At 41.9% G+C, this 72089-nt stretch overlaps 4 protein-coding genes across 5 annotated transcripts; 3 read left to right on the plus strand and 1 right to left on the minus strand.

Annotated features, from left to right (window-relative positions):
- Window positions 1-1050: 1050 nt before the first annotated feature.
- Window positions 1051-5348, minus strand: LOC120047585 (tetraspanin-13-like). Its single transcript, XM_038993121.1, has 6 exons — window positions 5146-5348; window positions 4301-4468; window positions 3799-3879; window positions 3424-3537; window positions 3198-3311; window positions 1051-2411 (listed from the first exon to the last, which is right to left on the minus strand). The coding sequence occupies exons 1-6, from the start codon at window positions 5206-5208 to the stop codon at window positions 2337-2339; spliced, it is 615 nt and encodes a 204-aa protein (XP_038849049.1). The 5' UTR covers window positions 5209-5348; the 3' UTR covers window positions 1051-2336.
- Window positions 5349-6496: 1148 nt separating this feature from the next.
- Window positions 6497-13386, plus strand: LOC120048365 (ankyrin repeat and MYND domain-containing protein 2-like). The gene is made up of 10 exons (XM_038994282.1): window positions 6497-6701; window positions 7179-7243; window positions 7616-7754; window positions 7882-7980; window positions 10242-10402; window positions 10751-10965; window positions 11280-11415; window positions 11837-11965; window positions 12116-12245; window positions 12493-13386. The coding sequence occupies exons 1-10, from the start codon at window positions 6635-6637 to the stop codon at window positions 12645-12647; spliced, it is 1296 nt and encodes a 431-aa protein (XP_038850210.1). The 5' UTR covers window positions 6497-6634; the 3' UTR covers window positions 12648-13386.
- A 4760-nt stretch (window positions 13387-18146) lies between these two features.
- Window positions 18147-20555, plus strand: LOC120047586 (sclerostin domain-containing protein 1-like). Of its 2 annotated transcripts, XM_038993123.1 has the most exons (3): window positions 18216-18392; window positions 18765-18790; window positions 19534-20443. In XM_038993123.1, the coding sequence occupies exons 1-3, from the start codon at window positions 18216-18218 to the stop codon at window positions 19976-19978; spliced, it is 648 nt and encodes a 215-aa protein (XP_038849051.1). In that variant the 3' UTR covers window positions 19979-20443. The 2 variants fall into 2 exon arrangements, with proteins under 2 accessions (XP_038849050.1, XP_038849051.1); XM_038993122.1 differs by lacking the exon at window positions 18765-18790 and having other exon boundaries at window positions 18147-18423; window positions 19524-20555.
- An 830-nt stretch (window positions 20556-21385) lies between these two features.
- Window positions 21386-57083, plus strand: LOC120047145 (D-ribitol-5-phosphate cytidylyltransferase-like). Its single transcript, XM_038992680.1, has 10 exons — window positions 21386-21710; window positions 22190-22466; window positions 23218-23367; window positions 32524-32628; window positions 32956-33001; window positions 33700-33797; window positions 36853-36930; window positions 37139-37231; window positions 39693-39830; window positions 56249-57083. The coding sequence occupies exons 1-10, from the start codon at window positions 21502-21504 to the stop codon at window positions 56351-56353; spliced, it is 1299 nt and encodes a 432-aa protein (XP_038848608.1). The 5' UTR covers window positions 21386-21501; the 3' UTR covers window positions 56354-57083.
- The last annotated feature ends 15006 nt before the right edge of the window (window positions 57084-72089 follow it).

The raw sequence follows: 72089 nt of genomic DNA on the forward strand, positions 1-72089 counted from the left end.
CCAGATGACCCTCCCCTATATGCCTGCCTTGACAATATTGTTCTTAGAACATATATTTAATTTGAGCTTTGAATACAAAATAGATCACCAATAGATTGGTGTAGCATTTGGAAGGCACAGCTGAGCATAAATTGAAATCATTTGCAAGTCATTTTATTTTACTGGACTGATGGTACCTGCGTCTGATGGTCATGATGCTTTCAAGACACCTGGGAACTTGGGAAAAAACTAGGTCAAATCATGACGCCAGTGATCTTCAGGTCGGAGGTCTAGAAAGATGTCAGTTTCTGAATTGGGATTCAGAGTTGGATGGCCGTTCAAAACGATCTTTCCCAGTCGGATCTATTTTTTCCCCCGAGTTCCCAATGGTCTTGGACGCAGTGAAGTCGGAGGTTTACGAGTTGTTCTGAACACGGCATTCGTCTCAGCTGAGGGAGAGCGAAGCAGACGGTGCTCCTCTCACTGTCCTTGCTCTCTCCTTTTCTTCCGGTGAGACTGACCCGAGGGGACACGGTCTTCCACCTGATGGCGAAACTCGTTCACAAATTCGTGTTGTTCCTATGACAGGAGAAAGTTAAATATTCAAAAATATAAAAAATAGACGACCTGCTAATAATAAAAACGCAGGGCTGCCGAACCACTTGGCTACTCATTCATTACAGCGGACGTGGAAGCATGAAGAAGCGCGTTTTGTTTTGCAAGTGTTGAATAAAGATTGTTGACCTTGCCGAATCAAAAATGTCACATTAATTCAGTCATAAAACAGATCTTTGCTGTATTCTTTGACAGTCTCTGTAGTAATGGTTTTAAACGTTATTAAATCTTACATCGGTTAGTATTAAACTGTCGTGGAAGCGCTATAAACGCCGTGATTTGAGCTATCCGATTGGCCAGCCCAATCGGAGAGCTGGCCCCAGATCTCCCGGTCAGGTGGAGTTTCTCTTTTCAGACAAATGAAATGGGAACACTTTGCCTCCCGGTGCGCAGGGCTTCTGAAAAAGTGCACATACCGCCAACAGCGCAACACAAAAAAAACAAAAGGAACACAAGCCTTTATCACAGCTTTTATAGTTGGCTTTTCTACAGAAATGTTTGATGATCGACTATGAATGCCTTGAAGATCGACAGGTTGGTGACCAACGGTCATTTGCATGGTGAAACATGTTACCACTGACAGCTAGTGGCACTATACACTAGCAACACATTACCATCACAGAACAGCTCACATTAGTTCCACATGTGCTAAGTTAATCATACAAATATAAAGAGCCAGTTTAAGCTTTAACATTGTGTTTAGATTGATTTAGGTATAGCGATGCCTTCATGAACAGGTTGGGCAGCCTAAAGAAGAATGAAAGGGAATACACAGTTGGGTCCTGGTTCCCATCCTGTTTGGAAGGCAGGGATGTAGCCTTAGGCGTGACTAACACAGCACTGAGCTACATATTTTTACTTTGTCATAAAACTGCATTGCAACTCACTGTGCTCTGTATCTAAGGTAGATCTCAGGGGGGGGGGGGGGGGGTTAAGAGAACAGTTAAAGAACAGTTAAACTAGTGTGATTTGGAGGAAGAATTGAAGTCACACTACACCAGTTCCAGTGAAGAAATCACAGCAGTAAACTTTCTTCCTGAATCTCATTTTGAGAATTGTATTTTTGGTTGTGACATTAAGATAATAGCCTACACCAGATGTTTAGAAATGGGTTGTAATATGAACTGATACCAAATCAGTTTGTGTAATGCTTGACGCTTTCAGATGAATAGGACAATATAGCCTAACGGTTTAGAAATGAAGACAAAAAAAGCTTAATGTCTGGATTGGTACATGTTCTGTGAAGTGATCGACTATTTAAACTTTAGTAGGGCTGAATCTGAAAAAAAGGCTGAATCTGTTGGCATCCGTGTGACATCTAATACCCCCCCATACACTGCAACAAAGACAGCACTGTGTAGGTACCCAAAGAAAGCCGGGTTTGAAACTGGGAATCCACAGACAGCTTACCAGGAAACATTGCTCGCTGCCTTTACCCTATGTCTGTGCTCTGTTTGCATAAGGTGCATGACATTTGCTCACGACTCCAATCAGTGACCTCAGTCAGATTAAACCTTAAAGTAACTGCTCTCGATTTCAGTGTCCATCACTCAAGATTTAAATTGATTGGAATTGTTCTTCACAAACTTTGTCGGAAAACAGCCAATAGTATTAGATACGCATAGTTATATTATCACAGCAATGAAAATATCCTAATAGGAAACATAATCGTAAGATAAAAGTCACACAGGATCTAAATACAAATGCATGACAGTGCAAAGTTGAGTTTATGAACAGGCTAGTTACAGAAATGCACCAGAGTTCGGACGGGAATCCTTCTGATTTCTGTATCTGTGTGTTAGCCACACTCCCAGGATCTGAAATTAGATGGAGAAAAAAAATGGGTGAATATGTGAGTCAATTAATACTAAAGCACAATATACACTGCATGTACAAAACATCAGAACACCTTCCTAATATCTGAGTTGCATTTCCTTATGCCCTTAAAAGCCACAATTCGTTGGGGAATGGACTTTACAAGGTGTGACGTGTTCCACAGGGATGCTGGCCAATGTTGACACCAATGTGTCCCAACATTGTGTCAATTTGACTGGATGTCCTGGTGGACCATTCTTGATACCCATGGGAAAGTGTTGAGCATGAAAACACCAGCAGCGTTGCAGTTCTTGACACACTCAAACTGGTGAGCCTGGCACCCATTACCATACCCAGTTGAAATCTTGTCTTGCCCATTCTCCCTCTGAATGACGCAGACACAATTCATATATCAAGACTTGAATCTCCTTCTTTAACCTGGCTCCTCCCTGTCATCTACACTGATTGAAGTGGATGTGACATCAATAAGGCATCATAGCTTTCACCTGGTCAGTCTGTCATGGAAAGAGCAGGTGTTCCTAATGTTTTGTACACTGTGTTAATAGATTTGGAATTGTTGAATTCATTCCTGACGTCAAAATCAAAAGTCTAAAATGTAGAGTGTATTGATGACATAATATAAAAATGCAGACAGTAAAAGTCCCCACTACAAAGTGTTCTGTTTTCAGTTCCAATTTACATAGGAATCCCACAGCCTTTTACTATGTTACACAGCAAATTCCACCCATTGCCACTGCATTGCTATGAGGCTACAGCAGGTTGCTAACCTCTGTGAAGCTGAAGAAGCATCCAATCCCACCCACAAAGCGTAAAACCTCCTCAGCATGACTTTGGATGATTGGACCACAAGGGTTGCAGGATAATGGGTTGGAGAAACAGTCCTGTAGTGTGAGGAAGCAAGTAGACAGGACAGAATTTAAGTAAAGTGTCCATCACTCAAGATACTGACAAACATGTTGCTGGTTTTTACTGCTAACAAGCCAGCATCTTTACCGCGTCACAGGTGCCATTATAGTTCGGATGGAAGAAGCCACAGCAGTTTAGAGTTTTCTCCACATCCTTCTGAGTGGCCTCGGACTTGTTCCAGCCCACCTCTAGGAGTTCTTTCTACAGTGGGGGAAATGGATGAAGCGGTGCAGGGAGATGAGGCTCTGGTCACATAATTCAATCAGCATGTCATCAGAGTGCTTCTTTGAGATCAACTGGAAATCATTCACACTTTCCATTTATGTTGTGCATTAGCCATTTGTCAAATAGCTAATACAGGACATAGAAGTAAAGTATGAATGATGTCCAGTATTTATTTAAGGTGTTCTACAGATTAAGTGGTCATGAGTCACATAATACACATCATTTATTGTCACGTACCTGCTGCTCTTTATTGATAGCCAGACATGCGGCAGACACTGACAGCTGCACCATGAACACCAGGAACAGGATAATCATGTACTGAGGACAACTAAGGAAGCTCACATGTGACAACCAACTAGGCAACACTAGGCTGTGTATTTGAAAGAGAATTGTTCATAAAGTGAGAAAATAGCAGTTAAGTGTAGTCTGGATAGAGCAGTTAAAAACACATTGAGACTAGGATCCTCTAGTATACAACAGTTCTCTGTGTTTGTTTCAATATGTCTTGTGTTGTAGTAGTTTGTATTCACCTGACTATGTAATGATATGTGACATGAATAAAACACATTACAATTACACAAAACCAACCCTGTGTAATCATGTCACATGGTGATGAAAGGATCTAGGATCAGCTTCCCTTCCCCCAATCCTAAACATTAGTTGTAAAAATGCAAAAAAAAAACATGACCCAATTTCAGTGTCTAGGGGCAACTTCACCCTACTCCTGATTGAAGGATACAAAGAACAGCAGGACCTGGTGGTGCTTCAGGGCACCACAGAGGCCCACGAAGGCCACAAATAACAGGAAGATGCCCACACCAATGATTCCAGCCACCACCCGAAAACTGGAGACCAGGCCAAACCATTTCCCCCAAGCAGCTACTCCAATCAGCAGCAAGCTCACCATCTGAAGACCAAGCACAATACAAAGTGATGACAGAAATCCACTGGGAACGGAAAAGCACTGAAAAGGAAACTTCATGCTGATTTCTTTGATGTGGGCAAAGTCAACACCATCTGTATTCAGGCTACCACCTTCAGGCTGATTAAAGTCTGTTTAGATGAAATAAATACATTGAATACATAATACAAGACTTGTTAAGACATTTACAAAGTATCACATTGAGTACTTTGATTATATATTAATTGCAAGAATTGTATGACGATAATGTATCACACTTTACAGATATGGTTTAGACAAATGGTTCCCAACCTTTTTCGGTTACTGTACCAACAAAATGTTGTTCTGCCGCGTGTAACCTTGAAGTAATCCCATAAATACATTTTACTAGTAGGTTTATGGTATCATGAGGCTTCTTAAGTACCCCCAGTGGATAGGCCAAGTACCCCTGGTTGGGAACCAATACTGTAGACTGCATTAACTGAGAGACATTTGGGCAACTGTTTGGAATGTAGCCTACCATCATTTTGATAGGTGTCACAACGACTTAATTTGCACGACAGCCTTCTTGCCCTGGCTATATCATTCTTGGCTAGAATCATGTTGTCTTTTGCACTTTCATTAATAGCCTATCATCAAGAACAATACGGTCCCATATGGAAACATCTGTGCGTGGTACTTACAACATAAAGTATGTTCAGAGCGCATAGGGAATTCTTCGTGCAAACAAATCCTCCGCAAACCATTGTCGATACTCGTTTTTTATCCTCTCGAACAAAGCAATTCTCAGACTCAAACGTATCAGAGTTGAAAAGTAATTAAGTCTTATCATTGAATGTCAAACAGTGCCTGTGGCGTTTTACAGGTGGGTAGGATTGCAAGGAGGGCTCAGTCCAGGGAAATAGCTTTTCAACTTACCTGATTGGTCGTCTTGAAATTATGACTTCACATATGCAAATATCGCAAAAACATGGTGTGATGGCTGAGCCAAGTGATTACCAAGGCCAAATGATTACCAAGGTGTTATTTTAATTCCCAGATACTGTGCATGTTTATTTATTTATCATTTATTTAACTAGGCAAGTCAGCTAAGAACAAATTATTATTGACAATGACGGTCTACCCGGGTCAAACCCTAACCCGGACGACGCAGGGCCAATTGTGGGCGGCGCCCAATGATACAGCCTGGAATCGAATCAGGGTCTGTATTAACGTCTCTAGCACTGAGTGCATTAGACCGCTGCGCCACTAGGGAGGTTAACTAGGACTAGACTGCACTCTAAGACATTTCACATGAAATATTCCCGAACGAAAAATAGAGGGCAGTATGCTGCAAATTCTGCATCCAAAAAGTTTTTACTGCAATAATTTTGCAGTGTAACTGCAGTTAGAGTGCAGTATAACTGCAGTTCAACTGCATTTGCAATTACTGCTTCAAAATACCACGGTGGACTGCAGTTTCAAAACTGCACTCTTTTTTTGTAGGGGTTTAATCTACAATGGATGAGGAAAAATACTTTTGAAACAATGGGAGCATATAATGACTGGTTATGACACTAATGTATCTCGAATCTTTATTTTTTATTTGGGACATTGATACACTATTGCTTTTCAATAAAACACCTTAATATGTATTATTCAAGTTATGAAAGTGTGCTAGTGCTTATGGACAAATGTGATGAATTATACCCCACTAAAACATATTGAAGAACACCGACGGCTAGAGCAACAATGTATAAAATATGTACAGTCTAAACGCTTCAACATATCAATAATTGACTTTCTAAACTTCTGTGGAACTGCTAACAAATGTTGAAAAAGGGGGGAGAATGGGCTTTGAAAGCAGTTCATATTATGCTAAATAATTAAGGTGTTGCAATTTTGTATACTGCAATAATATCTGTGCTTATTATTTACTTTCTGTGTTAATGTCTTCAACGGAAGAGAAACATTTGAAATAGTTAATATGAATTTCAATGCCCACCCCTGTATTGTACAACGTGGTCCAGTCTGACCACCTTTTTAACCCCAACAGCCAGCTAGCAAGACTCGCAAGCTTCAGGATGAAAACCAAACATCGCGATAGTCTATAATTTAGTGTCACTCATAATTATCAATATTTGTCTTATTTCATTCACAGATTATTTTTTTTTACATACAATTGTAGCCAATATGTCAGCTCCGAAGAAGGGAGATCTATCTTCCACTGAGAGGGAATTATTCGTAGTTATTGCTGCAGGTAAAGCCTCTTTACTTTAATGCTAATGCTAGCTAGCTAGACAATACGCTTGCTACTGTAGTCTAGATAATATATCTGAGATTCATGTACCATTTTTCATTTAGCTAGTACGTTATCTAATGGGTTAAATTATGTTTCTAATGGTGGTGGCTATATGGCTAACTTGATAGCTCAATCCAGCAAGTTGCATTGGAAGGAAACTTGCTAACTACTATAGCTAGCTAGCCAAGCTAATAACGTTACTACAGATAGTTATAACTCTGCTAACGTTAGTACTGTTCTAGAAGTTATGTTAGCTAGCTAGCTAGCTAGCCAGTTCATGAAATTGCTTGAACAGTTTTCTAGACAAGACAACTGTTGGTTGTTTCAAGCCTTGGTTAGCTTGAGGCAGTGTTCATAGCTTTAAATGCAATACAATCCCTTGAACGTACAGCATGCGTGTACAAGTAATGATTGACCTTTGATGCTTTTTCTCAGGAAATGTTCAAGAAGCCTCAAGATTATTGGGCTGCAAGGATGTCAGAGTCAACTGTTTGGATGAGGTAAAGGCAGAAATGGGTTCGAATTTTTCAACGATATTCTATTATAACATTAGTTTTTAAGTTATTGATTTATGCTCTTCATAATTTGTCAGCAAACTGGACAGTAAGGAAACGACAGGCAGCATGTCTCTTTTTGTTTCATAACATTGCCTATGTCTGCTCCTCAAGAAGCAGGCAGTGCAGTACAGGCACTCCACAGTTTAGCAAAGGCTATTTTCCGTAATCTCATTGTCCTATATTGTGCATTCTACAATGTTGTGCAATGGGAAATTTCTTTGCGTAGATTTAATTCAGCATCATTTGTCTAATGGGCTACTTAAATTATGCATATCTACAACATACACTACTGACAGTTCTGTTTCTCCTCCTCAGAATGGGATGACTCCCCTCATGCACGCTGCATACAAGGGCAAGGCGGACATGTGCAAGCTGCTACTGCAACACGGGGCAGATGTGAACTGTAATGAACACGAGCATGGCTACACGGCACTGATGTTCGCTGGGCTATCAGGTAGGCACATTTTCTCACAGTTTGTATCGCTGAGAAAGGATATCCCTGTATATATCAGGTGCACCATGGGGGAATTCGTTGATTTGACTGTGTGCGGTAACTCTTTTCTCCCCGCCTTGCCATATAGGTAAGACTGATATCACCTGGATGATGTTAGATGCAGGAGCGGAGACCGATGTGGTCAACTCCGTCGGGCGAACAGCATCTCAGATGGCTGCGTTTGTCGGTATGTACAGTAAGGATTTCACACATAATAAAAAATCTAATCAAATCACATTTTATTGGTCACATACACATGGTTAGCAGATGTTAATTGCGAGTGTAGCGAAATGCTTGTGCTTCTAGTTCCGACCGTGCAGTAATATCGAGCAAGTAATCTTAACAATTTCACAACTACCTTATACATACAAGTGTAAAGGAATGAATAAGAACCCTGGTCCCGTGTGGCTCAGTTGGTAGAGCATGGCGCTTGCAACGCCAGGGTTGTGGGTTCAATTCCCACGGGGGGACCAGGGTTCAATTCCCACGGGGGGACCAGGATGAATATGTATGAACTTTCCAATTTGTAAGTCGCTCTGGATAAGAGCGTCTGCTAAATGACTTAAATGTAAAATGTAAATGTAAGAATATGTACATATAAATATATGGATGAGCGATGGCCGTGCGGCATATGCAAGATGAAGTAGATGGTACAGTATATACATATGAGATGAGTAATGTAGGGTATGTAAACATTGTTTAAAGTGACTAGTGATACATTTATTACATCCAATTTTTTATTATTAAAGTGGCTAGAGATTTCAGTCAGTATGTTGGCAGCAGCCACTCAATGTTAGTGATGGCTGTTTAACAGTTTGATGGCCTTGAGATAGAAGCTGTTTTTCAGTCTCTCGGTCCCAGCTTTGATGCACCTGTACTGACCTCGCCTTCTGGATGATAGCGGGGTGAACAGGCAGTAGCTCGGGTGGTTGTTTTCCTTGATCTTTTTGGCCTTCCTGTGAAATCGGGTGGTGTAGGTGTCCTGGAGGGCAGGTAGTTTGCCCCCGGCAATACGTTGTGCAGACCTCACTACCCTCTGGAGAGCCTTACTGTTGTGGGCGGAGCAGGTGTCGTACCAGTCGGTGATACAGCCCGACAGGATGCTCTCGATTGTGCGTTTGAGTGTTTTTGGTGACAAGTCAAATTTCCTCAGCCTCCTGAGGTTGAAGAGGCGCTGTTGCGCATTCTTCACCACGATGTCTGTGTGGATGGACCATTTCAGTTTGTCTGTGATGTGTACGCTGAGGAACTTAGAACTTTCCACCTTCTCCACTACTGTCCTGTCAATGTGGATAGGGGGGTGCTCCCTCTGCTGTTTCCTGAAGTCCACTATCATCTCCTTTTGTTTTGTTGACGTTGAGTGTGAGGTTATTTTCCTGACACCACACTGCGAGGGCTCTCACTCACCTCCTCCCTGTAGGCCGTCGTTGTTGGTAATCAAGCCTACCACTGTAGTATCATCTGCAAACTTGATGATTGAGTTGGAGGCGTGCATGGCCACGCAGTCATGGGTGAACAGGGAGTACAGGAGAGGGCTGAGAACGCACCCTTATGGGGCCCCAGTGTTGAGGATCAGCGGGGGGCGGCCCTTCAGAAAGTCCAGGACCCAGTTGCACAGGGCGGGGTCGAGACCCAGGGTACTATGGTGTTAAATGCTGAGCTGAGCTGTAATCGAGGAACAGCATTCTTACATAGGTATTCCTCTTGTCCAGATGAGATTGGGCAGTGTGCAGTGTGATTGCGTCATCTGTGGACCTATTGGAGTGGGTCTAGGGTGTCAGGTAGGGTGGAGGTGATATGATCCTTGACTAGTCTCTCAAAGCACTTCATGATGACGGAAGTGAGTGCTACGGGGCAATAGTTGTTTAGCTCAGTTACCCCATCTTTCTTGGGAACAGGATCAATGGTGGCCCTCTTGAAGCATGTGGGAACAGCAGACTTGGATAAGGATTGATTGAATATGTCCTTAAACACACCAGCCAGCTGGTCTGCACATGCTCTGAGAACACGGCTAGGGATGCCGTCTGGGCCGGCAGCCATGCAAGGGTTAACACGTTTAAATGTTTTACTCACGTTGGCTGCGGTGTAAGAGAGCCCGCAGATTTTGGTAGCGGGCCGTGTCAGTGGCACTGTATTGTCCTCAAAGCGAGCAAAGAAGTTGTTTAGTTTGTCTGGGAGCAAGACATCGGTGTCCACGACGGGGCTGGTTTTCTTTTTGTAATCCGTGATTGACTGTAGACCCTGCCACATACGGACACCGATGGAAATGTTTTTGATGTCTGTGACGTAGAATAAACTAGAATGACTTCGTATTGGCATTGCCCCCCTTTATTCTGATTGTGTTCATTAGGGCACATTCTGTTTGGAGCCTTATGAATGCAACCTCTGTCACAGTGAGACTTCGGTACTTGTTTCTCACCCAGGTGTATCTCCTCTCCCTCTCCCCAGGGCAGCACGACTGTGTGACGGTGATCAACAACTTCTTCTCGCGGGCCAAGCTGGAGTATTACACCAAACGCCAGGGGCTGGAGAAGGAGCCCAAGCTGCCCCCCAAACTGGCAGGGCCCCTCCACAAGATCATCATGAGCACCAACCTCAACCCCGTCAAGGTAAATACCACCACTGCTGTCTCTGGGCCACATTATGGAATAGTGGTTTTGGAGTGAGATATTAAGTGATGCATATTTGATCAAAGCAATGTGTACACCGGACCACTCAGACCAGCAAGGATATCAGGCAAAAAAAAGAAAGCAGACCTTTTCTGTGGGAGAACTGTAAAAGACAAAACACAAAGACCACCAATATAACCCTATCTGCTTTGTCACCTTTTATAAAGCATAGCTTTTTGGGGAATAGTGGTTTATGTGGCAGTTGGCAATGCATCCTACATAGGGAGCTGTTATGTCACCTTTTATAGTGTATGAGACACCACCCCCCCTTCTCTCTCTGTCTCCCAGATGGTGCTTCTGGTGAAGGAGAACCCGGTGCTGGCCGAGGCGGAGGCCCTGGAGAAGTGCCGGCGGGTGATGGAGCTGATCTGTGAGAAGTGTGTGAAGCAGCAGGACATGAACGAGGTGCTGGCCATGAAGATGCACTACATTAGCTGTGTGCTGCAGAAGTGTGCCTCCTTCCTCAAGGAGTGCGACGACAAGCTGGAAGGACTCATCAAGAGGTGGGCGAGGGTTTTGGACTGTATGGGCTTGTTTCCCGGACATGCATAGAGTATACACATATGAACATGTAAATACATATGGGGCCGGTTTCCCGGACACTGTTATTACTATTTATTTTTTTATTAAACTGGACGGACAGAGGATGTCAATGCAAAAAGTCGGAAAGATGAGGAAGAAATTGATGTGTAATGCATATATCTGGCTGCACTGATGATGTGTAGAAACACTCTGACGTACTACATCTTTTTGTTTGTTATATATACTGTATTGCAATGTGTATATAACCCCAGATGTCATTGCTGTCCCAATGCAGCTTGTTGAAGGGCCGGGACAGTGACGGCTTCCCGCTGTTCCAGGAGAAATTCATCAGAGAGTGCATCCGCAAGTTCCCCTACTGCGACGCCACACTGCTGCAGCAGCTGGTCCGAAGTATCGCTCCCGTGGAGATCGTGAGTCAATCAGTCATCAATCAAATTGATTTATGAAGACCTTTTCCATCAGTAGTTGTCACAAAGGGCTTTTACAGTCATGCTCTCTCTCTTTCTCTCTCTCTCTCATGTGATGTCTGTCTGTGTATTTAGTAATGACTAATTTTGCAACATCAGTTTGAGTAAAGCTCCACTCGTAATAGTTTCCTGTTGTGGGCTTAATAACCTTTTTAAGCTTTTATACTGTTCGGCCCGGTTTCCCGGACAATGATCAAGCTTAGTCATGGACTAAAAAGCATGCTCAATGAGGATTTCCCATTTTAAAATAGATTTTTTTTTAGTTCATGACTAGGCTTAATCTTTGACCCTTAGCGTCATTTTCAATTGTTTGTACTGTATATTTAGAATTTTCTCTCCCATTTCCCCTTTCTGTCCTGGTCAGGGTAACGATCCTACAGCCATCTCAGTTTTGACCCAGGCTATAACAGGACAGGTGGGCTTCATGGACGCGGAGTTTTGTACCACCTGTGGGGAGAAGGGAGCAGAGAAGAGATGCTCCATCTGTAAAATGGTAGGCACAATGCGCGTTTCTACGGTAACTTATATCCACTGTCATCATTCATAGACCTGCAATGGTCAATCTGTCATTATGTATCCTTGCATCTGATGCATGGGCCTCTATTTTTCCACCAACACGTGCAATGTTTTTGTGTTCCTATAGGTGATATACTGTGCCCCAGCCTGCCAGAAAATGCACTGGTTCACCCATAAGAAGGTCTGCAAGCAGCTTCAGGAGCAGAGAGAAAAGCACGAGGCAGAGTCAGCCAAGCTGATGGAGCGACAGAGGAAAGGTATTGGAGAAATATTCTTGGGCTGTACATTTTCATGTCACCTCTTGTTTAATTTGTATATGTCTCATTGTAATTTCCAAGTGACCATGGATTACATTAAACACCTACTGTACATTGGTTACGAAGGGATTCTTGGTTTTGAATAGGACGCCTCAGCATCAAAAGTGGTAGTTGGCTTAAATAGTCTTTCCATTGCGTTGTGTTACAAGGCATCATGCTAACAGTGGGCTCCTTCTGTGTTTCTCAGAGCAGAGCCAGGCGGTAGAGTCGGCGACAGGCTCCATGCAGGACCTCTCAGTGGGACCCAATGAAGACTCTCCGTCTTCCCCGTCTCCCTCTGACAACCAAGCAGACCCCCCTCTCCCCAGCCCTGTCTCCACCACTCCAGACACAGAGAACTGAGGGGGGGCCTGTAAGGGACGTCCAACACAGGTGCACAATGCCTATACACCCTGCTTTCTCCCCTACTCCAGGTCTACACTGTTGTCCTAGAAGGTCTAAGGGAGGCCTGCCGTGTAAGGCACAACAGTTAACCTGGGGATGAAGTAAGCAGGAGTTTCACACAAGCTTAAGGCCTAAACCCATGGGAAAGGATCCCTTATTTATTGATGATCTGACATTGTTTTCCATCAAAGCAACGCAACATTATTGCACACGATGGAAGAAGGGTTAGGGTCACGAGTGTCTATGCTTTAAAAAATATATATATAAAAATTCTTTTTTTTTTTCTTTTTTTTCATCATTCATATTCAATGTCTATGTAGACTAATATAATTATGTTGATGGTTTTTGTCCAAGAGTAATGGAAAGTGCTTCAGGGAGTGTGATGTAAAGAAGTAGTAGTAGATTTAATTGCTATTCTGTTTGTTCATGTCCTTTTAAAACTAATAATTCTGCGTCTAGTCATTTCCTTAGATAATAGAAAAAGGACATTGTTTCCAAACATACAGTACAGTGGCTTGAATTGGCCAAGAACAACATTATTTTGAAGTTACTATAACCTCCTGAAAAAGAAACTTGGCAAATACCTCTAACAATGTTGCTGTTTTGTTGAATACTGATGTTTCAAAGATGTCAAATGACTGATTGTAATACAACAGAATAAACACCACAGTACTGTTTCTATGTGCTTTTGATCGTATGACAGAGTAGACTCGCCTGGGTATCAGTCTGTTTGTATCAGTCATCATGCCACTCCTTGACATGCCAAACACTGTTTCGTATGACACTGCGTTATGATAGCACAAACATCTGGGATCAGGCTAAGACTAGACTCCCCTCACATGGGAAAGATGCTTAATGTAGACCAGTGAGGATTCAGACTCCCAGAGTTCTTCCTCAAGTTCATCCTGTACTGTGTAACAATGAACTGGGGTGTCTGTTTGTAGTGTGTTAGTAATGAGGAAACTGATTCTATTGACTGGTTTAATTCAGCTAGAGCTCCCTCTACAGGCTCATACAACATGACACCACACTGGTATGACCTTCAGGTGAGAATCTCAATTGTATTTCCTCACATCCTCCTCCTTCTCAAAGTGTAGTGGAGCAGAAGATCTGAGGTTCTTCCCCTGGGATATTCTCTCCTTGGCTTCTCAAAATGCATTGGAGGAGAGGACATGAAGAATCTGTTAAATAAAATTGAGATTCACCCCTCGTGTTGCTGGTGCAGTTAGCTGAAGATGACAGTGAGGATGTTGGCCCCTGGCCGGTTCCATTCCCCTAGCTTTCTCTGTTTGGCGGTGGAAATGGCCTTCCAGTCCACAGTGGAGAACTGCATGATGGATCTCTGCATGGCCCTGCGCACACTGGTATCTGCTGTTTCATCCAATGGGCTCCTGGGCAGAGATAAGCATCACAGGGAAGCACATATACATAGGCATTGAAAACATGCAATACTTTAGGAGTCATACATTCAATTGTAGAATTTGTATCATGAGATAGTCACCCATATCCCTTATTTGTGACTTACTTTAAATGTTGTCTTGAGCCATAGTGACCTGCAAGTCAGATGAAAATGATCAAATTGACTGCATATTATCTCAATTTTTCAAGTCAATATATTAAAAAAGCTGGTGAATTGCAATATAAGGCGAATGCTCGTCTCCTTTGGTACGGTACTATGTTTTACCTTGAGCAAAGTGTCATCCCTCCCCATAGATGCCAGTCTCTCTACTGGCAGAAGTCTCTGCGCGCCTGCCAAATGCCAGTGACTGGGGGACACAATGGCGTTCTATACTAAACGGCTGTAATGAACTGTTCCTCTCCTCCTGCTTCACCTCTGGCAACCGGGCATCACTTTAGGTTCAACAAGGATCCCAGACTTCATATCCACTCAACTTCACACAACAATGTATTGTAACAGTTTCACTAGTAAGTTGCTTATTTTCCAATTTTTGGAATATGATTTCAATATTTGTTGACATACCTCTTCTATCCAATAACTGCACTGACGGCAAGTTATGGACCACATATTGATGATATCTGGTCTGTTGTGAGTAGCGATTCAGGAAAAAAGCTGGAAAAGCAATTGTCAAACTTTCATCTACAATACTGTATCAAATCCAAAGGAGGCTGGTGGGGCGAGGTAAAGGAGGACGGGCTCATTGTAATGGCTGAAATGGAATTAATGGAATGGTATCAAACATGGAAACCACATTTGACTCCGTTCCATTTGTTCCATTCCAACCATTAAAATTAGCCCATCTTATATCTCCCCCCACCAGCCTCCACTGGTCCGATCTGTTTCTTCCTCACATAACCATGTCAAATGTGAGGGCCTTGGACTGTACAGTATCAGTGGAATCCCTATTCACTCACTGACAGTGTGGAGATGCTGCAAGTTCCTCAGCTCAGCCACGCAGTCCTCCAGCCTCTTCATCTGGTGTTTGTGCAGAAGAAGAACCCAATGGCAGGTTAGGTGTCTCAGGGCGCCAAGGAATGGGAAACATACAGTAAAGACAGTAGCCTGAGTGCCAGCCTGTTTCTGCTCTCTTAACAACTCGATGTGAAATTGTCATGCCGAACTTGGCTTGACAATGATAGCAATGGACTTCGCAAGAGCACAAACAGATCTGGGAACAGGCTATAAAGACAGGATAGGCATGTCTGCACTTGGGGATGGAAAACACAGATCCACAACAAGACAAACTCACACAGAGAACATGCAATGTTATAGCATATGCTTAGGAAAACAAAGATTGTAATATTTACCTGAAATAGATATTTTATTGTTTTGGAGCTAAAGTTCTGTTATGCAACAGTTGAGGAAATGGTAGAAGAGTTTGTTAATTTGAAACATTTAAAGAGCATTATGGAGTCGATATGGGGAAATTACATTTTTCCTTTCTTGGCTATTCTGACATGATATGCCTCGTGTTTAAGTGTCACACATTCCCACATTTAATATAACTGTATACAGTATCATTATCTGTTTGTGATGTTGGCTACAGTATCTTGTTGTTATTCAGCCAATAGTATCTCAGCATGGATAATCTTGACAAGTCTGGAATATTGACAAGTATAATATGATTTAGTTAATTTGCAAAAAAGCATTTTATGTAACATAATACTGGCATATACTGACATGATAGATATTTTCCAACAAATTATAATTTACAGGTCACATCACATCCACAGCCTTGCAATGAATAGGGCCTCATTTGACATTCTCAAGTTATAGATTCCGTAGTTAGAAGTAATGATAAGACTACTATTTGGCAAGGTAAAGTTGACAGACATCAATGTCCCTCCTGATTCCATACTCCTGGAGAGCATCATCAATGTCCTGTATCTTCAAAATATTTGATCAATCTTTTAGGTAAGATAAATGAAGTATAGTAATTCAAACACACCTCCATGTCGATCACCCTATGAAGGACAAACCAAACCTGACCAACCGCCCTACTACAGTAGGTCTACCTGTAACCAGGAAACCCCTGTTTTCATTTTGAATCATAACAATCAAAGAAAGCTGTTCTCTTGTTCATCCTCAGATTGCACAGGTTTCAGAAATGTATTTATTCCCATGCTATTTGTTTTTCTTGTGGGACAGGAAGCAATAATATATATATTTTGTTATAATGTGAGGCTAAATGATAACATTCATAATATGACCTTAACCATGCTGCAATTCAATTCCTTCAACAATGGCAACAACTGGTCAGTAGATGGCATACTATCTCTACCCAGTGTATTGACTGTAGGGTGACAAGTTTCAGAATGACATAGGTTTTCCCTATATTGCATGCATTTATTTCATTACATTATCGTGGGCCTGTTATTGAACTGTGGCCCAAATTCACAATTCTATTCTTCAGAGTAAATTGGGATATTTCACAATTTTGACATAATAATTCATATCAATAATAATACACAATTGGGAAAATGAAATCAGTACCTTGAATCTGGTGGCTAAAGGCAAACCGAGAACAGCTCTCTGTAGAATAAGACACACATCCATTGTCTGCATTTATACACTGGGCTTCCTTGGGGATTCATACTGAATTCTACGCACCCATGAACTTTTTTCTCTTGGCTTTGTTCCCATGTTATGCATTCCTTTTGTCCCTCTAGTCCCCCCGTTCCCCCTCGTATTACCACATGAGGGTCCTTCCTGCTAATACACACACTCCTGTCATGTTGCTTGTCAATATGTTAATAACTCACTGTGTGTGTGTGTGTGTGTGTCCGTGTGTGTTTGTGCATGCAGGAATGTGTGTGGGATTGTGTGCCTGTCCCTTTACTTCCCACAGGATTATGTCACCTGATCTACTCCTATATGTCACCGTCTCCATGGTCTGGACACATACAGACGGTGCTGTCTCAGCTTTCTGCTCCTTTAGATGGGAGAAACATGACAGTGGCATATCGTATGAACTTCTGCATCATTCACCCCATCACCTAAAGGACTGTAGATGGGAAAGCCATCCATGTATTACTAGTCTCCTGGGATAAAATGGTGGTATTGTCTTTATTTTGTGGTCGGAAGTGAGGTAGGTGAAATACCTATTTAGTGAAATATGCCTTGTATGTAAGTAAAAAGAGACAAGGCCATTAGTTACAAAACCAACAATAGTATAAAAATATATTATGGCTTCACCTTTACATGTATTCAGGCAGATATTATATCACAAGATACAGTACATCTGATTTGCTTTCAATGCTTTCTGGTATTCTACACAGGAGGAAGGATGCCCCTATATTTTAGGTTCATATGATAATGACACTGAACAAAAGTGTATCAGATTTCCTTCACATGAGCAACAATTAGTGTCTATGTGTGACACTTCTTTTCAAATCTGGAAGACAAGGCTGAAGTGAATGCTCCCACAGAAGTAATTATATCTCTCCTTGCCATGAGTAGCACACACACAAAGACTCCAGTTAGTCTAGGCACTCCAATCATTAGGTGTAAAAATGACAGGGGATTGAGAGGTCGAGAGGAAGAGAATGACAGAGACCGAAAGCAAATTACACTGACCATATCAGCTTTCATTTTTGAATTAAGAGAGTAGGTGAGACTGCATGTCAGAACATGGAAGATGATTAAATGAGGGAATAAAAAAAAAAACATTTAACAGAAGAAGAACACATTATTGCAGAGACCAAAAGTGGAGGCTCTTCTAATATTTTGAATAGATTAAATGTGACGAATAGATGGGGATCTGAAGAAACACAAATTACACAATAGCACCAAATCCCATCAATTGGAGAGACAGGAACAGGATCACTCCAGATGTTGTACATGCGCTGGCTCTGTAGCGCACAGACAAATGGGCGTGGTTATCCAGTTACGCCCAGCCTTCAGTCAAGAGACCCCATGATGTGCACCTGAGCGGTTGCCAAAACAAGACTCGGACAGGCCTATATAAAACAAGCTCAGAACGTAGTAACTCTGCCGCAGACATCAGAGGCACAGAATCAATTTACCTGACACGGGATATGCTTATTCCCTACATCCCCAGAAGCAATATGCACTTGAGCGCATGCAAGACGTGCCACCTGGTATTCTTGTTTTGTATTCTTGTGAGGAGTTGCCAGGCGTTCAAGAATGATGGTACGGAGATCCTATACTCGCACGTGGGTACTCCTGTGCAGGATGCCCGGAGCAATGTCTCTTTAAATCGGGCAAGAAACGGCGGGAGAGGCGCGGGAAATACTGCTGGGAACGATAGAGTTGGTGAGTATTGTTCAGTATTCTTTCTCAAATTGAGAAATTGTGCTTTAAGGTTTTTAACTATTTTCCTTGGTTTTTAACTTTTGTAAACGTTTTTTTTTTTAAATTTCAAGACAAGTGCATAGACATATTTATCCCAGCACAAGCAGGTTTATAGAGGTTTCTACAATTAGGTTGTTGAGATTGTGTTCTCTAAATTAAAATATACTACAGTCTTAATGTAAAAATGTAACTGCTAAAACTACAACCAGCTGTTATATACATAGTGGGCCTATATAGTACAATAGGCATGTGTATATATATATAGTACAATAGGCATGGATATGATCAGCTCTGGTCAGTAGCTAAGTAGTCACACTCTCCAGAGACAGTATCAGATGCCCCCACTGAGTGAGACCAGGCAAAGCTTGGCACTATGATCTTCAATACACACACACTCCTGGCAGGTGTCCAAGCAGGGCAGTAGAGATGAGTCACACAGGGCAGCCAGGCTAGTGTTTGGGGAGTGATCGTGTGTCAGCGCCACTGAATGGATGTGTGTTCCCATACACAGGAAGTCTGTGATTCTGGCACTGTTTGACTAGAGCTCTCTAAGGACCCCGAGCATGAAGTAGAGAAAGGGAGCCTCTCCTATCTTCATTCATCAAACTCTGTCATAGAGAAGGGGGCACATTGTCACAGAGGTGTATGGCAGTCTGTGAATGGTGCCCTGGCTTGGATTACAGGGTGAGTGAGGAGCTGTAGCCTGGAGCAGAACAGTGCTGATTGTCCTACCAGTTGCCTGCTGATAATCCTATAGGAAAGCCAGCTCCATTGACATAGCTCAGAACACTAAAGCCCTTCCTCTCATGCAAGAGCAATGCACCATTTCCTCTCTACAAGCCAGTAATCAGTATAGGCTTATAGTCTGTGTCAAAAACCTCCAAATTAACTAAATAGACGGCTGTGTTTGTAAGGTTTTCTGATCAAAAACCCTTTATGTTACCTGCAGTAGAATTTAAAGTGAAACCAAATAGTTTGGGGCCACAAAAGGACATTTTAATCTTCACTAGATGTTCAAAGTTGTTTGATTCTCATCGTTATTCTGTTTCTCTTTCTTACAGATCAGAGAAGTCAAGTTGGCTGTAGAGAGCTGAGGTCCACCAAGTACATCTCTGATGGCCAATGCACAAGCATCAACCCCATAAAGGAGCTGGTATGTGCTGGTGAGTGCCTCCCCGCTCAGATGCTTCCCAACTGGATCGGCGGCGGCTACGGCAGAAAGTTCTGGAGCCGGAGGAACAGTCAGGACTGGCGTTGCGTCAACGACAAGACGCGCACCCAACGCATCCAACTGCAGTGCCAGGACAGCAGTACAAGAACATACAAAATCACCGTGGTCACCTCGTGCAAGTGTAAGAGGTACTCCCGGCAACACAACGAGTCGAGCCATATGAAGTTTGAGGAGCCTGCCTTGTCTCGGCCCCAGCTTCTCCACAAACACAAAGCCAAAGCCAAAGCCAAAAGGAGGCTAGGGAAGATCAAGCTAAACGAGAATTGGCATGAAGCAGAGCCCTAAGGCAGGACTGCAGAATGCCTCAGTGAATGTGGTCTTGGATTATCTTTTATTGGGACTGGCTTGTTGTGAGGAGGACCACTGAAAGTGACTTTGTAAAAGCGAATGGCATTGGTTGCTTGCTACATCTGAGGACCAATGGGCACCATTGAATCATTAGCTAATAAGATGAAATTAACCTAAATGGGGTCATCATGACCAATAGAACTGTCTGGAACTTTAAGATAATTCGCATCATTCAAGTTCTTGTATGACAATGTAAACCTGCTCTTCACTCCATTATACAAACACAGTTTTACAACCAATATAATGTAATAAAATAAGCTCTGCATGAAAAGGGGTTTCCCATCACAAAAGCACCACAAATACACAATGTAAATATGTGTACATATATAGTATGATATCACATGTCCTCTGAAGTATGGTAACAGATGTATAAACGTTTTCTATAAGATGTATATGATGTAATATATATGTTGTATTGCTATTCATTTGATAAACCTTTTAATATGCGTCACACATATTTAGCAAAAAGCTGTCATTGATCATGTTTTCATTTGAAAAAATAATAAATGTTAACATAAATTTCACCTTATTGTATGTTGATTCTTACATTAGAGATCTAATTTGCCACTTTTAAAATAGAATATTACCCAGTATTATTTTTTTCCCCCTGCAATTATTTAATGTCCTAAGGGCCGTTTTCAAGTTCTTGTTTCATTGATGTAAATCCATGTTCTGTGGTAGGCTACTTACACATTGTAATTTAGTTTTAAACATATCTTGAGTGGCAGTGCATGTCGACCACCTACAACTATGTAGGCCTAACCCCAAAATGTTCAATGGAACATTAGATGGCATTTCAGTGTTGAAGCATGTAGATCAAGTAATCCCATATAGTATAAACCTACACATACAATTATCATATCACACTAGTTATACTTCTGCACCAGATCAAGCAAGCTTGAATAAGTAAATGAATATAGCAGGTAGCCTGGCGGTGAAATGTTGCTGGTTCGAAACCCTGAGCCGACTAGGTGAAAAATCTGTCAATGTGCCCTTGAGCAAGACACTTAACCCTAATTGCTCCCGTAAATCACTCTGGATAAGAGCATCTGGTTAAATGACTAAAATGACAATGTATGCTCAATTCCATCAAGCAGTCAAAATTAAAAAGGCATGAAAGCATGCAGGATAAGCAAAATTGTCATAAATAACCACATATACATAGTAGATATGATAGGTGATATTGAAATCTTGAGACATCAGCAAAGACCCCACAGATAACATCAGTGACGTAGAGCTGGTATGGGGCTTCCTTGACAGCGCGCAAGCGCAGCACTGTGGCTACAATGTAGCAGGATACAAATCGAATCAATCACTAGTCTACGCGACTCCGCCCATAAAGGAATGAATGAAACTGTATATGGGGATACCGATAGGACGTATTCGTGACATCAAGTGTTAGTCCGTTTTAACTTCAAATCACTCAATTGCCCTGAAGCACGTAAAAGGAAACGGGCGACATGGACAGGCCTGTTGAACCACGACATTTCTCAGCATGCGAAGCCCGGTTGGACAAGCACATTGCGGGACTTTGCAGCGTGGATTTCCCGGTAGCTGTGGTTCTTCCAGCTGGTGGCAGTGGAGAAAGAACGGGGCTACTGACACCCAAACAGTTCTGTACGTTTCTCAACAGACCTCTGATAAGCTACACAATTCAAACTTTCGAGAGGTAACACTTGAAGTGTCGAATGTTTGCATGCTAAAACATATGTCCCGTTTGGAATACTGTAGTTTTATGGCCCTGCCCCTTAATCTTGTCACTGCGCAAGACAGTAGCCACATGTAAACAAAACATTTCACTGGGGTTTTACGCTCTTTTATGTTATCGTTGAAGAAATGTAAGGTTTTGTAATGTCTCATTACCCCATTTAATAGATCTTTACTGAATCCATCAGGTCACACATTTACACTTTTGAGTCTTTCTACAACTGCCAACAACGTCCAAAATAGCCTACTTGTTCTTGATACTACTAGGTATTTTTGTTTCATACTGACCATTTCAGTGGAATTCTGTTGAAATAATGTAAAATAATTATTTAATAAGTCATGACACAAGTAATGAAACAAATATACTCGACAAGAATGATATGTTCTAACCACAGTGCGAAAGGTGTTGACTTATGACTATACACACTGTTTCTTTGACAGAGTGCCATGGATCCAAAGCATCGTTGTGGTGGTTGCCAAGGAGAGCTTAGATTTGATGATGGACATTATCCATCGCTTCCACCACAGAAATGTCCTAGTGGTACATGGCGGATCCACTCGCCACAGATCTATATTCAATGGGGTCCGCGCCCTCAGTGAGGGAGAGGACGGTACGGCCCGCGTCAAACCAAAGGTGGTCATCATCCATGATGCAGTGCGGCCCTTTGTGGAAGAGGACTTCCTCCTAAAGATAACAATGGCTGCCAAAGAACAAGGGGTTTGTACATATTCAAAGTCCTCTCTCTTCCAACGCAACACAGTCAGTGGAGCTCAGACGGAGCGATTCATTGCTCTCAACTGTAGCCATGTATACCTTCTGTAAGCCATGACGAATTAAAACCACATTGGCTGATATTAGTGGCTAAGGAAGACATTGATATGTTTAGATGGTGATTTATATTTTACTAGATGTGACATGATATTGTTGAAGGCTGGTCACAAAAGTGAGAAGTGTGAGCAGGAGCTTTTTGACATTGGGGCTGACGTGTGTGTGACTAACTCTCAAAGCCAGCAGTCTGGTCTTCATTAACTTGCCAGTATCCCCGATCATGATAAAATGTCAGTCTCCTCCAAAGAGCATGAGATTCATTTTGATTTTAATAACATGTGTAACACACATAACACATGTTTGCTTTCATTCCATTTTCTAGTCATTTTGCCCCCCCTTATCTCATTGACCGTACTTGTTCTTGGCACAATGGGGATTTTCATCCTCAATCATGTCATGGTCACAAGAAAATACGATCTCAGGAATGTTGCTTATGAAGAACTTCCAATTGTACAGGAAAAGCATTGTGTGCACAAGCTGTTGTTTAGCTGGGATTTATTGTTGTTATCCAGCCATGGTTAGAACAAGAGTGGTAAGCCTCAAGACACAATAGGATCGGAACCATTTGATACATTTTGGATTGATGTGTGTATTTCCATAAGGAAGAAGGACATATTCCGTTCCGTTTATTATTTTGCAGGCTGCTGGGGCTATCCGACCTCTGGTTTCCACAGTGATTGCTACCACATTGGAGGGCTACCTGGACCATTCTCTGGAGAGAACCATGTACAGAGCCAGTGAGATGCCCCAGGGATTCATCTATGATGTCATCTACCAGGCTTATCAAAGGGTAGGTACTTCTAGGCAGTTCTTGTACACAAAACATCACTTGTAGTCTACCCAAGGTCTAGTTAATAAAAACTGGTTGCCTGGTTTTGGGGCTATGTAAAAAAAATACATAACCCCGTGAACCCAGCCTGATCTCGCGATAACTCACATTCTGTTTCAATTAAACAGAACGTGAGTGCACGGGTCAGTCTGTTTGACCTGGCTAGAAATGACTAGGTTTACCGTGTACATTTGAATTAGGGATGTGACTCATAAAACAACAAACTATTGAATGATTTTCTTAAATACAAATATCCCAACAAGGATGCACCTTGAAACAAAGTCCAAACCTTGTACAGTAGTTAGTTCTCATGTTTACATAATGTTTTTGTGAAGTTTCTTCACCTCTGGTCAGGGAAATTGAGAACCTTGGATGTCTGCAAAACCTTTTTCCATGTTGATCACTAGTCATGTCCTGCAGGTTTTGAATGTTCCCTCTCAATGTCAAATAATTGCTTTAAAAGGTCCCTCGAATCACATAAAATGACCGTCGGAGAGATTTATGCTTGAGAAATAATTTACCCCAGCAATGCGACTAGATGACAAAAGACTTTATGATTCTCATACATCACACTCAGTCTTTACAGTTGTCCATTGTTCACCAGATGTGCTGGAACCTGCAGGGTTTCAAGCTGAAGAGTTTGTGGTGTGGGTGCCATCATTTTCACTACGGCGTGATTATGTCTGGGAAAGAAATTACACATTAATATACTCTGGCACTGTGCAGCATATCACTCGAACAAAAGAAAAATACCTCTTGGCTTTGGTAAAGGTAACGTAAAAATAACATTGAAGTAGCGTGGTTACTACAGGTCTAACAGTCTGATTTTTAAAAATATTTTTTTAATTATCATGTGAGAGGATTTGAACGTCCCAGAATACTTGCGAAATAATAAGGGAAATAATTTCATCTTTGGGTGATATCTCACGAAAACTAGAACAACATTTTTTTCACAACATTTAATCATAGAAGGGTCCTTTGGAGGAAGGTTTGTTGACATATATTTTACATTTTTATTTTCAAGCATAATTCAAAAATAATTAATTAAAGTGGGAATATTTGGAATTTTGGCCTTACCCAGGCCTCCTTTAAGATTTCATAGTGATTCACCTGTAGGTGCTACAAAACATTGGTGGTATATGAAGCTTTACAGCTTGCTCTGCACTATGAGTAGAATTTTGATTTAAATAACAATTTTCTTACAATAATTAATGAATATTTAAAAATCTAAACATGAACAGTGTTTGAATTTGTTACTTGGAAAAGCAATCTATTACTTATTACTCGTTATTTGGCTTTTTTTTTATACTGTCCATTCAGCACGAAGCTCTACTATAGGCCTATCAGATGAGCGAAGGTGTAGATTTTCCTTTGGTACTTTTTGCCGTTATTTGGTCGATTTCGTTAGACTTAAATACTGTAGTTCGTTGATGATAAGTTATCCCTTTGATTATATGCCTTTTATTTCAATGCATTATTATGTGTAGGATTGACCTGACATAGTTTGCATTTGCGCTGCGGTCAGTTAATGCGGGGTTATTTGAACTTTGACGTCGGCATTTGAAGTCGGCCTTGTTGTGACTTGATAGCCTACATATTAAAGGCATTAAATACAGGCTATGTACTGTATCTTTTCGTAAAGCTGCCAGAATGTTTATGGCCAATATTCCTTTGATATGTTAGATTTATCAAGATATTATTTTGTTGTGATAAAATACACTTTTCTGTTTTGAATTGCATTTGTCAGTTGTCGATTGTTTATATGGAAATTGTGTTAGAACATATTAAATATTTATGTTTTATCATAATGAGTATAAATGTCTCTTTCACACATTTTTGCGGAACCATTCCATATAAGGTGAGTATTGGTTAAATGGGACACAGAGAAAAGTGACTTTTAAGCTTTCTAATAGATATCTTAATCAACAATCAATACCTGTGTGTTAGTGAGGAAGTACAGTTGAAGTTGGAAGTTTACATACACCTTAGCCAAATACATTTAAACTCCAGTTTTTCACAATTCCTGACATTTAATCCTAGTAAAAATTCCCTGTCTTAGGTCAGTTAGGATCACCACTTTATTTTAAGAATGGGAAATGTCAGAATAATAGTAGAGAAAATTATTTATTTCAGCTTTTATTTCTTTCATCACATTCCCAGTGGGTCAGAAGTTTACATACACTCAATTAGTATTTGGTCGCATTGCCTTTAAATTGTTTAACTTGGGTCAAAAGTTTTGGGTAGCCTTCCACAAGTTTCCCACAATAAGTTGGGTGAATTTTGGCCCATTCCTCCTGACAAAGCTGATGTAACTGAGTCAGGTTTGTAGGCCTCCTTGCTCGCACACGCTTTTTCAGTTCTGTCCACAAATTTTCTACAGGTTTGAGGTCAGCTTTGTGATGGCCACTCCAATACATTGACTTTGTTGTCCTTAAGCCATTTTGTCACAACTTTGGAAGTATGCTTGGGGTCATGGTCCATTTGCGACCAAGCTTTAACTTCCTGACTGATGTCTTGAGATGTTGCTTCAATATATCCACATATTTGTCCTCCCTCATGATGCCATCTATTTTGATAAGTGCACCAGTCCCTCCTGCAGCAAAGCACCCCCAATACATGACGCTGCCACCCCCCATGCTTCACGATTGGGATGGTGTTCTTCGGCTTGCAAGCATCCCCCTTTTTCCTCCAAACATAACGATGGACATTATGGCCAAACAGTTCTATTTTTGTTTCATCAGACCAGAGGACATTTCTCAAAAATGTACGATCTTTGTCCCCATGTGCAGTTGCAAACCGTAGTCTGGCTTTTTTATGGTGGTTTTGGAGCAGTGGCTTCTTCCTTGCTGAGCGGGCTTTCAGGTTATGTCGATATATGGCTCGGTTTACTGTGTATATAGATACATTTGTACCTGTTTCCTCCAGCATCTTCACAAGGTCCTTTGCTGTTGTTCTGGGATTGATTTGCACTTTTTGCACCGAAGAACGTTCATCTCTAGGAGACCGACCCGCTCCTTCCTGAGCGGTATGACAACTGCGTAGTCCAATGGTGTTTATACTAGCGTACTATTGTTTGTACAGATGAACGTGGTACCTTCAGGAGTTTGGAAATTGCTCCCTAGGATGAACCAAATTTGTGGAGGTCAAATCTTTTTTTTCTGAGGTCTTTGCTGATTTCTTTAGATTTTCCCATGATGTCAAGCAAAGAGGCACTGAGTTTGAAGGGTAGGCCTTGAAATACATCCACAGGTACACCTCCAATTGACTCAAATTATGTACATTAGCCTATCAGAAGCTTCTAAAGCCATGACATAATTTTCTGGAATTTTCCAAGCTGTTTAAAGGCAAAGTCAACTTCGTGTATGTAAACTTCTGACACACTGGAATTGTGATACAGTGAAATATATCTGTCTGTAAACAATTGTTTGAAAATGACTTGTGTCATGCACAAATGAGATGTCCTAACCGACTTGCCAAAACTATAGTTTGTGAACAAGAAATGTGTGGAGTGGTTGAAAAACGAGTTTTAATGACGCCAACCTAAGTGTATGTAAACTTCCGACTTCAACTGTATATAATAATAAACAATGGGTTCAAAGGGTATGACATCATTGTGGGTGTGGCATCCTGTGTAATAACAGAGGCATAATGGTAAATAAAATGACAGTGTTATGAGGTAAATCATGTTAAGGTTATAAAAAAAGGAAGAAAGGATATTCAGTGTCTCTTTACAACATATTTTGTAATGGGATGTAATTGAGAATGAAAATGACGAAGTGGTTTTTGTACTACAGTACTCTCACCTTGTTAAAATATAAAAATGTTGATAGTGTCCCATTATTTTTTACAACACTTATTTACCAGGTAAGTTGACTGAGCACACATTCTCATTTACAGCAACAACCTGGGGAATAGTTACAGGGGATGAATGAGCCAATTGGAAGCTGAGGACGATTAGGTGGCCATGATGACGTCCAGTTTGGGAATTTAACACCCCTACTCTTACGATGAGAGCCATGGGATCTTTAGTGACCACAGATAGTCAGGACACCTGTTTAATGCCTCATCCAAAAGACGGCACCCTATACAGGGCAATGTCCCCAATCACCGCCCTGGGGCATTGGGATATTTTCTTTAGACTAGTGTAAAGAGTGCCTTATACTGGACCTCCAACACCGCTTCCAGAATAATCTGGTCTCCCATCCAGGGACCGACCCTGCTTGGATTGAGGCAAGCCAGCAGTGGTATTTCAGGGTGGTATGCTGCTGCCTACTGTCAAACTGGGAGACCATGTTACTTTTGAACTGACACTCCCCTAGGTCATTTTAATGGAAAAATACTTTTTTGGGGGATTATGAAATACATGTTTCCTTAACAGAAATCCATTTTCTAAATAGGATCAAATGTTCCATTTAACTTTCATTAAATCTGCTCTCGGCTAGCTTGCTAGAGAAAGCTAGCATAGCTTCATTTTACTTGGAAAGATATGACCTCACCACATTAAAAACCCTAGCTATCTATATTCATAACCATACAGGTACAGTGCCTTCAGACATTGTTCACACCCATAGACCTTTTTCAAATGTTGTGTTACAGCCTGAATTTAAAATGGATTACATTTAGATTGTCTGGTCACTGGCCTAGACACAATACCTCATAATGTCAAAGTGGAATTATGTTTTTTGAAATGTTTACAAATAAATAGAAAATAAAAATCTGAAATGTCTTGTCAATAAGTATTCAACCCCTTTGTTATGGCAAGACTAAGTAAAAATGTGCATAATAAATGGACTCGCAATAATAGTGTTTAACATGATTTTTGAATGACTACCTCATCTCTGTACCCCACATATACAATTTTATTTAAGGTGGCTCAGTCGAGCAGTGAATTTCAAACACAGATTCAACCACAAAGACCACCGAGGTTTTCCAATGCCTTGCAAAGAAGGGCACCTATTAAAGAAAGAAAAGCAGACATTGAATATCTCTTTGAGCATGGTGATTAATTTAGTTATTAATTACACCTTGGATGGTGTATCAATACACCCAGTCACTACACAGATACAGGCATCCTTTTTATCTCAGTTGCCGGAGAGGAAGGAAACCACTCTGGGATTTCAACATGAGGCCAATGATGACTTTAAAACAGTTACAGAGTTTAATGGCTGTGATAGGAGAACTGAGGATGGATCAACAACATTCTTCATTCAAAGACTCGATCATGGACACTTACTGAAAGTTGTGGCTGCTTTGCGTGATGTATTGTTGTCTCTACCCTCTTGCCTTTGTGCTGTTGTCTGTACTCAATAATGTTTGTACCCTGTTTTGTGCTGCTACCATGTTGTGCTTCTGCCATGTTGTGTTACTACCATGTTGTCATGTGGTGTTGCTACCATGCTGTGTTGTCATGTGTTGCTGCCATGCTATGTTGTCTTAGGTCTCTCTTTATGTAGTGTTGTGGTGTCTCTCTTGTCGTGATGTGTGTTTTGTCCTATGTATATATTTTTGTTTTATCCCAGCCACCGTCCCCACGGGAGGACTTTTGCTTTTTGGTAGGCCGTCATCGTAAATAAGAATTTGTTCTTAACTGACTTGCCTAGTTAAATAAAGGTTAAATACATTAAATATTTTTTTTATTGTAGTTTATTCACAATACTAACCTAATTGACAGAGTGAAAAGGAGGAAGCCTGTACCGAATATTTTTTTTCTCTCCAAAACATGCATCCTGTTTGCAACAAGGCACTAAAGTAATACTGCAAAAAATGTGCCAAAGCAAATCACTTTCTATCCTGAAATACAAAATGTTATGTTTGGGGCAAATCAAATACAACACATTACTGAGTACCACTTTTCCATATTTTCAAGCATAGGGGTGGCTGCATCATGTTATGGGTATGCTTGTAATCTTTAAGGACTGAGGAGTTTTTCAGGTTAAAAAAGAAACGGAATGGCGCTCAGCACAGGCAAAATCCTGGAGGAAAACCTGGTTCAGTCTGCTTTCCACCAGACACTGGGAGATAAATTCACCTTTCAGCAGGATAATAACCTAAAACACAAGGCCAAATCTACGCTGGAGTTGCTTACCAAGAAGACAGTAAATGTTCTTGAGTGGCCGAGTTACAGTTTTGATTTAAATCTGCTTGAAAATATATGGCAAGACTTAAATGGTTGTCTAGCAATGATCATCAACCAATTTGACAGAGCTTGAAGAATTTTGATAAGAATAATGGGCAAATGTTGAACAACCCAGGTGTTGAAAGCTCTTAAGAGACTTAGGCAGAACTGACAGCTGTAATCAATGCCAAAGGGGATTCTAACATGTGTTGACTCAGGGTGTTGAATACTTATCTAATCAACATATATTAGTGTTTTATTTTTCATATTTTCTTTTACAAATGGTATAATATTTCTTCCACTTTGACATTGCAGAGTATTTTGTGTAGATTATTAATGTTCCACAGAAATACCTAAAGAGTGTTTTAATACATTTAATTTGTATGAATAATTGATTTTTATCACGAATATATATTATTTATTCATGTATATATTATTTACTCTCTCAATTATCATTCTTTACAATAAATAATTAAGTGTCCCACTGCCAATCGAGGTGGCCCAATTTGCCAGTATTGGATGCGTTACTTGAAAAAGTAACTAATAGTATTACAATATTTTAACACGGTAACTTGTTATATTACTCCATTACTGATAGAAGTAATGCATTAGTGTAATGCGATACTTTTGTAACGCATTACCCCCAACACTGAAAATGTTTTGATTTGCTAAATTTTTCAATATATTTTTTAACATAATATACTGTACGGGCATTTCAAAGTTCCAGAGTGGGATCTCTTCTACTGTTCGAGTTATGATCCAATTTGTCAGCATTTGTCACGATCGTCTTCTTTAGAAAGAGTGGACCAAGGCGCAGCGTGTGCAAAATACATCTTCTCTTTATTTTGAAGAAGAACAAACAAAACAAAGAACGTGAAGCTATAAATGACTAAGTGCAAACATGCACCATAGACTAGACATAGACAATTACCCACAAACAGCTAAAGCCTATGGCTGCCTTAAATATGGCTCCCAATCAGAGACAACAATAACCAGCTGTCTCTGATTGAGAACCAATTCAGGCAACCATAGACTTTCCTAGACACCTACACTGAACACTAACCCATCTACTCTATTTAACCCCCTAAACCATACAACACCCTAGACAATACAAAAACACACAAACTTCCCCATGTCACACCCTGACCTAACTAAAATAATAATGAAAACAAAGATAACTAAGGCCAGGGTGTGACAGCATTACAAACAGTGAATGTGAATATCAATTCAAAACAGTTGCCCTCTGCTGGTGATTTGCAGGATGTGCAGTGATACAAGTAAAAGGAGGGCTGTGATTGGTTACATTGATGACAATTATGACATTATGACAATTTCTCTGTATAAAATTGTCCATAACATTAAAACTAGCAGAGATCCCACTTTGAAACTTTGATATGCCTGTAGAGTATATTATGTTCAACAATATATTGAAACATTTGTCAAATCAAAAATGATATATTCTCTATATTCATGTTTCTATTTTTAAATATTCATACATTAATGTAAGAAAATCATTATTCAAATCAAAATATTACTCATATTACAGAACCAGCAGTAAAGCTTCATATGAAACATATTTTTCTTTGTAGCACCTACAGATGAACATTATGCCTGGGTAAGGCCAAAATGTCACATGTTCCAACTTCAATTAAATATTTCTCAATTGTGCTTTAAGATACAAATCTCAACAATCCTTCCTCCAAAGGACCCTTCTATGGATTAAATGTTGTGAAAATCCTCCCAATATTTTTTTTCTTCTTCTAGATTTGTGAGGAATCAGCCTTTTGACCAAAACCATGAATGTGTGGATTCTTATCATAAAACATATTATAACTTTTACGTTGTAACATTTTCTGTCTATCACAAATCCGTCACTGCAAAAATTCACCAGATTTATTTTTCAAACAGCCCAGATACTTGAGAGCTCTGCTATTTGAACCTTGGCTCGATTTAGATGGTGATGCAGATACCAGTGTTTTGAAGGACGTAGGAAGCCTTGACTAAGACCCGAAGTATGGGTCCAATTGGAGCCCCATTTGTCTGCAGTTATTTTGGTTACTGGCACATACGAATTTTAGATTACCAGGGAGCCCTGTTGGTTTTGGCTTTGACTCTCTCTGAAAATGAGAGCACATTCACTATGCAAGAGAAGCAGAGTGTCAAGGCCAGTCAAGTAGCATTTCACCGAAAATGAAGACAAATTTGTAGTGATGTAAGTGTATTTGTGAAAACGAGAGGCTCTGGCGCGATGGGGAGTGCCCCACCCCCTCTCCACTTGTGTCCATCAAAGTTGGGAAAGTGTAAGGTGTCTCAAGTTAGCACTGTAGGACATTTTCCCCCAAAATCTGCGTGAGCCTCACATTTGTAGTTTGACATGCATTGAGCCTGGCAGAACTCTGGGCTGAAAAGACAAAGGGGAGACACTCTATCCTGTCCCCAGTGCACGCCTTTGTACCGGGAGAAAATGCTACAGGTTCAATTACCAGAGGACGCAGTCATATTTCTCCTGTAATTTCTCCTTCAGTTCCAGGGTCCTGAGGAAAAGGCCCTCTCTTTTATAATCCTGATAAAATATTGCCCCCATATTATCTCAGGTAGCATGAGTTACTTTGATTTAGCCTTTGTAGCCCACCACAGTATCTTAAAAGGCATGAGCTCATCTCTTATATCAAAATTTCAAGGCAATGCGAGCTACAGCAACGGTAATCTGATTCCAATGTGTTCTCACTGCACTGGGCCAAGCTGTTATGAACTCAACTCTCCTCTGATTTGGGGTGGCAGGTAGCCTAATGGTTAAGAGCGTTGGGCCAATAACCGAAAGGTCGCTGGTTAGAGCCAACTAGGTGAAATATTTGTTTAGATGTAACTATGGTCGATGTGAGTTTGTGACCTATCCTTTGTTTGTCCCCAGAAGACTTGCTCAACTCTGTTTATGAAATGGGAACTAACTCAGTTTTATGCATCGTCAACAATCCCACGTCTCTTGTGTCCTGTCCTCATAGTGCAGTGAGTCGGACTTTGAGTTTGGCACCGAGTGCCTTCATCTGGCTCTGCAGTACTGTGGCACCAATGCTAAACTCATCGAGGGCCCGCCAACCCTGTGGAAGGTGAGCCAGCCTGGGACACTAACTCAGTTTGGGACAATGCCTTTAAGCCTAAATTAGGCCATTGTCTTAGCTCTAATTGTATGCTTATTACTAGTTTGTTATACAGGGACAAGTACAGATTTGAATTCATACATTGTGTATTGTATTTAATACTATTTGATATGATGACTGAAAGTAAAGGGTTTTTATGGTTTTGATAGCATTGAAGTAAGCCAGTAATGGAGTAAGGCCTATGAATCTAAATATATTACACACTAAAATGAACAATGCTTTTTAGAGCAGGTGTGATGCTAACATGTTGTTAAACTACGTTTATTTGTCCTGTAGGTGACCTACAAACGAGATCTGGCTGCAGCGGAGTCCATTGTCAAAGGTATGTGACTGTGTATCTGTATATATTTTTATACACAACTTATACTGTTAAGTGCAGTATTTACATGATCGTTGTTTGCCTCCGACAGAAAAACCACTTACTTTATAGACCTAATGTACGTTAGCACTATTTTCTGTACAACAAAAGTAATGTAAAGGTGTTTTTGTCCTGTGTGAGACAATGCCAGTTTAGAATGGAATAGAGTGATGTCGACGAGAAATAAAATAGTCTTTTATTGTTCTCCCAGGAAGATATTCTATGAAGTCTTGTTTAGGTTTGTCAGAAAGTAAGGGAGGGTGTTTGCAGTCTGTGATGTGAACGCCATCCATACAAGTCAGGGCACGGTGGAGCCATCATGGTCTCTACACAGTCAGGGAAACATTCATAAAGTCATCAGTCCTACTCTTTACCTCTGTATGCACCTGGGCCGACCAACTGGATTATGACATATTGAGCATAGTAATTATACCAAGAGAGCTTTGTGTGTGAATGAATTCATTGTTAGTATGTGTTGGGAGCATATGCAAGAATACATCTTCGTGTGTGTGTGTCTTTGGCACATCACTTCCCCACGTAAATCAAGTTGAATCCCGAGTGGTGATGACTTAAATGAATTCTCACAATGTTTAAAGATTATTATCATTGCTAAGTAACGGAGATTTGCAGCAAAAGTGGTCAAAGTACACTTTCTTTTTCAGAGACTCTCTCCCAGTCGGCCTGTGTTGTCACAGGTGGCTCTGCACAGGCTACAGAGCTAGCCAACGCTCTGCAGAGGAGCATGAGCGCTTTGGACATGGTATGGTGATGATTATGATGATGATTACAATTACAATGTTTGTGAGATTTTACATTCGATCATCACATTGATGTTTCTTCCACCCCTCCAACAACCCCCCCTCTCCCAGACCATGTGAGCTCCGCTTGGGTGGGCCCTGGTTAGACTTGCCATCTGTTGTTAGACCTATAATGGAGCTTGTCTGAAGGCTTCCACACCCTCCTCCCTCCATCCCCCCTCTGCCTCTCCACCTCCCGGCATGACGGAAAGCAGATGGCAGTCATGTAGTTCATGCCATGGGAATGATCTGATTAATTGAGTGTTCAGCGATGACTCTTCACTACCACCCTTCGCCCGTCATGTTGAATGGCTCCCTGTTTCCCCATACTGTCCCTGTATGACATGTCTCCCATTCATTCTCAGTCATGGTGAAGGGGTCACAGGTTGCCATATCGTCCCCACAAATCTCATTGCACTTCTCCATTCTCATTCGTTTTAAAACAGACACCCCCGGCCTCCCACCACACCGTCCCCACATTGCCGCTGAGAGTCTCTTTCTTCCTGCGTATATCGGAAAGTGTGTATACATCCTCCCTCAGTAGTTGATAACAGAGGGGGGAAATGCATGGCGGGTGAAATGTTTTGGTGATACAGGGAGAGCACCGACAGCTCATCCTCCTGTGAAGCAGTGCCAAGCTCTTCATCAGGCAGTACGCGTCAAACAGGCAGCGGATCTAGCTGTCGTGGTGCTAGGCAGACCCCTGAGATGTACTGTATGGGATCCTAGGAACCTAAGGCTTTGGCTTTGATTGGAACCATTGTTCCCTGCACTCGGGTAGCCGGTGAGGTCGTGTTGTGGTGCACGCGTGTCTGGGACCAGATGCATCCTTCCCAGGGGTTCGAGGGAGATGAAAGGAGAGAAAATGGAGGAGGAGGAATTAGCTTTGTGATCAATGCCGTTAATGAATCTAATACAGGGGATAAGGGAGGTAGAGCCTGAGCTGAGCTGGAGCTTGGAGGCGAGTACACAGTGTGATGTGTGCAGGTGGAGGATTTTGCAGCGTGTGTGTGTTATTGCGGGGAGAATATGATTAGGGGATTCTCCTAGCAGGATGAATATGGATGTGATCCCATAATCATAGTGGAAGATACAAAATATACATTAAATTGTATTAATATGTAATATATTATAAACAATGTTCTTGTTAGCACTTTTCATTCTTGTTCTGTACATGATGTTGGGCAAATAAAATGTTTTTTTTTAGGTTTATAAAAGTATTTGCCTCAATAATCCCAGATCACTTGTCATTTAACAGACATTCCCAGACGTTATTCAAGCAATAAGCTTTTATAGCCGTTCATTATTCTTTTGATTAATAAGTAAACCTATTAGTGCCACATTTATTTCAGTCTCCTGAGACAAAGGAATTGGAATTTAACCACTAAACCATAATTCTGACATTGCATTAGAGCTGCAACTGAAACATCTGCGTCTTTTTAAAAATTCAGGCTCGTAGTCAATTTGTGTCGGAGCCCAATCTAATAGACATTAGTGTCATGATAGGAAGGGAGGATCTGATGAAGGGAGAACACCTCCATCCCCTCCTTATCTCTAACATTTTCAGCTTAGTATACGATAGTATTTCATATTCACTCAAGATTAAATACAATCTTGGAACACATTAATTATATCACTCCTTTTTCCAAAATATTAACCTTGACCTAATAGATATTTAGTCATGGACACAGCCAGATAGAGGAACAGCTAGGGCTAGGCCGGGACAAAGCTCACTGAACTACACTTTGAGCACTATATTCAAATCATGTCTATCCTTTCTCTTTGTCTGAGTTTCTCAGCATTTCAAACAAGCAACTCATAGTTTGAGAAAGTAATAGGTAACACTTTTTATATTATAGCCTGTTTTAAGCTGGGACTTGGTATTTATATGGTTTTACTAGGAAACAATGTGGTAACATCTTACCACTTTCTGAATTGAAACTCATAGTTTGGGGCAGTTCTCTTTTTTCCTCTGGCAGCCTGGAACTTGATTTCAGACTCGGTCACGGACTCTCTGGTGTGTCCTGTAGTTGGTCCTTGACCTCCTGTCTCTTGAACAAACATCCCATTCCAGAATTTCATGCCCAACTAACCTTATTTAAATCATGTCAGAAAATGTAATCTTGCAAATCTACATTTCTGACTGATGGTTTTCCCTCAGAACCCACAAGCAACTTATCTTTCTGGACCAAATAACCCTCCACATGTTTCCCGTAACCATTTAGATTTCCAACTGTCATTGTTATTCTAAACGGTTAAAATTCTACAAGTCCCAGTCAGTGACAAACCCAGAGCGTGGATGTTTGTTTCTGTGTTTATTTCCTCTTGTGTATGAAATGTTAGACAGGACCAGGGAAGAATTACTGGGAAAACAGAAGAGATGGACATGAAATGGACACACTGACTGTAGCATGTTGTACAGCTTCATTCTATTTGTATTCAAGGGCTAAATTTGTTGAAAGATACTCAGCTAAAATGTGGATACAATTACAGTGAACAAAAATGATTTTATTATTTTGGACTGCACTGAATTTTGATTCGATTTACAGTGTAATGAAATTTAACTTGGCTCGTCTACAATTCTGTCTCCAGGCTTCTTTGTACCCTTTATCATTCTGCCAGCTCAGAGAGACAAAGAGAGCCCAGCAGTGGTTCCCTGTCTCTTTCATTTGTTATAATGAGCAATCCAGCCTTGGAGAGAATTTAGCTTAAGATCAATGGTGTTCAACTCTAGTCCTGGAGCTACGTAATGTATGCTGGTTTTGTCCTTGCTTTCTAATCAGGGACTAATTTATTATTGGGTAACCAGGTGTGTGGACTGAGACTTTCTGGCTGAAATTAATTGATTAAGTGCCAGGGAGAAATTAATACCAGCATGGAAATCCCTCTGGGACTGTAGTTGAGCTCCCCTGCATTCCAATGGAATTTATTAACAGCATTAACTAACATCATTATTTGGTTTATTTCACATTTGAATGTAGTATTTCTGTAAAATGTTTCTTTGTGTCTTTCTTCAAGGAGGTGGATGTGATCTCAGACTTGATAGGAGACAATGCCAAATCTCTGTCAAAAGAGTGGAACTTTATTCAAGTTTCTGTAAGTTCACACTTCAGGAGTTTAGGAAAACAAAATATAACTAAGCCTGTTTCAACATTATGAATATGGTTTGTTAATTATGTTATGTTTATGTTATTACCACTTTGGAAATAGAAGGTTATGCACGTTACATTTTTTTCTGCTCAGATAGCCAACTCAACAATTTTCCACTATTTTCTGATAATTGCTTTAAATTTTTTATCCGTAGGTCAACAGTTCTTGCTTTTCTGAAGTTGGAAAAATGCTGAGAGCGTTGGAGGAGGCAGACCGAGCACTCCTGCATCCAGTGGTCATTATTTGGGTGAGTTGAGTTCACATGGGGATAAATGTGTAAATAGAGCCTCATATGAATTGAGTTGCCTTACCAACACTCGTTCTGGTACTGGAAATTAGACTGTCTTCAGTCCTCTATGCTTGGGGCTCTTTGCCCCTTACTGATCACTTTGCTTTATGGTGAGTTGGCCATGTTGCTTTAAGGATGGACTGTAAGCTTGCGAAGGCCATGGAACGCTCTGATGTTTGGGTATCCCAGTAGCAATCGCACACATTCAGAACAAGGTGAGCTAGCAGTGTTAACAGAGAACATTGTGTATATGGGTGTTGTCTGTGCTTAGTGGACTTAGTGGACATTTATCATGTCTCAATCAGGTTTCCCACACTGTGAATGAACTTGCGCTGGGTGTTTTCTAAAGCACACGTCTGGTCCAGGCAGGCTCTAGTTTCCTCAAGGTACATGTACTACATGGCCAGGCAACCTTTTTCCGCTTGTAAAATGTTCACTTTGCAGTCTACCTATGGTCCCTCCGACAAAACTATGTTGCTGTTTAGAAACCCTATACCCCCCCCCTGAGAGCACTTCACTCCTTTCACTTACCGTTTGGCTCGTTTCAGATGTCAATATCAACCACAGAGCAACATTAACTCATGACAGCTCAAGTAGAACCCCCCCCCCCCTGCAAATTGATCTAATTGGAACCCAAAATAAACATTTACGTTATGAAGGTACTGTTTACTTTTTGTGATTTTTACCTTTTCACCCCGGCAACAGCACAACTGCCAAAACAAAGTGAGGAGAAAAAGGTGCAGTGGGCTTGGGGAAGTTGCATTCTGGAATTTTCTCTAAGCGAGTCTTTACGTCTTCAAAACAACTCAGTTTTAATCATTGCAAATGTCATACAGGATAACTTGATTAAACCGCCTGCCTTGATTTGTGTTGTAAGGCCTTGTTAGGTCCTCAGTGAACCTCTGTGCACGCAAGTGTACACACACACACACACACACACACACACACACACACACACACACACACACACACACACACACACACACACACACACACACACACACACACACACACACACACAAACAGCTCCTCTCCAGTGGTGTGGAGCTTGGTTCCAGGCTGCATTAGGGTGGGAGCAACACTCTCCACCACACCAGAGTAAATGCATCTGTGTCTGAGCTTTCCCTACGGCTCTTACTGTGGACCAGATGCCCTTTTCACAGGTAGAGAACCCTAGGACCCCCCACATCCAGCACTTTATTAAAAAGACATTTACTCCCGGCCTAAGTCGATTTCATGGAAGCTTAAGGATGTCCTACATTAAACATCAGCATCATGGGAAGGCTTACTTCCAAACAGAGTTAGCGAGGTGGGAGGCTGAATTCAAAACAAGAGTTGGCTCACCGAGCGATCTCAGAATTTCCCCTTCTTAAGCGAGGATGCAAAATCAACAGTGAGGGATATCTGGGTGGCGTTAGATGGCACATGTTGTTCTTTCTTAAGGGCTTAGTCCAGCGTTTCCCGAACTTGGTTCTCGAGATCCCAATGGGTGCATATTTTGGTTTTTACCCTAACAGCTGATTCAAATGATCAAAAGTTGATGATTAGTTCATTATTTGAATCAGCTGTATAGTGCTATGGCAAAAAAAAAAACGTGCACCTCTTGGGGCCCTGAGGACCGAGGTTTAGGAAACCTTGGCTTAGTCTGTAGCATTAAACAATGACCTAGCAATCAGAGTGGGAGATAATCGAGTTTCACAGAGTGCGTGGCAATTGATTCAGTATGTGCCTGGTAATGATTTCGTCTAGACTTAAGCCAAACTGGCACCTTCTACTGCAGCAAAACAAATCAATAATATCACTTATTTGAATTGAAACAGATGTTGATAGATGACAAGTGACTTAATATACTTATTCAAGAAATACTTGACTTATAGTCATATAATGATGTATAATAGAAGGTTTATAACAGATTAATTAACACATTTGACATTGAGCTTACAACACACGTCCTGTATATGAAGACATAATTGGAGTGAATTCACCCTGTCGAGCGTCAGTCAACAGCCCAATTAGAAATCTAAGTTTTGCAGCAGCAGTGTAGATGCTTTCACATCCCATGCATGACACACTAAGTGACTCATCAGTGCTGGTTAATGCTGTCTTAAGGTGGGCCCATCTATCTAAATAAACACCGTGAGGCCTTTCCACCTGAACCAGAGGCATTACTACCTCCCAGAGTCCTATCCGATGTGTGTTTACCCCGAACACCACAACACACTCCTCCAACATCCCTCCCAAACGAGGACCTTTAAATAAACATGCTTGTTCAGTCGCAGCACGTCTTTCCTACGAGTGTTTTGAACAATGTGCTTTAATTGATCCAAAGGTTGAATCATTCTCTAAGTCTCTGTCAGAGAGTGTCGTTATTGGCAGGAGATGCATGTCTGACTGGGTGTGGCGGGGCTTCTTCTGATAGGTTCATTTGAACGTGTCGGAGGACGGTTCGTCCGCCAGCGAGCCGATGGGAGGAGAGCCGGCGGCCATGATGGAGCTCGCCACAGGAGCCAAGCTCGGAAATATTTTAGTCTATGGCATCCAGCTTCATCACTCAAAGGTATGCCCCCTTGTTTTGTTATTTCAAAAAAAATGTGCCTGGTCTTACGTCCTGCTCAAATGGATTTAGAGTCCCCCTGGAATGCTTGTTTCAAAAAAGCCAAACCAAACACAATGAGACCTGTGTAAGTCCTTGTTTCAGAGTCTTGCCTCCTCATGCATTTGGACTTGAGGCTAATTATTCTGTCTGTGTTAGATGTTGGGTGTGTGTGTGTGGAATATAACCTTTTAACCTTTCCATCCAGACAGATATTCTGTTTTGTTTTTAATAAAAGAAACATGCAGGGGATAAAGATGTCCTCCAAGTGTGAAAAAGCCATGTTACACGTACACACACATTGGTTCAAGTGTTTTCCCTACCGCATACATACCTCAGCTGTGTCTCATGGGAAGGCTCTGCTCTGGATGGTGTTTGAGGTTCCCCGTTGGCCTGTCAAAAGTTCACTGGAGTTGTCAGGGTTGATGTGGTTGATCTGAAATGTGTTTCTGTCGGCATTTACATGATTATATGAATGTGAAACCCTCCTAACACGGGATTAGAGATGGCGGGATATGTGTTACTGAAGCGATTGGATTACTGCTGGCTAGTGGCTATGTTGCGCTCACCCACAACAGTAGGTCGCAATAGCTGGAAAGGATATAGAAAAGCCAGATGTTCTCACATTAGAACCCCCCCCCAACCCCCCCCAAAAAAATTATAATAATATAATGGTTGTAATCTTGTTTGTGCAACAATTGGTATACATGCCAGTGAGCTTCGTGTTTGTGATAGATTGAGCTATTTGGACAAATGACAGCTTCGATTTCCTGGCGGCAATAACACATCACAAACCAATGGCAGCACCTCACTGTTCAGGGCAGATCGAGAGAGGTTTCAGCCATCTCTTTTGATTTTAGCCTTGTCAGCATTAGCTAGGAGGAATTCAACCTGAGTAATGGAGTGACGATGGATTTCCTTTTTTTTTGGAGTGTAGACAACATGCGGTGGTCGGTCTTTGACGTCATCTAATTAAAACAAGGTGTTTTGTATTCTTTACGTGGAAGCGTGTGATGCACCTACTTCACATGTGAGTTTGATTGCGCTATCAGTTGTTTCTGTCTTTGGTGTGCGATTCCCAGCATGCCAGAGTCTTCCACTGACCTATGGAGAGTGATGCTCTTAATTAGTCAGTCCTGTTCCAGTTTTATGAGAAAATGCTTATCCTTATCAGATAGTGGAACACCGACTAAGACCTTGCATAAATCACTGTGATAGGTTTTCTGTTATAATGAGGATAATTCTTCCCAGATGGGCTTATTCATACTTGTTAAAAAAGGGTTGCCAATACTCCCTATTTCAGTCCACCTGGCCTCCAGATATGTACAAATATATCTATGTTAATGCACATCCACAACTTAAACTCATTGCGTCTGTGTTATTTCATTTTCATATCACCCAAATGGCTGGACAGTATTTAATGAATTGTAATTTAATACAATATCCCAAATGTGCTTAAAGGCCCTGTTGAATCAGACATTGTAACTCCGTGACTGGGAAACCTAACCAAGATTGCATGTAGAGTTCCTATACTGTACATAGTGCAAAGAGCAAACCTTAGGTTACCATTGTGTGAAAACAAATTGAAATGTATCGATCTATGACTATGTTAGCCAAGCACTCACTGACACACAATGACACTAATTATAACAAAAATTGAAAGTCAGTGATTGTTTTGTTGTGTGTTTGTCTCTCCAAACGAAATGTTAAATAGCAATATTGTTTTTGGTGTTCTCGAATTCCCCTGTTTAGAGATGGAATTCTTTAGTTAGTCATGTAGAGGGATTCTTGTTGTAAGAACTCGATAAGGATCAGTAAACCTACTCTCTGGTAAATACAGTCTCAAATATCATATTGAAAACAGTCGTTCTTATTGTCGGAGACTCGCCTGATTTCCCCTTTGACATTTGTAAGTATAGGTTTTGTCATGTTTAATTTCCTCGTATGCCAAGACATTTGGCCATTCTATGGGACTGCTGCAATAATTCCACTGTGGAGAACGCGGGGCGAAATGTCACCCAGTCTAATCGAATGTGAGGAGATTTGTTATTTTAAATCTTCACTGACTGGAATGAAACACATTATCTTGCTTATAATATACACTACCGGTCACTAGTTTTAGAACACCTACTCATTCAAGGGTTTTTCTTTATTTTTAATATTTTCTACATTGTAGAATAATAGTGAAGACATCAAAACTATGAAATAACACATATGGAATCATGTAGTAACCAAAAAAGTTTTAAACAGATTCTTCAAATAGCCACCCTTAGCCTTGATGACAGCTTTGCAGACTCTTGGCATTCTCTCAACAAGCTTCACCTGGTATACTTTTCCAACAGTCTTGAAGGAGTTCCCACATATGCCGAGCACTTGTTGGCTGCTTTTCCTTCACTCTGCGGTCCGACTCATCCCAAACCATCCCAATTTGGTTGACGTCGGGAATTTGTGGAGGCCAGGTTAGCTGATGCAGCACTCCATCACTCTCCTTGGTAAAATAGCCCTAACACAGACTGGAGGTGTGTTGGGTCATTGTCCTTTTGAAAAACAAATGATAGTCCCACTACTGTTCACTCTCTACATAAACAATATCGGTGATGAGATAAGAAAGTGTCAAATTCATTTATATGCTGATGACACTGTCATGTACTCTATCGCTTCAACGGCTGACCAAGCATTATCACTATTGGAGACAGATTTTAAGATATTACAAAGGTATTTTATACAGCTGAAACTTGTTTTAAATGCAAAGAAAACACATTTTATGATTTTTAATAGGTTCAAAGAGTTGGTTGAAAATACACTTGCACTTACGAGCTTAGATCGTTTTCAAATTATCAGGTCTCTGCATATAAATACTTAGGGATATGGTTGGATGATAGACTGTCTTTTAAAATGCATATTGACGAACTTTGTAAATGGCTAAAAATCAAGCTAGGCTTCCTCCATAGAAACAGGACATGTTTGTCCTCTACAAATTGTGCAAGCATCTTTTATGTCTGTTATAGATTATGGGGATATTATTTACATGCATGCTACGGCATCAACACTTAAATCGCTGGATGCTACTTATCATTGCGCACTTAGGTTTATTACGGGTGCTAGCTACAGAACACACCACTGTGTTTTATATCAAAATGTGGGTTGGACTTCGCTGTCCGTGAGACGAGAACAACATGCTCTCGTGTTTGTCTATAAAGCACTTCTGAATAAGCTACCTTCTTATTTATCATCACTCATCAATATTATAATTCCTAAAACCAGGTCTCAAGCATGGACTCTTGTCCCCCTTGCTCATTTTCAATATTTATTGGAGGATTTTTATTTTTGTATTGCTTGTAACTGTTTCGGGTAATGCAAGTTCTTGTGCTGTTAGGGGAATAACCTATGTGTAAATGTAATCTGTTGCTGTATTTTTTTTGTGTTATCTGTGATAGTTTTGTTTGTATTGTTTAGCATTTTTAATCATTGTACCTAAACTGTATGTGTAAACATGTATACGCAGGGCCCAGCTGTAAAAGAGACCTTGGTCTCAGTCTGTGTTCCTTGTTGAAATAAAGGTATAATAAATAATAATTCCCTAACAAGATGGGATGGTGTATCGCTGCAGAATGCTGTGGTAGCCATGCTGGTTAAATGTGCCTTGAATTCTAAGTAAATCAGACGGTGTCACAAGCAAAGCACCGTCACACCATAACACTTCCTCCTCCATGCTTTATGGTTTGAAATACACATGCGGAGATCATCCGTTCACCCACACAGCGTCTCACAAAGACACGGTCTAATGTCCATTGCTCATGTTTCTTGGCCCAAGCCAGTCTCCTCTTCTTCTTATTAGTGTCCTTTAGTAGTGGTTTCTTTGCAGCAATTCAACCATGAAGGCCTGATTCACGCAGTCTCCTCTGAACAGTTGATGTTGAGATGTGTCTGTTTCTCTGTGAAGCATTTATTTGGTCTGCAATTTCTGAGGCTGGTAACTCTAATGAACTTATTCTCTGCAGAAGAGGTAACTCTGGGTCTTCCTTTCCTGTGGCGGTCCTCATGAGAGCCAGTTTCATCATAGCGCTTGATGGTTTTTGCGACTGCACTTGAAGAAACTTTCAAAGTTCTTAAAAATGTTCAGTATTGACTGACCTTCATGTCTTAAAGTAATGATGGACTGTTGTTTCTCTTTGCTTATTTGTGCTGGAATTGGTCTTTTACCAAATAGGGCTATCTTCTATATACCCCCCCACCTTGTCACAACACAATTGATTGGCTCAAATGCATTAAGAAGGAAAGAAATTCCACAAATGAACTTTTAATAAGGCACACCTGTTATTTGAAATGCATTCCAGGTGACTACTCATGAAGCTGGTTGAGAGAATGCCAAGAGTGTGCACAGCTGTCACTAAGGCAAAGGAAGAATCTCTAATATTAAATATATTTTGATTTGTGTACTGCATGATTCCATATGTGTTATTTCATAGTTTTTATGCCTTCACTATTATTCTACAATGTATAAAATAGTACAAAATTAAGAAAAACCCTTAAATGAGTAGGTGTTCTAAAACGTTTGACCGGTAGTGTAGATCCCTTACTGCAGCAAGAGGAGGTTGCATCGAAATTACCTGATGGTGTCTGGTGATAGTGGAGTAGATTTTCACTATTGCTCCATTGCATACTGGTATACTCTGCAACCTGAATGCCATGTAGTATATTTATCAGGACCAGTAATAGAGTGTTTTAACTGATATCTTATTGGGAGACAATGTTTTGTTGCATTAGGAGACTATGTCTTTGATATTACCTTCGGGGTCCCCCATTGGATCTATTGTTGGCCCCTTGCATTTCTTCATATCCCCCCCAAAACTAAATGTTCTTGTTGTTTCAGGATTATTACTGATTGGTTGTATTCTCTGTTTTTGCTCAGTATTGACTTTGTCCTTAGAGAGTAGGAGAAGGAGAAATATAATGTAGTCTACGTCTGAGGTAATGTGACCCCAAAATGACCTGTTTAACAGCATACAGGTCTTGTTCCTCCCTAAATGTTTTCACTTTTGGTGTTAAATGAATGGTTGTTCTCAACCACAGTAAGTAGGGATAGAGAAGAACAATAATGGAGATAATTGAAATGCTTCTGTTATGTATCATACTGGGGGAATACAAGACACACCCTGAAGTCAGTACAGGATAATGGAGAACTGAATGTCTGGTGTTGAGTTATATTTATCTACAGTAGAATGGATTGCCACAAGTACACTTTTGCACATATTAATGGCAATTTTAGTAGTATTTTAGCTTTAAAGATGAATAAATGCGTGCCATTTTAAGTGTATAAAAATTATGAATTTCTTCATCCCCAACTCATTAGCCTTCAGAAAATGTATTTTTGGACCCAAAGTTGATCTACTTAAAGGAGCCATGACTGTGGTTTCATGTTATTCAAGGCAACACCCACAGCTGGAACGCAGCGTGGCAGAACCATTCCTATGTTTACCTAAGGTAAAGATGTCTCCCAAGCTGAACAAATGGAGTCACGGACAATGAACTGCCGCCTTTGTGGAAAGATCTGTGATCAAAGCCCCTCCACAGACCTGTTGCGATGGTGTTATTCTACCTGACCAAAGATGCACACCTGACATGTGTGCCATGATGTGTGAACACTGAACACTCAGACCATTTAAGCCGTTGGCTGAAGTTGTCGGTGGTGAGAGTTGGGAGACGCTCTAGTGCAGTAAACCGATCTGACGGTGTGAAAACTGATCGTATCCCCTATCAATGGCTGCCGCGGCGATAGGAAGTGTCACCGGATCCCCCCCAGCGCAGGGTCCTGGCAAACTGTCACCGCATGAAAAGAGGGTTGTCACAGTGATATATGGGTGCTCTAATCCCCTCAGTGAGAGCCCTGATGTTTACCCGCCCCGCGTTTCCTTCTCCTCAAAGATCCCAGACCAGGAATACCTTAAACCTGAGAAGAGATTAGCCTCTGGAAAAGAAGAGAAGAATAAAGAGAAAAGCGAGAGAAAGAAAAAGGGAAGGCTTTATAGGTCTATTCTCTTCCCTGTTTTGGTCCACCATCCGAATGGCAGGCAGGCGAAACTGTACACCCTTCTCATAGTCTTACCTGGACGTGCACCCTCACCAAGGTCACAGGGGATCATGGGAGAGCAAGGACGACCACCGCCACTGTGGTTTCGGGCACGCTCCCAATCACTCTCAACCACAGCTCAAAAATTTTCCTGGGCTAAGATGCCACGTGTATTTGTGTTAACTTAGATGTGTTAGACCTTGAGTAACACCCTTCAAGAGTACTTTCATATGGGCGGCAGGTAGCCTAGCGGTTGGAGATTTGGGCCAGTAACCGAAAGGTTGCTAGTTTGAGTCCTCGATCCGATAAGGTGAAAAATCTCTCGATCTGTCCTTGAACAAGGCACTTAATTGCTTAATACCCTAATTGCTCCAGGGTCGCCGTGAATAATGGCTGAACCCTGGCCGTGACCCCACTCTACGAGGGTGTCTCAGGAGGAGTTGGGATATGCAAAAAACACATTTCCATTTCAAACCCCACACTGGTACATGTTACCTACTTGTACATGCAGTGAAACAGAACAAATGTAAGCACTATTTTACCTTTGTTAGAAAAGGACCTACACCGACACGGTGAGAATGCAAGGAATAAGGTAAACTGTAATTAAAACAGTAATTCAAATACATGTGGTTAGTTCGCTCTGTTGATTTGAAATCTGTCTTGTACCAGGGTTTGGAAAAAGTGTACTGTATAATTTGAGGCACTGCATAGGAAAATTGCACGGCTGAACGAACCATAGATAAAGTGAATCAAGTGCTTGCAAAAACTCAACCCCAATGTGAAAGCTGTTTTGCGTCACTCCAATAACATATCCGACAGCGCTGACAGATTTGGCCAATCTTCTGTAGATCTTCTAATGGTTAGCATCAGATTTATGTTCCAATATGCAGCCGCTCAATCACACAGTATTTTCCCCTGTCATAAGTCTAATTAGTTCTCGTTTGTTTTCTCATAATGATGTCTGTAACTGTTATGGTGGATCCCTGTGGAAACCAAGATAAGAAACCCCCTGGGTGAGTCTCAAATGGCACTCTTTCCCTCTATATAGTCCACCAGGGCCCATAGGGCCTTGGGAAGATGTGGACCCAGGAGACTTGCAGGATATCAAGCTTGATCTTTTGTGCCCAGAGTGCGCCAGATGTGTGTTGGTATGTGTGAAACTCAACCGCAGGAGTTTGGCTAGGGAGGACTTAGACATACCAAAAGCACTGTTTACTCAGCTTTGATTTGGTCGATTTTTAAAAAGACCAGCAATGGGTTTTCTCAGTGATAGGACTTGACTTAGATGTCCCAATCGGGGAAACGGCATTCCAACTACGTGAACTATTACAAACAAAAGGACATGTTCTTTTATAGTGGATTAATACATTCCAGGTCTCTCTAAATTAGTTTGTAAACATATACTCAGGCAAAGAATGCCAAAGTGTATTCATATGTGAATTTACTTTACCACTAGCTTTGTGCGCTGTGACCACCCACAGTATTGACCACCCACCGTATTGACCACCCACAATATTGGCGGATAGAGTTAACACGTCTTTATAATGTTGTGTGAGAGATGTCACTGGAAGGATTACACTTTTGCTTTACAGGCTCCTTTTTAAGGCTTCTTTGAGAAGTGTTCACCTTTCAGATGTGTGCTTGTGTCTACATTGGGGGCAAGACCTCACTGTGATATGGTATTGTGTGTTTTTTGGGCTGTGGAAAATCCTCACAGTAAACCTTGAATGTGATTACAATGTTAGAACATCATTACCTACAGATACTGTAGCTTTGAAGGTGATGATAATAGAATCCAATTTCAAACGTTTAGATTTGATTGAAATCAGTGATGCGTCTGTCTCAGCCACCTATTGGTATTTTTAGTGAAGTGTTTTGATATCAATTGCACGGCCCATTGACTGCCCACTCAGTCTCACACTCATCGTCTGGTAGGCCGCACGGCCTGCATACCCCCTCGTTGTTTAGTCTGTGAGATGCGGTTGTTTTGACAGAAGTATAGAAACACATTGTTGCACCGGTGTTTGTATGCCTGGCTTATGGGAGATATGTCTGCGATTAAATTCTACCTCCGTGTTTGGAGTGGAAGTGAGGGCGCTAAGCCGTGACCAGGATGTACTGGGTTTAAGTCTAGGGTGTGTCATGTCTGGGGTGTCAGTGAGCAAAGTACCAGTACCTGTATTTGACCTAAGATGTCCTACGATACAGACCGTGTCATGTTTATCTGTCATATGGGGACTTTCTACTATCATAACCAAATGAGGCGTGTGTGTGTGTGTGTCTGTGTATGTGGGTGTTTGTGTGGGTGGAGGTTGGTATGTCCCAGTGCATACATCCTCCCCATGTCTTCATGCCTCTAACTGAAGATTCATTGTCCTGGTTACTGTTTAGAGGTATGTCTGCCGGTGGGCCAAATTCAAGTCATCACTCACTCGAGCTTGTTGAAATAACACAGCATTCATTCTGAAAAGACCCTATGGAAACACAGACTTCCTTTTATTTTCTTTGCTGAAATGCTCTGTGTCCCATTTTGACTGGGTTTGTTGTTTGGTTAGTCAAAGGGAAGTCTATACATACCGTAGTTGTCAGAATATTTTGGAAACCCCGTTTCAAAGTGAGTTTTCTCGCTGTACTGTGAGCAGTTTGTGCAACAGCAATTGTTGTGTCAGTGGGGTCTAAGAAGCAGCTATGTATCAATGCAGGTGCGGTTTTCCTTGGCTAGAAAGTCTGAGGAGACTCACAAAAGTTCCACACAAGTGGTGGAGGATAAACATCTACGCAGTTAAGAATTCTCATATAATACGTGTCCTTTTCAAATGAAGTGCAGCAGAATGGGAGGGACAAGGTCATCCCAAATACAGACATTCTGGCAACTTGCCACGTCCAACGCCTCACCCTAAAATCATTGACCAGCGGCCTGTCACATTTCCTCACTTCCAGACCCTTTGGCCTGAATCACTAATCCCAAGTCAATGGTTTAACTGTTGAGTTGGGTCCTCCTAATTTAGCATGGCCCAAGCAGTAGCCTTGTAGGCTGTACTTTGGATGAAGTTACTCCAAATCTTGGGTGTTAGGTTTGGGCTCATATCAAGTCTCTGAACCAGACATTAACCAGACCTGCTATCCCCCTCTGTCTGTTTAGCCCCTAGCTACCGCCTTCCCATAGAATTAGAGGGGAGGGGGGTGGTGGGTCCTCAATACCAAGAAAAGGACATGCTGTCAGAAGGATGAAACACAATCCTTTTAAACCAAAGGGAATAGGTGTTTCCCCCCCCAAGTCCTATTGTACCAACGGGACTCACCTCATAGGTCATTTGGGGAGAGCTTCTTATACAACTTTTTCTTATTTTAGCCTACTATTTTAGATGATAATGAACAAGAAGCAAATGTTCAGCGTTTTTAGCAAGGCGGATCAGCTCATGGAAGAGTTTGAAACTGCCCACAGAAACTGATACTGCCCTCGTGGGTAACGGTACAACAAGCATAGAAGAAAATTACAATGCGTCCCAAACATTTTGTCATACAGTATGTCTCAACAGGCCGTTTTGGACGATTTCTTCGCTGGGTAGTGTGATTCTAACAACTCTTTCCAGGGCACTTGGCCCGGCGCTACTGAAAGCTTTTCCATGAGCTGTTGTTACTGAGGACTCCAGCTCCACTGGCAATCCATGAAGGGAACTGAAGTGGGAGCCCTCGGTAGCTAGTCCTCAAGGCTTGAGATCTCAAAATGACAGAGGCGTGCAAATTGTCACTGTTAAAACTCCTAATTGCTAAAACCCAAAGCTTCAAAGAGCCCCTTCATGTGTGGCGGTGGACTGCTATACACAGCTCTGCTTCCATGATGGAAAGGTTGATCCCATCTGTGGCATTTTAAAAGTAAAGTTAGCTAGTACGCAAAGGATTGCTTATTGTGTGGTCTGCTGATGTTTTCTCCTCTTTCAAAGACATATAGTTTTACTCCTGTCAAAATCCTCCTCTTAAACAGTATGTAAAAATAGACTCTGTAATGATTTGTAGTTCCATTCTGTAAACGTGTGGTTTCAGTTTGGAATAACAAGGCTGTGTGTGTGTCTGTGTCCGTGCTCGCGAGAGAGCATTTGTGTTTATCCCATATGTCACTAACTTTTGATACCTATTCTAAGTTAATTTGTCGATGCCCTTTTAAGTGAACACATCCATGTAGAAAGAACATGTATTAGGTACTAAAATATGAGATGTGTATGATTGCTGTAGAGGAGTAACTTTTATACTTTTATAACTGTATGCTCTGCTCTTGGGTTACATATGGCATATAATGTATAACTTGTGACACTTTTCCCACTAATATGTACAAGTGATGAACTTTTGTCAGGGAGATTTTCTATGTGAAAGTCCATGGCAGACTGTCATGATAAAGTGGAAAGTGAGGTTACCCCATGTGTAATATTGGTGAAATATATTCTATTTATATTCCGTTATCAAAGTGCTCTGTGGTTTTAGTCTAATGCTGCATTTGTCAAGCTCATTTGGGTTAATTTCGTATTTCCTAGTTTAATATAAAATGTCCTAAAAAATGGACCTACCCTTGTTGTGAGAGCACTAGGTCTCAGATACATGTGTTGGGACTTTTTTTCATTGTGTCCCACAACACAGGTGGGCAATATACCTAGTGTGTATACGTATTTATTGGTACACATATTTAGATCAGGCATTTGACAAGCATCGATTACAATGCAATCATTACATGTATACTGTTTCAGCCAATCAGCATCCAGAATCCAAAAAGCCTGTTTTATAATACTTACTTCTACTCCAAGTCAGGTGTCTTTCTATTCCACATGTCTCAGCACTCCTCTATGCCTCAGATACTGGAGGCCTCTTTGTGTGTGGTGTTGCACCCCAACCAACTGTTTTCCCCATCCATATTAAACCTCTGGAAGACATGGTGAGACTGAGAGCCAATGGAAAACCACCTCGGCCCTGGAGGACATGTTATTGGGTCTGACTAGACTAGATGGTGCTAGAGACATGGAGAAATGAACCCCCCGCCCTCGTTTCAGATTCCCTCTCTCTCAGCAAGTGAATCAAATCAAATGTTATTCGTCACATGCTTCGTAAACAACAGGTGTAGACTAACAGTGAAATGCTTACTTACAGGTCCTTCCGAATAGAAATAGTGACACGAGGAATAAATACACAGTGAATAACAATTACGAGTAAAAATAACATGGCTATATACAGGGAGGGGAAAATAATTATACAGGGACTACCTGTTAAGTGTGCGTGTGTGTCTTGAGTGCATGTGTTCGTAACAATGGGCCAGATAGGGCCTCATTAGTGAGAGGGGTTTATGGATCCTGGAGCGCCAGCAGTGGAAAGAAGAGAAGAGGGGAGCACTGAACAGACAGAGACTCTGCCAATGACAGAAAAGTTTAGTGGGTGAGCTAGGGTCAGGAGAGGTACCCGCCATGTCTGGCAAGCCCATCCAGAGTAATTTGAGTGAGCTGCCATTATTTATGCCTCGGTTTCCTCTTTCTGTCATCGGATAGGCCTACATTTCAATCTGCAACCAGTTATACGCTGCATTCAGAAAGTATTTAGACCACTTCACTTTTTGTAACGTTACAGCCTTTTTCTAAAATGGATTAAATAAAAAAATGTCCTCATCAGTCGACACAGAATACCCCACAAGGACAAAGAAAAAAACGTAAAAAATAAAATAAAAAGTATTACAATTAAAAAATGGATCACATTTAAATAGGTATCCAGAACCTTTACTCAGTACTTTTGTTGAAGCACCTTTGGCAGCGATTACAGCCTCGAGTCTTGGGTATGACGCTACAAGCTTGGCACACCTGTATTTGGGGAGTTTCTCCCATTCTTCTCCTTAGATCCTCTCAAGCTCTCAGGTTGGATGGGGAGCGTCGCTGCACAGCTATTTTCCGTTCTCTCCAGAGATGTTCGATCGGGTTCAAGTCCAGGCTCTTGCTTGGCCACTCGAGGACATTCAGAAACTTGTCCCGAAGCCGCTCATGCATTGTCTTGGCTGTGTGCTTAGGGTTGTTGTCATGTTGGAAGGTGAACCTTCACCCGTCTGAGGTCCTGAGTCCTCTGAAGCAGGTTTTCATCAAGGATCTCTGTGTACTTTGCTCTGTTCATCTTTCACTCAATCCTGACTAGTCTTCCAGTCCCTACTGCTGAAAAACATCCCCACAACATGATGCTGCCACCACCATGCTTCACCCTAGGGATGGTGCCAGGTTTCCTCCAGACGTGACGCTTGGCATTCAGGCCAAAGAGTTCAATCTTGGTTTCATCAGACCAGAGAATCTTTTTTTCTCATGATCTGAGAGTCCTTTAGGTGCCTTTTGGCAAACTCCAAGCGGGCTGTCGTGCCTTTTACTGAGGAGTGGCTTCCGTCTGGCCACTCTACCATAAAGGCCTGATTGGTGGAGTGCTGCAGAGATGGTTGTCCTTCTGGAAGGTTCTCCCATCTCCACAGAGGAACTTAGTCAGAGTGACCATCGGGTTCTTGGTCACCTCCCTGACCAGTCCCTTCTCCCCCGATTGCTCAAGTTGGCAACAGCCAGCGACAGTTGTGTCCGCTCAAAGCTGTAGTGACTTCAAAGGGACTCAATTCTTGCTCATGTACCAGAGAGTGACTAGTTGATTTAATAATGCGTTGTTATGAAGTATAATTCATATTTTAAAGGCATGTATTTCCCGAGTGGAAAAAATTCAATGCAAAGGCTTAGACAGGGCTTTAAACGTTGATCCTCCTTGGGGATCTCCAGTTGCTTTCTCTTGATTCCTCTCTTTTTTTTATTCCTTTCTTTTTTATTTTCCAGCAGTTAGACTTGTCATGCTGCGCTCATAACCAAACAGACCTCGTTAAGGGGAGTGATCATTAGCTTGGTGGTTAGAAGGGCTGGGATTGTAGCTGTCTCAAATGAGCCCATGACATGGCACTATACTCTTAAAGCTTTCCCGGACTTTCCCTTAGACAATGCACTTGGGTGGTAAATAATGGACTAATTAACATTTATCATCCTCATAGTCCACTAATGCCTCAAACACATGGAACATTCTGGAATCGATTCCGTGTGATGAACTGATTGCCATGGCCTTTATCAATAAGTTATTTTTCTGAATTAGATTGAAGACAATTTGAGAGAGAAAAAAAATAATGTATTGGTGATTTACTTATGGTGCAAATAAAAGGGGAAGAGTTGCAATCAGGTTTCCTAGAATGCTTTGATTTCTCGCAAAGCTTTGGCTCCCAACCTCTGACAAATTAACGTGTATTTCTGTAATTTTGGTATATCCAGTCAACGTTGGGGTAAAAAAGTACATTTGCTGCCATATTATGTTGACTGCTCACAGATGTATTGGCCCCCCATCCTCATTGCCCAACCTGGTCTCAGAGCATTTCATATTATTCTATATGTAAATCTAAGACACTCCATTTAGTATGTTATGTTTCGTATGTATTAATTGGTGGATGTCCATCATCCATTTCGTGTGGTATGTTACGAATTACAATTCGTATTATACATTACGAGTTTGCTAAACGTACAATAGGTTACGAATTTGCAAAATGTATGATATGTTACGAATTCTAACTAGGTGGCTACTGTAGCTAGCTGGCTAACTTTAGATAGGTTAGGGTTAAGTTTAGGAGTTAGGTTAAAGGGTTAGGGGAAGGGTTAAAAGGGTTAATGTTAGGGGAAGAATTTGCTAAAATTATTAGGGGAAGGGTTAGCTAACATGCTAATTAGTTGCTAAGTAGCTAAAATTGTCCGTGATGAGATTCGAACTCACGACCTTTGGGTTGCTAGACGTTCGCGTTATATCACCCCCATCCTCCCAGACCAACCACCCTACTTTAGTTTTTACCTTAAGTAACCATCTGTCGCATGTAGCCATACCAAACCAAACATATCTTACTAATTTGAGTCCAACGAAATTACGTTTACTATGTTACGTCTAGTCTATGAGACCAGGCTGCATTGCCAAGTACAAGTAATTAAAGGGATACTTCAGGATTTTGGCAATGAAGCCCTTTATCTACTTCCCCAGAGTCAGATGAACTCATGGATACCATTTTTATATCTGCATGCAGTTTGATGCAAACTCCTAGCATGCTAGTAGATACCATAGACCTCCAGTCATTGCGCTAACGCTAGTTAGCATTCACTCGCGAAATTGTCTCCAACTTCCTTCATACTGAATGCAGAGACATAAAAATGGTGTCCATGAGTACATCCACCAAAAATCTGTCGTTCTGCCCCGGAACAAGGCAGTTAACCCACTGTTCCTAGGCCGTCATTGTAAATTAGAATTTGTTCATAACTGACTTGCCTAGTTAAATAAAGGTAAAACATTTAATCTGACTCTGGGGAAGTAGATAAAGTGCTTAATTGCCAAAATCGCAAAGTATCCCTTTAAATAAAATAACAATGACTTTGGTACATCTTAAAGAAAGACATTTTTTTCATTCCCTGCGCTTTTCTGATTTCTTAAAACCAGGGCCAAATGTAAATAGAAAAACATAATAGGCGAACACAGGAAAAGCTGACATGAAATACTCCTGGAACCTGCTCAAAGCTACCATATTTTGACTCCATTATGATTTTGTGTTGCTTTAATCAATAGATGATTGCTGATCCATCTAGCAGCAGTTGTAGCCTCGGATCCCCTTTTGGTGTGGAAAATGATTGTCATCTGACTCCCCAACACTGGTTCTGATTAGGGAGTTGCTCCAGGAGTTCTGGATCCCAGTGCTCAGTCACATTAACCACGGTCAGGCCTGATTCCACGCTCACCGCTCTGAGCGCTCTCATACCTCACCACGTACATTCCCCTGCACCCCTACACGTCTTTTAGGTCTGGTCACTGATAACGTTTCATCTGAATAATACCCAGGAGGGGCTGAATTAGAAATGTTTCTATTACAATTTTACACAATCAAACAACAATCCAATTACACGTCATTCCACTGGGAGATGAGTGCAGAAACTAACTCCTTGTGACTCTGAGTCTGTCCTAATATGGACCCCGTAGCAATAGATTAAGCACTATAGGTTCACAAACGAGTAGTCGCTCTAACAATCATTCAAATAAATTCAAACGCGGAGAACGTAAGTCTTTAATGAATTCTCATTCCATCACAGTTTCCAATGCTTCGTGACTAGGATGATATTCAAACCCGCGAGGTCCAATGTGAAATTGACCAGGCTGAATAGAGTAGAGTACATGTCGAGAGATCCCCCTCAGATCTCAGATCAGTGGTGGAACAGGGCGGCAGCACCATAGTTCTCTAAAACACTGCTGGCTCTGAAAGACAGAAACCAGACTTATCCCAATGTTGAGGGCTCATCAAGCAACTACTAACCCAAACCGGGAGTCACTCACTGATGTCAGGAATGGAGAAGGGAGTGAAAGACGATTACGAAAGGCATTCGCAGGCAGCCTGAAAAAAACACACAAGGCACAGAGGAATCACGAAAGCAAATGACCACAACAGTAGAGAGTCTGCCTTTTAAAAGCAGTGGGACCCTAGCCTGTTAGATCAGACACACACATTCTGTCTGTAGTTGAACGTGTGGTTTTCTGCAGATCTGTCCAATATCATGCACAGTAAACTGTAAAGAATGCCCTCGCCTGGGCTTACGAGTGCAACGGGACCTGTAATTCAGAAACGCACTTTCGAAAAAATCATAGAGGTTTAATTTTGAAGTTCTCCCTTTTCAAATTGCTTCCGTCTGTTGATTGAACTCTCTATCGAATCACATGTGGGCAACGATCATTTCCCCACCCACCCTGCAAATGGGAATTCTTAACAAAATTTGATTTAGGAGAATTCAGATGTTTGTTTGGTCAATTTCATGGACATGCGGTAGTCATTACAACACCGGAGAATGTGAGAAGGGCTGCTTTTCTAGGGAGGAATCCTCCTAAGAGACAATGGACTCGACATGGGACGTTCTGTGTAAGTCACGGTATCTGTCAATCACAAGGCTTCTGGTGTGATCCCAGCAGGTTGTGTGTGTGTGTGTGTCTGTCTGAATATTGATGGGTATACTTGGTGGATTGTACTGTTTTTGTCTGTTCTAAATAAGCTCAAAGGGCTGTGTATTGTATTTGTACAGTCAAACGTGTGCGAAGGAGAGCCTCCCCACTGTGATTGGTTTGATAGATCAGGATATGCAGCAGCACAGTATGTCTGTCTGTGGATCAGATTATGCAGACGATCCAAACGCCATCTCTTTTTGTGTGTCTTTGCACTGAGGATCCTCACAGTGTCTCTCTGTAATGTATGTGGATGCTGCAGGAAGCTACACTTTGGGGGCGGTCAGTGGAAAAGGTGGCCCAGATGTCATGTGCTCTGATCCGGGACAGAAGCCCCGCCCTTACAGGACAGCTGCTCCAGGCGTGAGCCAACCCGGAAGAGCAGATCACTTCGTCCAGCCTCGCCTCGGACCACCTTTATCACTACCCACCTACGGCTTGGCCACAAGGTGTGTGTTTGAGAAACACTCCAAGCCTTCAAACTCTGTATGTCATGAACTGCACTAGAAAAAGGAACAGTGTGATGGATTGGGAAGAGTTTAACATGAGACGGGTGTATATGAAGACAGTTCGCTTTGCAAGTGTGTGAGACTGTCTATAGTCCTATGGTCTGAGACTTGAAACAGTACTGTGTTTCATTCACATGAAGAAATACTACAGTTTACTATAGAATACTACAGTACTTACTATATAATTCTGTAGTAAACTCTAGTATAATATACTACACACTGTAGTATCCCTCGATCATGTGTAGTCCTTACTATAGAGTGCTGTAGTATGCAGTAGAATACTATAGTAAATACTACAGTAATGTCAGCATTTTTTAAAAAACTATAGTAAATACTGCAGGATTTAATTGGCATACACCATGCCCATTACCCTCCCCCATATCCCAATTTGTGCCACCCATAATTGTGTTCCCTACAGGTTATAGAAAAGATCAGAAGCTCTGAACTATCCGTTCAGACCCCAGTCCTACCTACCTACAGGTTATGGAACATTTGCTCTTTTAGTATTTCCCCAATAGGTTTCCTGAAGGAAAAAAGCCTCCACTTCTATGTAAAAGATAATAAAACTACAGTAAATACTACAGTAATGTCTGCAAAAACACTACAGTAAATACTATAGTATACTACAGTCTGCAAAAACACAACAGTAAATACTACAATCTTCAAAAACACTTCCATTAATTACTATAGTATATACTACACTTTTTTTTTTTTTACGATGGTATTTATATTATAGTTAGCTATAAATGCTACAGATTACTATAGTAAACACAGTCTGCAAAAACACTATACTTATTACTATAGTATATATACCATAGCATACTATAGTTTTTTAAATGTGGGATGGTCTCTAGATCACTGGATAAAGGTGCTGCTGAATGGAGGAGAGGAGTTGACTACTGTATACATGTGTGATTTTGTACTGCCATGTTTGAGTGGAGGTATAAAATGTTTAAATGTTATTAAAAGATTGCTTTCATTAAAATGACTTTTCTTTTCATTTTAGCCATCACATAAATTGTCTTTGTTTTGATTATACTATGACCACAACATTGAGGGTTCGCAGACCACCTCGGATATCTCACTCTCCCTTTGGTTTCATTACTGTATCGACCATTTTGTAGAGAATCTCCCTATGGCATTATAATGACACAATCCCTACGGTTATATATTCCATTCAAATGGATACAGTAGCACAGACCTTACATCAGTGTTTCTGATAAATATACAGAACATGAAAGGAACGAGTGTAATTGCTTTGTCTGAGACCCCACACATCAGTTGAGCCCATAATGAAGCAGCTTAGTCCTATTGAAGCTCCAGCTTCCTCACAGTAATTCCCTGGAGCTGTATGGACTAATCATACACAGTAAGAGGGAGCCCAAGGCAATAGTCTATCATCCCACTGTAAGTCTTTAAGTGGGGCATAGTACAAAGGTATACAGAACCCAGGTTAGTAGTGTAACCTTGTTTATCCCTCTGTCAGCCATCACTCACACAGTGCAAGTGCGCAAACGTGTAGGCTACAGTAGGTGTGTGCTTGGGAAGATAAGCGTGTGTTGTAAGTGTGCTTGGGATAACATGTGTGTTTGTGAAAGAGAGAGAATCCCAGAGAGAACAAGGATTCCCTCAGGTTGATGTTTTTCTCACAGGAGTGGAAGAAAGTCTCAACATCAACGACTTTTTACTCTTTAGCCCTTAACATTCCACAGCAGACCGTACCGAGGTGGAGAGCGATTGGTTTTGTTGTTTCTTTGTATATGCCGTTTACACTTCCAGGGAGGATCCGATTTCCAACGTTTTACATCCTCCAAAACGTAGTGGAATTCCGACTGTTGAAGGAAGCTGCCTCAGGGAGAGTCAGGATCACTCAACTCTGCATGCTTCCAAACATGAGAGCGAATGTCTTAAAACATTTGTTTACCTTGTTTCAGTTTTCAGAGGGAAGGTTTTATCATCATATGATGACATGTCTTGGTGTTCAAACATTTTCTGCATGTGATTTGCACGTCTCAGTTCATCAGTTGATTGTCTGAGGACTAGACACAGATCAGAAAAGTTAGTGTACTCGGATTTACATTATCGTTCATCTCTGACAATATAGGGACACCTGGTGGATAATCATGGTACAGCATGAGCTCTTTAGAGTTGTAGTTTGTTCATTCTCCACAAGGGACTCTCATTGAGCTCACTTCCATGGTGGTATTTGCTGTAGCACAGCATTTCCCAACCCTGGTCCTGGAATACCCTCAACAGAACACATTTTTTCATTGTAGCCCTGGACAAACACACCCCATTCAACTCATTGAGGCTTGATGATTAGTTGACAAGTTGAATCAGGTGTGCTTGTCCAGGGTTACAATAAAAATGTGTAGTGCTCTCATCGCGCTCTAGTGCCTCCTTGTAGTGTGACGGGCGCCTGCAGCTTGACTTCGGTCGTCAGTTGAACGGTGTTTCATCCGACACATTGGTGCAGCTGTCTTCCGGGTTAAGTTCCGGGTTAAGCGAGCGGCTGTTAAGAAGCGCGTCTTGGCGGGTCATGTTTCGGAGGACGCATGACTCGACATTCGCCTCTTCCGAGCCCATTGGGGAGTTGCAGCGATGAGACAAGCTCGTAATCACAACAGTGGGGAGAAAAAGGGGATTAAAAATAAAATAAGTCGTGTACTAATTGGGGGTACTGGAGGATCAGGGTTGGAAAACACTGCTGTAGCACACCATGATATGAGGAGTCACAATGAATTTAGCGTAAAACAGTTGTACAGGCAATAAACATATTTTTATTTTGTAAAAGAAGTGTGATCACTGATCTTTATCTCTTTTGTTTGTTAAAAAAAATGTTATTTGGTAACCAGGGTTTCTGATCTAGACACCTTGGCTTACCCTCTCCCTCCTTTAGCCTCATGGTTCCAGCCTCATGGCCAGGGTTGGGGAGTAACGGATTAGGCCTAATGAAATCCATAGGCCTAATGGACACATGTTCATACCTGTACACTTTTGATAGACTTAAAGGGGCAATATGTAGTTGCTACATCTATTTTTGGACATATAAATTATATATACAGTACCAGCAAAAGTTTGGACACAGCTACTCATTCAAGGGTTTTTATTTTGACTGTTTTCTACATTGTAGAATAATATTGAAGACATCAAAACTATGAAATAACACATAATGAATCATGTAGTAACCAAAAAAGTGTTAAACAGTGTTATATTTTAGATTCTTCAAGGTAGCCACCCTTTGCCTTAATGAAAGCTTTGCACACTTGGCAAAGCATGCCATTTTTGCATGCCAGTGCAGCATTTATTTTTCAACTCGACTCAATGAGCCCAATCAGTCCTCCATGACAACAAAATCATAAACAACAGAGTAAGGCTGGCTAATAAGTCCTTAGTTTTGGGGTCATGCTCAGGTAAAACAATTAGGCTAATCTATACTTCCATATTTCCAAGTCCTATTCTTGAAGATCAGGGGTATAACATTTATTGGAATGACTGGAATTCTGATAGACTTTGGTTTTTAATGTAAAGATATAATTTAATGGTATTATTATATGTAGTAGAAAGGTTAGATAGGTTAGGTTAGAAGAAGCCTGCATAACCAACCCATAGAGTCAAATTTAACATCCATTATGGCCAGCTATGCAAACTTTGACATTGATTTATCCTGCAATAGATGTCTTTCAAGGAGGAGGCTCCGAGGCGTGTGCTCGCGCGTGTGTGCGTGTGAGAAAGAGTGCGTGCGTGTGAGTTTGCGTGTGTGCGTGTTAGGGTTTACTCTAAACTTGGATCACTACTTGGATCACTAAGTTTAGGAACTCTGGGCCAAAGGGTCCCTTAGAACACAAAGCAGCAGAGAATACACCCACAGACCACAAGAAAACCGTTCTTCCTGGATACTGAAAAACAAATATATCAAGGGTCAAAAGAGCAGTCAAAGCGAAGAGGATACCGTATACAGACGGGATGCACAGTTCAGGGCGTGGAGGAGATATGGTGCCAAGTACAACAGGGTTATTTACAGTCAGGAGGGGAGGTATTTAGCGAGCTGAACCCAGGTCAGTTCTGCTGAGTGCCTCTTATGATGTCATTCCAATTCTAGATCCTCACTAAAGCTTTTATGAGAGGCACAAAGCATAGCTACGGGAAGTAGGGGTGCTGAAAAATCTGAATTTAAAAATATATATTAAGAAAATATACTAGTTCTATATTAGCGGACCAATTTAACCATCGGGAGCACGGTCAAGAATACACCAAAAATTCAGCAGGTTCAGCATTTTTGCATACGTCAGTACTGCCATCTAGTGGAGTGAAGTTTGTGAATTATAATCGAGGAGATTGAGGTAGTTTATCCAAACTGGTTATAATTAGAGCAATCACCAGCGCTTGGGCCAAACAATGCAAACAGTATCTGTCTTCATTCAGCACCAGTGCATGGTTGTCTCAGGGTCGGTTTTATACACACAATGACCACAGTTATGGGATCAACTATATTGGGGTATACAAGACTGACATGGAGGGTTACATTTTCCAGTATACAACACATTCATCAAAATCAACCAGATAAAGGAGAAAATGATTGAGGTGAGATGAAAGTGAAATGAGTGTGGGGAAGGACTATAAACTGAGTACTGATGATGTAAATGGTTAACACAAAGAGCAGACAGAGTAACACAACTTACTCTGTAAAATGCTCCAGTTTTGTCTTATGCTCATTTGCACCTAGAGAGAATATATTGAACATAGATGTAAGAAGAGATACAGAGAATCTCGCCGTGTGAGTGAGGGAGACGCTCACACACTACATCTGGAATGTAGACATTCACACCCTATGGACCATTACCTTTTACTCAAACAGCCATGTGTTTTACAGCTACACACACATCCTGTGTGCTCGCCATGCTCTCTCAGCCCTCTACAAATATTGCACCTTCCTCTAATACCTCCTCAAAACGCTCCTTTCCACTTCTCACTTCTCCAAATTCTGTTGGTAACACTACTTTGTCTCACCCCTCTCTCTGTTGCTCTCTAAATAAATGTTGAATAATATTTTTCTTCAGTGATTTTTCTGTCCCTTTTAAAGCATTGTCTTTTCTTTCCCTCCATCCCACACTCCCTCCCCTTCCCTCACTCCTTCCAGCCCACACTCCCTCTATCCCACACTCCCTCCATCCCTCCATCCCACACTCCCTCCATCCCTCACTCCCCCTTCCCTCACTCTCTCCTTCCTTCACTCCCTCTATCCCTCACTCTCTCCTTCCCTCACTCCCCCATCTCTCACTCCCTCCTTCCCTCTCTCACTCCCTCACTCCCCCCATCCCACACTCCTTCCATCCCTCACTCCCTCCTTCCCTCACTCCCTCCTTCCCTCACTCCCTCCTTCCCTCATTCCCCCATCCCTCACTCCCTCCTTCCCTCACTCCCCCATCCCTCACTCCTTTCATCCCACGCTCCCTCCATCCCACACTCCATTCATCCCTCACTCCATCCCTCACTCTCTCCCTTATGTCCTATATGGTCTCTGCTTTTCACCACATAAATTCGTTCCACATTCTCTCTCGCAGAGCTGTCACTGGTCCACACATGCAGTGAGCTTTATAGATGAGAATCAGCAGGGTATCAGCTCTCTGATGGATTCCTATGAAACTGGAGGAAACGGAGACTCAGGCAGACGGTGTTGAAGAACTGTCTGACATCAGCCCCATTCCTGGCCTGTCCCATTCCCCACTGTGCTCAACACACATGGCCTTGGGTAGGTCCAGGAGTTTCACCTGACCACATGACATGACCAGGAAAGATTCTTGTCCCTAGTTATAGCCTGGCCTCAGTGGAGGCTGCTGAAGGGAGGATGGCTCATAATAATGGCTGGAATGGAGTGAATGGAATAGCATCAAACACATAGAAACCATTTGTTTGATGTATTTGATACCATTACACCTACTCCGCTCCAGCCATTACTGCGAGCCCGTCCTCCCCAATTCAGGTGCCACCAACCTCCTGTACATGGCCTGCATGTCCCATCCCCCACTGTGTTCAATTCACATGGCCATGTGTGTAAAGCCAGGTGTGAACTGACAAGGAAAGATTCTGGGCCCCAGTTACAGCCTAAACCAGTGTTTCCCAGACATCTCCTTGAGTACCCAGAGGCAGTTCCACTTATTTGATTTATTCCAGTAATAGCACACCTGATTCAAATAGTCAACTAATCATCAAGCCCATCATTAGCTGAATCAGGTGTGCTATTGCTGGATTACATCAAACATGTGGATCTAGCTTGGTGTACTCGAGGAGAGGTTTGGGAAACAAACCTGATCCAAACACATCCAAAAGACTCCATCAGCAGGAACGAGGTCCAAATCCAGCCGACATAGCAGCCCCATGCCAAGATCCTAGGGTGGGCTTGGTTTAGTAGAACGAAGTGGTCTAAATTGGGCTCGGTGATTATCCGCCATTATGATTACCTCCGCAGGCCGGCCCTATCGCTCATCATGGCTGATTATTTGTATTTGGAAGGGTAGAAGTGCTCTGTCGTAGGTGGAGAGTGTGAGTCGTGTGTGGAGGGGGATGTGGTGATGAACTTTACAAATGGGGATGTCCCTCTTATGTAAACTAAACAGCTGAAAAACCAAACAGAGGGAAGAGGTCTAGGAGTTAGACTGGGATTAGGATGGAGCTCTACAGTTTTTTCACTCAAGTGTGCTGTGTGTCATGGACTCCAGACTAAACCACTCAGTTACAAATGGTCTTGCTGTAACTGCTATTCATATATATGGGGTAGTAGGGGGGTCTAAATGGACTGAATGTCTGGTAAAGTACATCACTTAGAAACAATTACATTTTTTACTGAATCCCATTTTGATGTGCGGTGTGATCTGCGCAATGATTTGTGTGTGTGTTGTGGGGGGGGGGGGGGGGGGGGCAGAGGGAGAGAGAGACAGAAAGAGAGAGCAGGGACGGAGAGAGAGAGAAAGGGAGAGCTGTTAGTTGGAAGCAGCTGTGGACCTGGCACTGGTTTTACCTGTGAGTTTTCTTTCACGGCAGGAGCTCCATCACTCTGACGGCCAAGATGCAAATCTGTATGCAATATAGAGGATGGAATATCAACATATTTCAAGGTATCTTCCCTCCTCCTCCGCCGGAGGAAGCAGTCATCTTTGTTTCTTTCCTCCTCAACTCCTTGGATGCCTCTCAATCAAGGACACCTTCAGTGAGAGTCGAGTTGACACACACACACACACACACACACACACCTATGCAAACTCCCAGTCCCACTTTTGAATCCCATCGGTACAGAACTGAAAACATTAGAGCAGAACGTGCCTCAGGGCCTGAGCATATTCCGATTGCAGTGCTGTGAAATTGTAACCGTTGTAACCATTCCCCAGATGAAAACCTCAAGCCTAAAGCGACAAACTTTGTTATCATATCATAGCATCGTGACTTGTATTATGTTCTGGGAAGAAATGACTAGTAACACACAGTTTCTGCCATCCATCTAGCCACCACGCTGTGCAGTGGAACGTCTTTGGAGACCTCTCTCAGTAGTCTACATGGAAAACGCTCTCCCTGTGGCAGCTCCCAGCGTCTCCCCGAAATGATTTACGACTCTGAATCAGTCATACTGTTCACTTCCTCTGGGGGAAGTCTCCAGACGTCGCTCTGACTTTTCTTCTACTGTCACGTCCCATTTCGATAGACAGCTCTGGGGTGGGATTGAATGTATGCCTTGTTGGTGCATGTGTCTCACTGCAGGAATGTTTTGTATCGTTTAAACCCACAATAGTTACCAATGAATCAACTTCAAGCAGTTGATGAGCCATTGATATTTATTATATTTTCTATTTAGCTTTTGGATAATGTATTTGAGCAATTTTTTTGATATATTGTAGAGCCATGACTTCTCATGCTTGTTCTAGGAGTTTGGCCCCTGTTATATACAATGTATCATTCCATAATGCCACCATGTTGTTTTTCTTGCTGGCTAGACAACTTCAGATAATTCCATAACTTGGCGCAAGACGAGAGTTCCAGTCGCTGTACTTCAGAGACTTCAGTAGGCATCCAGACCGACAGCCTCATTCCTCCTCTTTCCCTTATTCCTTACAAATGAAGTCTGGGCCTCTGAGTAGCAGCGCCATGCTCGGGTGAAATTTATTGATCTGCAACAGTCCCTGCGCTTCTAATTGGCTGTTTTGGAGTTGACCCGGGTGGTGATGGTTCTCTCAGCTGCGGCCCAAATGTCTTCCCGGCCACAGCAGCGCAGCCTGTGGTGCTTCTGGTCGGGTGTGCACTTTTCATAGAACCTGGGCCGTAAATCTCAATTGCTCTCGCACTTTTAACATCTCCATTACCCTGGCTGTTTTGTCAGCACACCATTGGGTGTAACAGAATCCTGTCTAACCGATATTTAAGTCATTTCCTACCCTTAAGACCAGATATTACGGTGCCGCGGCCGGCAAAGGTACTGTATCGGGTTGGCAGATTGGAAGATGGAGCCCAGGCAGCAGAATGGCAAAATGGGGACCCGGTTATAATCTAATTAAAGGGAGAGAGAGGGAAAGAGGCCCCAGAGGCACACAGACCTGGCCAGCGCCAGGAGTGTTCCCCCAAACTGCACCGCAAAATACAATGTGGTAATGTCTCAAGGCCTAACTCTTCCGGAGGAGAGAAAAAAGGACCCTTTCCTGCTGCAGATGCTGACGGCCACATCCCACGCTCTGACATCAGAGAGGGAGCGAGAGGGAGAGGGAAAGAGAGAGAGAGAAGGAAGAGAGACAGAGGGAGAGAGAGTGAAAGAGGGAGAGAGAAAAAGAAGGACAGAAAGAGAGGCAGAGGGACCAGAGATGATTTATGCCCTGCTGTGCAGACACCGAAATAAATCTGGGGACTTACACAGACAGGCAGGCCATAAAGAACAGGATCAGTCCAGACGCTTTCCTTTTTTAAACCCCAAATGAGCTAACTTCTCCTAACTTCTCCTCCCTCGACGTCAAAGCTAATGGTTTTGTTTTATGTCACTACAGGCCTTTTTTGATATTGTTTCCATTCTGAGGGGTGGGGGGAGGACTTACTCTATAGTTGGATGATATATGGGGCTCCTTTCTCTCCTGGAGCTCATCTGGGGAGCTCCACAGTTAATTATTAGGCCTGCCGTCGTGAGCACTTTGTGTGTGGGCAGGCTTGTTAAATGTGCTACTAATTTGAGGGGTAGAAGTTATAGAAGTTATCGCCTCACGCCCCTCTTTGCCATCAGATTACATTAGCCCACGGGTTAGATGTCAGTCGCCACTCACACATGCGCGCACACACACACACACACACACACACACACACACACACACACACACACACACACACACACACACACACACACACACACACACACACACACACACACACACACACACACACACACACACACACGCACATGTGCACACATGCTAAGACACACACACGCACACACTTGCATGCAAGTCTGCATGCACACACATGGACTTCCAGGTGGCAAAGGGCTATGATACACTTCACTCATTCAGTTCACGCCGAGATCAATTTCACTGAGGCGATTCCACTTGCATGTGTCTGGTGTGCACCTTTTTACAAGGGAGAGGGATCAGTTTCAGTCACTGCTAGAAACGGCAGCTTCCTCCCCTCTCCTTTTAGTGAACCTGATGTTGACTGTTAAAATGACCGTGAACTGTGACCTTTGATAGCTGCAGCGAACGCACGTGTTCAGACCAGGAACCACTTTACATGGGCACAAAGGGTTGGGGTTAATTCCATTTCATGAATTGAAAATTGCCTGTTGTTTTCTATGTGTACATTGAATTTCAATTCAAGAGGTGAATTGACTGAATTAGAAAAGGAATGGACCCCATCCCTGCATAAATAAGTGTAAATGTCCATTGAAAATGACTCATATTTGTGAAGTAAGGTATCAACACAGCCTTTCAGTACACACAGAGGGTGGCCTATGAGACTCCCTCTCCAGTTGACCCAAACCTTGCTTCCTCCTCACCATTCCTACATTTCTGACTAATTTCCCCCCATGTGATTAAAGCCACCAGATGCTCTGGCGAAACTCGTAAATGGCCAAACCCATAAACTCACAGCTTTATTTCTCCAACAGCTCTTTCTTGTGGAGAGCGCCAAGAGTGTCAGCCGGCATCTCCCTTCAGCACGGGATGCCACAAATACGAATTTTGAACAAAGTGTTTACAGTAGAATGCTACGCTGATGTGATCTAGATGTATTACCTGTTTACTCTACCAGCGCTGCTGGAGCATTTGTGAGTCAGATTTCTGATCGTGTTGATTATCACACGCCACCGCAAAATGGAGCCCACATGTAAACACGCCACTTGCACGCTGGATCAGGGTGTGTGTGTAAACGCCTGTGTGTGTGTGGGGGTGTGTGTGTGTGTACCAGCCTCTGTGTGAAAACCAGGGTTTGTGTGTGTGCGTGTGCAAGTCTGTGTGTTTGCATGTGCGAGTCTGTGTGTGTATTCCAGCCTGTGTGTGTACTGTGTTTGCCTGCTGTGTGTTCTGACTCCAGCCTTCTGTGTAGTGTAATTAGCATGTAGTAATCAGCTCTATAAAAGGTCAATCTGGTTTAAGGTAAACAGAAGGGGGTTGTATGATACAGTCGATTAAGAAAGAAAATGGTGCTTGGTGCAGTGTTTAATCAGCAGGCCCTCAGTAGAACACAGTTATTTACACGACTTACCACAACTATGGCAATGTCGCTCAGTGTTAGGCATTCTAATGCCAGGAGGCCATCTTTTAATAGGGTTTATTTATCGAGGAGAAAGGGAAATGGTGTGTTGATTGCTGAACAACAAGACTGATGTGAGTGAACATGAGTGATGTGTGAGAATGTTCCTGTAAATGTTTGGTGTTCTTTCATCTTGAATTGAGAGATGTGTGTTACCTCAATAACGGCACTGGGGCAGACTGTACCTGTGGGAAAAGTAGTTCCATGTCTGTCAAACGTGTTTAGAGGATTTCAAAGCTCATGCTTTTAAAAAATTCTATAAATATACAGTGCATACTTTGTATAAACACATATATTCAAATTATGCTGAAGTTGAAGTTAAAGCAGTTACTATAAGTGACGTTGAGACAGTATGTATAAAAGCCGTATAGGCCTAAAGGAGCTAACAAGTGTAGGGGGACAGATATAAACATTACAACCCACAGTTCATCGTTATGCTGGCCAACAGTGATGACTGAATAAGGGATTTTATCACACTTGATCTGTGACTTCTCTGGCAATGCATGGTGCTTTGGTGCATCAGTGTGGGCCATTCAGTATCAACAACTATCATCAGTAAACTTAAACAGCTGGGGAAGACACTGAGGAAGCACTGAGTCAAAACTAGTCGAAGGAGAGGAGTTTATTTCTTCAAAGAGGTGTGAGGAATTTGTTAAGACAATGTGTGATTCAGGAACAGTCAGCGACAAGGGCCGGCTCTAGGCATAAGCAACATATGCGGTCGCCTAGGGACCCCGGCCGTTACAGGGCCCCTGACTCAACTTACTGTTGACAGTTAGAATTGTAGTGGCGAAAGAAACACACACCTATTTATTTAGACAAGGTGCTGGCTAGCGGAGTAGAACACTTGAAAAAGAAAAGGAGAGCCGCACACTCTAGGAGCTCAGACGCAATTATTGAATAACCAACGTTTTGACAGACAAGCTGTCTTCATCAGGGTACAGAATTGTAGAACACACTAGGTGCAAGTTCGAAATTTGCTTGTGCATCAGTGTTTAAAAAAAAGTTTTTTCAGTCATTAGTCTCAGCGGGAACATCAACAACCGGATGTTCCAGTTTTCAGGGGGAATGGGAGAGAGGGCCTGAGTGAGAGTGACTAACAAAATCAATGGGGGCCCCTTGGAGGTCAGGGCCCCTTGGCACGTGCCCTGCGTGCCCGGTCATATTCGGCCATGATTACTATAACGTTTTTTCACATTAAAAAGGAGTGACTCCATCTTAACTCCTCCTCCGCATTTACTGGATTGGTTGAACAGTGCAGAAGAGAACCTTCCCGACAGTTAAAAAAATTCTCGTTAAGACCATACATAATGTAGGGGATCTAGTTTCAGGCATTTATTTTACGCCTGCTACATTAGGTTAGTCCGTCACTGACAGTCACTCCATTAGCCATGTCAGCTAACAATTTTTAGTTTGGTAAGTTAGTCTAGCCAGTTAGTCTAGCCAGTTATCTAAACTTGTAGCAATCATGGCCGAATACCGACCGGGCATGCAGGGCACGTGTCCAGGGCCACTGATCTCCAGGGGGCCCTACTCTCACTCAGATATCATTAACATGGCATACATAAGTCATGGCAAAATGTGTAGAAGTGCAGAAAACTTGCTTTAAAATTGCTAAAATGTCTCACTGCCTCCCTGGCAAAATGAGTAGAATTGCATGAAATTTGTCAAAACATTATATTATAATTTCTCTCCGCCCCATGGCAGAATGTGTAGAATTGCAGGAAAAATTAACTTTAAAACAAAATGTTATCTCGCCGCAGTCAAGAAGGGGGCCACAAAAAAAATATTGCCCGCTTGGTGGGGGGATTCCTCACTTAGGGCCCCCAAAAGGCTAGAGCCAACCCTGGTCAGGGAAATACTAACCCAAAAAGTTTAAAAAACATTAAACATTTTCACATTTATGAACTAAGTGTTTTTTATTCATTGCCATTGTTGTCATTGCCATTTACCATTGTTTTCTAATAGCCCCATACAAACAATTCAAGGAGAACTAATGTGGATATTAATTCATAGGTAAAAAACTATGTAGGCTACAATGTTTTTACATTTTGGACAGAAGAAACACACTTTTAAAAGAATAGTCTCAAATCCTATACTGTCCCATCCCACGCTTCTTCCTGAGTGAAGTTGTTCTGTCCTCTTTCCCAGATTGACAACATCCCTATTGGATGACTAATAGCTGCAACTTTCACGCCACAGGGAGATTTCAATTCCTTCTTGAGTCTGTAAAACTCCCCCACTCATTTTCTTTAAATCTGCACACCCTTTCTTTCTGTTCCAGCTTCTTACTTCCTGCACTTCCCATCTCTCTTTACTTTTGTTTTCACTCTCTCTCTCTCTCTCTCTCTCTCTCTCTCTCTCTCTCTCTCTCTCTCTCTCTCTCTCTCTCTCTCTCTCTCTCTCTCTCTCTCTCTCTCTCTCTCTCTCTCTCTCTCTCTCTCTCTCTCTCTCTCTCTCTCTCTCTCTCTCTCTCTCTCATCACAGTGACATTGGTTCCTCCGCAGTGTTTCTGTTTGGGCAGATGGATTATTTGTCACAGAAAGTCCCTCTTCCCCCTCCTCCTCCTCCTCCTCTGTCTTATAATGAAGCCCTAGGGAGGTCTGGAAAGCCCTGGAACTGATGCTGTTCTCCTTCCTGTACAAACCTCCTCCTCCCCTTCACTCTTCAGTCCCAACGAGCTAGCCCGATTAAACCCCCAACCTCCCTCCCAGCTCATGCACACTGCACTGTCACCTGACGACCACAAACAAGAGACAGGATATAGGGCCATGTCTTACTGTATATTTGTCTTCAACAGATGTCATGGGGATGCATTTGATTTTACATGTTGAAGGATATATAGGAATTTGTATTTAATGTTCAACTAATACATAAAGAGTAAAACATGTTTTATTTCCAGGGTTATTTAAACTACTGTATGATCTAAATTACTCAGATAGACACAGGACAATAATGTATTTTCTCAAATACCAAATCACAAAACAATAAAACATCAGAGACTTTTACAATCTGAGACTGTTTTGGACGATTTCCAAACGAGCCTCCATAACATCACCTATACCAGGGCTGCCCAACCCTCTTCCTGGAGATATACTGTCCTGTAGGTTTTCAGTCCAACTCTAATTTAGCATATCTGATTCAGCTAGTTAAGGTCTTGTTGAGCAGGTAATTAGTAGAATCAGGTGTGTTAAATTAGGGATGGACTGAAAACCCATAGGACGGTAGATCTCCAGGAAGAGGGTTGGACTGTAAACCCACAGGACGGTAGATCTCCAGGAAGAGGGTTAGACTGTAAACACACAGGACGGTAGATCTCCAGGAAGAGGGTTAGACTGTAAACACACAGAACGGTAGATCTCCAGGAAGAGGGTTAGACTGTAAACCCACAGGACGGTAGATCTCCAGGAAGAGGGTTAGACTGTAAACCCACAGGACGGTAGATCTCCAGGAAGAGGGTGGGACTGAAAACCCACAGGACGGTAGATCTCCAGGAAGAGGGTTGGGCAGCCCTGACCTATACTGTCTAAGCCAGTGGTTCTCAAACCTCTGCTCGAGGGACCCCCTGACGTATCACAATTTTGGTGCAACTCTGAACTAGCTCACTTGATTCACCTATTCAAGGGATTCATGTTTGTTGACAAGTTGAGTCAGGTGTGCTAGCTCCAGAATAGATGAAATACATGGAACGGTTGGGGGTCCCCGAGGAGAGGTTTGAGAACCACTGCTCTAAGCCCTCACTATCAGAGTTAGGGGCGATTTCATTTCAGACACCCTTACAGTATGTCTCAATATCCTCCTATTGTTCCAGACGGCTGGTCTTCGTCATCTCCACACCGTGTGGACTCAGTAAACGGGTGAAGCCAGCTACTAGATGCTCCTGATTGGGAAGACATGGGATTGTTCTGGAGGGAAGAAGGGAAATGCTTGGGAACTCCACTTCCCAGCGTGAGAGGAGACAGAGAGGATAATGGCTCCCCGTGGACCAGCCAATGACCTCACTGAGTGCAAAATATGCAGAGGTCACAGAGTTCCTATTGGGCCGCTGCTAAATCTGACTGACACCGGGCAGCAATAACCCTTGACTTCAGATCTGCTCTGCGCACGCTAATAATAGATTAATAAAATGTCAAGAAAATATGTCTGACCTTCAAAGAAAATTCACTTGGCAACATCAGAATATGTAAAAATATGGATATTTAACCATTGTTATTATGTCACTTTCAGCTTCACAGGTGACATACTATGGTTAATACAGTATGTCAACATTCTGACATATTTCTAATGACAATCTGTAGTTGTAGCCATTCTTTTCAAATGTTTTGGAGTCATCAATCTAATGATTGCGGATAAGGGATGGGTAAAAAAAAAACGTTGATACTTTCCCATCTGGTACATTGTACAGTATATGATAATTACCATAAATAAAACTATAATGATGATTGTGATTACCATTTCTGATTGCTATTAGTATCGTATTCCTCTCCAGATGCTTGTGTAAAGGAAGTGAGATCAGCATAACCCCATCGTCTCCAGAGGTCAAGTATGCGTTAGCATTACTATTAGCTATAGGTCAGTTGGGATCACTTGAAGCATGACTGTAGCTATATTTTACCCCCCCTCTCACACCTTCCCCCCTTCAACACTTACCAGTAGAGGTCAGCGTTCACATAGCATCGCATACCTCCCCACCATGAGAGAGTTGAGAGTCCTAGGTCATTGTGTTGTTTAAACCACTTGGAAACAACTTCACCGACCACCAACAATTCAATAGATTTGATAGTGTTCATTGGACCAGCCACTGACAGGGTGGTATGGTAT

The sequence above is a fragment of the Salvelinus namaycush genome, chromosome 5 (assembly GCF_016432855.1).
Source record: "Salvelinus namaycush isolate Seneca chromosome 5, SaNama_1.0, whole genome shotgun sequence".
NCBI classification, from domain to species: Eukaryota; Metazoa; Chordata; class Actinopteri; order Salmoniformes; family Salmonidae; genus Salvelinus; species Salvelinus namaycush.

Bases quoted from the DNA above. Each gene is read 5' to 3' on its own strand.
- LOC120047585 (XM_038993121.1), bottom strand. From the start codon at position 5,208: ATGGTTTGCGGAGGATTTGTTTGCACGAAGAATTCCCTATGCGCTCTG. The intron at 3,538-3,798 runs GTACGTGACAAT...CCCCCACTGTAG, and splicing joins CTATCAATAAAGAGCAGCAG to AAAGAACTCCTAGAGGTGGG. The intron at 3,312-3,423 runs GTAAAGATGCTG...CTCACACTACAG, and splicing joins ATAATGGCACCTGTGACGCG to GACTGTTTCTCCAACCCATT.
- LOC120047586 (XM_038993122.1), top strand. From the start codon at position 18,186: ATGCTTATTCCCTACATCCCCAGAAGCAATATGCACTTGAGCGCATGC. The intron at 18,424-19,523 runs GTGAGTATTGTT...TCTTTCTTACAG, and splicing joins TGCTGGGAACGATAGAGTTG to ATCAGAGAAGTCAAGTTGGC.
- LOC120047145 (XM_038992680.1), top strand. From the start codon at position 21,502: ATGGACAGGCCTGTTGAACCACGACATTTCTCAGCATGCGAAGCCCGG. The intron at 21,711-22,189 runs GTAACACTTGAA...TTTCTTTGACAG, and splicing joins ACAATTCAAACTTTCGAGAG to AGTGCCATGGATCCAAAGCA. The intron at 22,467-23,217 runs GTTTGTACATAT...ATTATTTTGCAG, and splicing joins TGGCTGCCAAAGAACAAGGG to GCTGCTGGGGCTATCCGACC.
- LOC120048365 (XM_038994282.1), top strand. From the start codon at position 6,635: ATGTCAGCTCCGAAGAAGGGAGATCTATCTTCCACTGAGAGGGAATTA. The intron at 7,981-10,241 runs GTATGTACAGTA...CCCTCTCCCCAG, and splicing joins TCAGATGGCTGCGTTTGTCG to GGCAGCACGACTGTGTGACG. The intron at 11,416-11,836 runs GTGAGTCAATCA...TGTCCTGGTCAG, and splicing joins GTATCGCTCCCGTGGAGATC to GGTAACGATCCTACAGCCAT.